Here is a 72,089-nt window from a genome sequence, read left to right on the forward strand (position 1 = left end):
ATGTCGCAATTGTAAATGAGAACTTGTTCTCAACTTGCCTACCTGGTTACATAAAGGTGAAATAAATAAAATAAATAAAAAAGGGCTACAATGGCAGTTCAGGAGAGTCAAAGGTTTCTTCTGAAAATATATTTCATTAGGCCTAGTCTTTAAACTGCACTATTGACCTCAAAATAAGCTCACAATAAACCAGATTCTAGCAATTTACATCGTGGTGCTGAAACTTGAAAGCAGCTGCGGCACGGTCCCTCGGAAATGGACAGCTCATGGGGCTAAAAGTAGGCAAATTAGAGTAAGCATAATTCATTTCAACCGTCTTCATTTTAATTGGACTTTACTAACAACAAGAGGGCTTTGTGTTGGAGACTAATTTCTTCCTATTGAAAAAATAAGAGGTAGGCCTATCTAACTGACTTGCCTAGTTAAATAATTAGTCTATATCCATAGATTTGTCTTCAACTCCTCCACCCACCATGCACTCTTTAAATAGCCTACCTCCGTTTCAGTAAAGGGCTGTTAAGTTAAAACCAAGACTCAAATTAAGGTGGTATGAGAGGTCTAACTTTTATTGAAGAAAATGGCTAAAAGCACAAACCCCTCTATCCATTCTTAGCCTGTATTTTCGGTCATTTGTGTTGTAGGCTATTAAAAAAGACTCAGCCAATACGTACAATTATGTAGAATTGGATGACATTTTTATGAATGGCAATTTTTCCTCGGACACGACGATAGATTCATTCAATGCTTTTACTATAAAGGAGATCTTTCCACCCCTACTCTGTTTGCACAAACATTGTTGTGCAAATCTCTACCCACCAACATCTCTGCAATCCTCCTCCATGCCATTGACCTGACTTTGTCTCTGTATTCTAAAGTCATTCTCAGCAAAAAAAACAGGTAGAATTACCATTAGCCTACAAACATACAGTGCATAAAGAAAGTATTCAGACCCCTTCCATTTTCCTCATTCTGTTACATTCTTATTCTAAAATGTATTAAATACGTTTTCCCCTCATCAATCTACACACAATACCCAATAATGGCAAATCAAAAACTGTTTTTATTTTTTTATTTTAGCAAATGTATTCAAAAAACAGAAATACCTTATCTACATAAGTATTCAGACCCTTTGCTATGAGAATCAAAATTGAGCTCAGGTGCATCCTGTTTCCATTGATCATCCTTGGGATGTTTCTACAACTTGATTGGAGTCCACCTGTGGTAAATTCATCTGATTGGAGATGATTTGGAAAGGCACAGACCTGTCTATATAAGGTCCCACAGTTAACAAGGCATGTCAGAGCAAAAACCAAGCCATGAGGTCAAAGAAATTGTCCGTAGAGCTGCATTAGATGTACAATGACAAGGGGCACGTTGATGGACATGCCCATTAGGCCAGTAATGCCATCATACTGTAGGCCTATGGCTGCATTGGTGATGCATCCCTTTGTGATAAGCTGCAAAATGGGTTCACATGGCTGATATCCTGAGAGTGACAATCAAATAAAACCGATTGGAGAGCTCACAACTGGACAAAAAGGTAATGTTACTTCACGAAAGCAACACAGAAACAGACAAATTAGAGACAGATCCTCTTCACACCTTTTTATTGCAGAATTGTGTTCTGTCATGAATGAACATTGACAATAGTTCATCTTGAATAATGTTTTTAAGTTAACAATTAAAACCAGTTTAAACACTTCAATGAATCAACATTAAATGTAAAAATGTACAAGTTTGTACAAAACGTGTTTGTAAATGTTAGACATCTTAGTAAGTAGGATATTATTACTAAAGCCTAATTTCAGGTGTACAAAAAAGCCATACCAGAGGTTGCCAACCTTGCTCCACTCCCTGATATACTGGGTGAGCAGGCTTCTATTCCAGCCCAGCAAAAATACACATTCTCAACTCAATAGGTTTGAATCAGGTGTTAGTGCTGGGCTTGAACAAAAGCGTGCACACCCAGCATTCCTCCAGGAGAAGGATTGGCCTGCTACAGTTGTAATAAGTTTGTAGCCTACATTCTGTGTGACTTATAACTGTATTGTTGTATACAACATTTGTTAACATAAGTACACATACAACCCATGGCATACAAGGATGTGCCAGCAATCTCTTGGGACATTCACTGGTATTTAACTTGGCTACATTATGTCAAGTTGGCTAGCTAAAAATTAGCTCATTATTAAACACATAATGGCCTGCTGAAGCTAGCTACCAAACACTAGATGGTTTAACATTTTCAAAATGTATTTACTTACTTACTGTACTTGAATAGGTTCACGCCTACGCCCACGAAGCGTACACTCTTTTGGAGCCAAGAGTTGTCAAACAGAGGCATCGTTTCTGATCGAAACACACCGAACTGTTTTTAGAGACTGTTGTATAATCGATCTAACCCAAACCATCTATGTATGTCTAAACTTTTGTTTAGGCGACCACACATTTTTCCCAAACTAGCCTGTATAATATTTGGCCTAAACTACAGTAAACTCACCGTCTTAAAAGGGAAATGTCTTATTTTTATCTCATGGACATGCTCTGAATACCGTAAGGAGAGCCCTGTGAAATTCTGTCCTGAAAGCGCGTGGATGTGAATAATATAACGACAGATTCCAAATTGGAAACCGGCTAATTAGGTAGGCTAATTTAACAGTTTATAACGTCTATTATATCACATGAAAATAATACTAGTAGATTATACTGAAACTGAATTAGCCTATTGAGTATTTTTTTCAGCCATTATCTGCCAGGACACATCCATTAAATAGCTAGTATTTTTCATTGAAAATGCTAAAATTCTGAGTAGGATTAAATAAAGGCCTTCTGGTGGATAATAAACAACATCACTCGACTTTACAAGAATATAGGTTACCCAGCTAGCACACAACGTTCTGATAACCATATGTTTCTTAGAGCTTGGTGAGAGTGTGGTTGTCCGAAGGTTATTTTGCATATAAACTTTCCACAACTTCCTGGGACTGGTGCAGGATAATCTTGGTATTTCATTGCTTTAGCAGAACATTTCCTAAAATTTCAAACATGGTTACATTTCATTTCAATTTTGGTAATGTTCTAGGAACGCTCTCCAATTGGTTTGACATTGGGAAGGTTCTCAAATTGTTACAAGAATGTTAAGAAACAATGTTTTTCAGTGAGAATTTCAGTACATCAGCATAACATTTCCTACAGGTTTCCTCATCGTTCTGATTAAATTCATGTTCTCAAAATGTTCCGAGAACGTTAAACACCATTATTCTGTGGGAATTTCAGTGCTTCCACAGAAGATTCCACACAAGTTCCCATGTGGTTCTATTAATATTTTTACTACATTCTGGGCAAGTTCTCAAAAAGGGTGTGACTTAAGCGATATTCTCAGAATGTTCAGTGACTGTATGGATGGTTCTCTTTTATGACAGTTCTTGGCAATATTCTAGGAATGTTCTAAAAAAACTGAATTCTACACAAACATCAATAAGCTCAAAATTTTGTTTTCAGAACATGAAGAGAACTTTCCATAAAAACCACAAGAACTTTAGTATTGTTCAGAGAATAATACATTCCGTTCTCATTATCAACTAAATTCTCTCTATCCTCTATCTTGTTAAGTATGTTCAGGTGTGTTGTTGTGTGGATCTTAACCCTTTACACTTGTACCAGTATACAGGTTGAAAATGGCAGATTGGCACTGATAAGCACCTAAATTGGAGCACAGTGGCCGTACAGTGACATGCTATAAACATGATCTGATGAAGGCATAACTGCCGAAACGCATTAGCCTGCCCAGGCCAAAAATAAAAAGGTCAGACATTTTGGAGTGCCGCCGTTTCCTAATGTTTTTGAACTTGGGATTTCATTTGAAGCCATTGTCACATATGGCAGAGCAACCAGCTAATAAAGCGAGTCAGTGCACCTGTTACAAACTACACAATGCTAGAAATGACGTCAGAACTCAGAACGCTCTGAGCTTCATAGCGCTGTATGGGTTTTGACTGACAGACATTCTGAAAGTATTTCCCCTATGTAGTCAGCCTGGTCTCATAGACTAGACGTATTATAGTAAATTTATATACGCGAACACTCAAAATAGTATGATATGTTACGTTTGGTATGGTTATATAAGACAAGGTTACTTAACTTGTTTTGGATAGGGGGCAGTACTTTCACGGCCGGATAAAAAACGTACCCGCTTTAATCTGGTTATTACTCCTGCCCAGAAACTAGAATATGCATATAATTATTAGCTTTGGATAGAAAACACTCAAGTTTCTAAAACTGTTTGAATGGTGTCTGTGAGTATAACAGAACTCAAATGGCAGGCCAAAACCTGAGAAGATTCTGTACAGGAAGTAACCTGTCTGACCATTTCTTGGCCTTCTTTGCCATCTCTATCCAAAACAAAGGATCTCTGCTGTAACGTGACATTTTCTAACGCTCCCATAGGCTCTCAGAAGGCGCCAGAACGTTGAATGATGACTTTGCTGTCTCTGGCTGAAAAACAGTAGCGCATTTGGTAAGTGGTCGATCTGAGAACAATGAGACGGGGGCGCGCGTGCACGAGACGACAACATGTTTACATTTTCAGTCTTTGAACAAAAACAACGACTCCCGGTCGGAATATTATCGCTTTTTTACGAGAAAAATCGCATAAAAATTGATTTTAAACAGCGTTTGACATGCTTCGAAGTACGGTAATGGAATATTTTGAATTTTTTTGTCACGATACGCGCCGGGCGCGTCACCCTTCGTTACCCTTCGGATAGTGTCTTGAACGCACAACAAAACGCCGCTATTTGGATATAACTATGGATTATTTGGAACCAAAACAACATTGGGTGATGAAGTAGAAGTCCTGGGAGTGCATTCTGACGAAGAACAGCAAAGGTAATCCAATTTTTCTTATAGTAAATCTGAGTTTGGTGAGTACCAAACTTGGTGGGTGTCAAAATAGCTAGCCATGATGGCCGGGCTATCTACTCAGAATATTGCAAAATGTGCTTTCACCGAAAAGCTATTTTAAAATCGGACACCGCGATTGCATAAAGGAGTTCTGTATCTATAATTCTTAAAATAATTGTTATGTATTTTGTGAACGTTTATCGTGAGTAATTTAGTAAATTCACCGGAAGTGTTCGGTGGGAATGCTAGTTCTGAACGTCACATGCTAATGTAAAAAGCTGGTTTTTGATATAAATATGAACTTGATTGAACAAAACATGCATGTATTGTATAACATAATGTCCTAGGAGTGTCATCTGATGAAGATCATCAAAGGTTAGTGCTGCATTTAGCTGTGGTTTTTGTGACATTATATGCTAGCTTGAAAAATGGGTGTCTGATTATTTCTGGCTGGGTACTCTGCTGACATAATCTAATGTTTTGCTTTCGCTGTAAAGCCTTTTTGAAATTGGACAGTGTGGTTGGATAAAGGAGAGTCTTGTCTTTAAAATGGTGTAAAATAGTCATATGTTTGAAAAATGGAATTTTTCGGATTTTCGAGGACTTTGTATTTCGCGCCACGCCCATCATTGGATATTGGAGCAGGTGTTCCGCTAGTGGAACGTCAGGGTGGATAGGTGGGCATAGAACGTGAACTTCTAGCAACCCAAAGGGTTGCATGTTCGAATCTCGTCACGGACAACTTGAGAATTTTAGCTAATTATCAACTTTGCAACTACTTAGCATGTTAGCTAACCCTTCCACTAACCTTAACCCTTTAAACTTTTTTTTAAACTTTAACTCCTAACCTTAACCATTAGCCGCCTAGCTAACATTAGTTAGTCGCCTAGCTAACGTGAGCCTTAGCCACCTAGCTAACATTAGCCACAACAAATTGGAATTCGTAAAATATTAATTTTGAAAATTATTAACATATTGTACGAATTGCAATTTGTAACATATCATACTCATTTGAATTTGTAACATATCATACGAGATGGATGATGAACATCAACAAATAAAATGCATACCATACGAAACGTGACATCTCATACTAATTGGAGTGTCCCGGAATTACATTTACTATGTTACGTCTACCCCTGAGTCCAGGTTGATGTAGTTGGGGTGGGGAACAAAGCCTTTTGTAAATGCCTAGGCCTATTCATACTTTTAAGACAATGATAGGCCTAGAGTAAATACTAAAACAAATGTGGGCCACAAATTGGATTAAGGTTGGGCTAAATAAAGCTTTGGACTTCGCCAAGTCTCTGAGCCAAACATATAATTATACATTTTTGCACTGGAAAAAGAAACTACATTAGCCACCAGCAATTTGTCAATTTTTTGGAAAGTCCTATGAAAGTTAATGTTCTAAACAGTTATTTATTGACCGTTATAAACATTAGCAGCTATAGAATTGGAACAGGGTGTGCCTCAGAGTGATATGTGGAGCCAACAGAGAAAAGGCACTTGTATTTGTATTTATCTCCACAATAAAGATGGTGAAGCTAAAACAATACAAAAAGGCATTTTAGGTGATAATTTTGTGCTACATTCTGCCCTGCACTTAGACTTGAATTTACAGCCTCAAAGGAAGGGAAGGAAGTAATAATACATCGCCTTAACCTTAATCCAAACCCTGACAACACAAGGAGATAATGAGGATCTTTTGTTCTTGTTTGCAAGGAATAAATGAGAGATTCTGCTTGGTGAAGAGGCAAAATTATGTTATGCTGTGACATTATTAGGTAGCTATTTTGGCAAACACATTAGGCAGCACAGTCTTACTCTTAAAACACCACCCAGGCTGTCACCCAATGGTTCACACTTGACAAGTTAGAAGTTCCTGCGGCCGCAAGACTGTCTCCGGTCTCCCCATCCCAGCGCAGGCAGGTAATGGAGGAAGTTGACTCTTAAGCAACAAATCAATTATATGGTAAGACAAGAGATTAGAGCTCAGGGCTCATCTGCTGCAAATGGGATCAGGGCTGATTAGCGGAGTTTAGGATGACGTACTGAAACTTTGTGGCTCGATCACTCTGCTACTTGCCTGGCTACCTCCTTTTGCAGGAAAAAGATCCACCCGGAATAGCTGTGTAACCCACCATCCTGTCATTTTGAGGGATTTTATGTAAATATTTTTGGGTGGAATTTTGGGTGGCAGACTCTTCTGCCCACCCAGCACTATGGACTTTCCTGATTTGAGGGTGGTCAGAATGGATACAAAGAGGGAAACCCTTGCCAAAACACATTCTGCAGCTCCCTTCTGGAATGGATTACAATTTTCCAACTGAAATTCTCCACAGGAACATAGTTGCCTAAGGTCAACTGAATTCCTTACCTGTTACATAAGAAAAAACATTGAAAAACTAGTTTAGAATCTTTTGTAAATTCAAATTTGTTTCTTTTTTTAAAACCCAGTTTTGATTTGGGAATAGCATACACTCTGAGGTAAGCATGGCATTGATGAAGGTAAAGTTTGACTTGCCCAAGCGGGTGAAGCTTGCCCAGGGCCTATGGCTCATGTACTGGCTGGCAGTGATGACCGGCATCCTGGTCTTCAGCCTGGGGCTGTTCTTTAAGATCGAGCTCCGGAAGAGGAGTGAGATGATGAACAACAACGAAAGCCATTTTGTGCCCAACCTGTTGATCCTAGTAGGCCTAGCTGCTTGCGGGCTCAATGTTTTTGGCGGCAAAGTGTGCCACGACTCTCTGGATGCTATGAAGTTCGCCAAGTGGAAGCCCATGGTCAAGGGCTACCTGATGGGCTGCTTCGCTTTCAACATCCTCCTGTTCTTCACAGCTCTGCTGTGCTTCTGCATGCAGTTCCAGCTGTACTTCGCCCTGGCCGAAGGTCTGAAGAATGGGATCAAATTCTACAAGGATACGGATACACCTGGACGCTGCTTCATGAAGAGGACGCTGGACATGACCCAGATCGAGTTCCGCTGCTGTGGCAACAACAACTATAGGGATTGGTTTGAGGTCCAGTGGATTAGCAACCGCTATCTGGACTTCAGCAACGATGAAGTCAAAGAGTGAGTACTAGAATCCGTAGCTGAGTGAGAGCAATGTTGGGTTGATTAGGGTACCCAGAAGGTCAAAAAGTGCCATGTACAGTAAAAGTTGACAGTCTCTCTGGGTGTCAGCCAGAACAGATAACTCTACCTTTCCACCAAATCTCCTTGGCCTCATAAGCTGCCTTTAGTCTTTCGATTGAGAGAAAAAATACTATTTTAGGAAAGAAACTGTTTGTTTAGTACATGCTAAGTCTTACGAAACATATTTGACATTGCTACTACATAAGAGCTTCCTCACTCCTGCCCATTGTCTCCATCTTTACCCATATGGTCTCTTATGATCTTGTGCAGGAAGCTTGAGATAGAACATGGGCCAAGGTAGCATATTTTTGCGCTTCGCGCCAAATCAAATAAGTAACTTCGTTGAGCTTCACAACTATTTGAGATTCTTTAGGATAATTTGGACATTGAGAGAATATAAGAATATAATTGGAAGTGGGTGGCAATGTGTGGATAGTACATGTGTAACAGCGTGCATGTTTAAATGCATTCGAGTAAGTTAATGTACGTATGTATACGTGTGTGCATGTACAGTGTAATTGACTGTGCCTTACGCATCCATGTTTATATGTTCATTTACTTAAGAGATATCGGCTGTCTCACTCACTCACGAATGATCACATCAAGAGGATCCTCATGAACCCAGTTTAAACTCAACACCTGTCAATATTAGCCAGAAGACCCACCCACTTTTCTCCTGTCAACAGAAATTCAGCCAAGGCCTCTATATGATACACCAGCCAAACACTGATTGATGATTTACTCATACAGTTAGTCTAAACTGACACCCGACATGTGGCCAGTTACGATCGCATACTTTACCTTTGTTTACTCTTCCTACCGAGGCTCATGGGTTCACCGTTCTTATAATCACTGGCCCTTACATCATTTCAATATCCATGCCTCATATGTCTGTGTCACGGCAACTGACATACACCTGTTACTCGTATGCCATACGTACGTGTCACATGGCTGACATTACTTGTGACGGATCTGACGTGTCTCTCTTGGCCCTTCCACAGCCGTGTCCTGAGCAACGTGGAGGGGAAGTTCCTGATGGAGAGTGTACCGTTCAGCTGCTGCAACCCCGGCTCCCCCAGACCCTGCATCCAGCACCAACTGACCAACAACTCAGCCCACTATGACTACGACCACCACACCGAGGAGCTCAACATCTGGACCCGGGGCTGCCGCGAGTCCCTGGTCGCCTACTACGGAGGCATGATGAACAGCATCGGGGGCCTGATGCTACTGTACATCATACTGGAGGTGAGAAAGAGAAGAATAGGGAACGGGAAGGGAAAGGGCTGGCGGTATTTTTCGGGAGGTCCTGTCAATGTCCTTCACTTCAGAGGGTAGCTGGCTACAAACGCTAAAGATCAATTGATGTGACCTCACACGCAAGACTGAAAAGTAATTGATTAGCTGATGATTTGATTCAATTACCGTCTTAAAAGGCATGTGTAGGTAAGTAGCAGGGCAGGGCAGGGCAGGGCTAGGCCCAGTGCTGGGGAGAAGAGGATTTGAAAAGAAGGTTTCCCATTGTAGAAGACGACAGCCATTTCTAAGTATCTAGCTCAGTGAGTATTATTAGGAAAGGTCCAGCTGTGCCAAGTTGGCCACAGCTGACCAGTTCATTGGGCACACATGCCAACCCTCCTGCCTTTGACTTTGAGAGAACACATGGCACACAACAAGCCACTATCACCATACCTTTGCCCTTCTGGCAAGCAGGCACTGAAACATGCCATTTCCTTGGTTGGTCTTACTTGGCTCGACTTGACTTCCATCTAACTGACTTTCCAAAAGGCTGAGGTGTTGAAAATCTCATGTAGAGCTCCAATGTCTGATCTATGATACAGATGTATGAGCATGAATGCCACGCATCCACCCACCCACCAATAAATAGGTCTACCTTACCTTCATTATCATATTTCTCTGTTTGAAATGGAATTTGATTATAAACACTTTTTCCATTGAAAGAGTGACACTTTTTTTTCAAACCTCCCTATATTCACTGAGTTATAAACTGACCGTGGGGAAAACTACCCTGGGCAGATTATAGCCCATAACAACAGCTAAAGGAGTCTTGGGACTGAAAGGGCGAGGAATTGCGTAATGTGGGGGTGGTATAGGCAGTGAGGGAGGATCAGGGTTTCTTAGAGGGGTTAATCTGGGCAGAGCAAAGTGCAACAGGTAGCCTTCCTGGAAGCAGGATCTCACTGTGCTAACTTACAGACTGAGCACTAACTGGGTTGCTATCTGGGTCAAAACAACAACACTAAATTGTCAGTTTGGACCAAATCCAAATTTGAGATCTGTGTCAATTGATTGATGTCAATTGATGTCCAATTGACATCAATGGGAGATTTGATCTAAAAGCCAAGCCTTAGTGACTATAAATCAATGTTGATTTGGATCACTGATTTAATACATTTAGAATCACTGTTTTCTAAATCTAAAAAAGAATGGATAGCAGAGATCTATGGTGGTTCAGAGGCCATACAGATTGTTTAATTGCAGTGTGTCTGTATAGAGACTCTCAGTGATGTACATATCTTGTTTGTGTGGTCCTCAGGCAGGAGTGATGGTGGGCTTACAGTACCTGACCACTTCTCTGGAGACCATGGCAGACCCAGAGAACCCGGAGAGCGAGAGCGAGGGCTGGCTCCTAGAGAAGAGCGTGAAGGAGACGGTGGCAGACTTCATAGCAAAGATCAAGGGTCTGGCCGGTGCAGGGAACCAGGTGGGGGAGGGTGAGGAGGCGGTGGCCACTGTGAGTTGAGAGGGTCCCACCCAAAGGGACTGAGGCTTGTCCTATCGATGGGAGCTCAAAGAGAAAGATGAGTGAGAGGAGAGAGATCTTCTCAGTGAAACAACACACACACACTCAAACAAATGTAAACACATGAAAACAAATGCGTACACAAACATACACACACAGACACAAACATGGACACACATGCACACACCCTTTGAAAGTGAAGAACTTAACCAACTGCTCAGATGAAGTAAGAACCAAACTCAAAAATGTGAATGTATATCCTGTCCATAATAATTATGTATATATGTTAATCATTCTATTATTTTTTTAAATAATGAAAAATATATTTGGGTTGTCAAAACATCTGTACAGTATACATGAATTTGGGCTTGTGAATATGAAGAAAATGTAATGAATAAATAATTCTCCCTTCCCCTGCCTGGAAATCCTCTCCATGAAAAATGATGGGCAGACCCTGAGACCATCAAGCCTAATACAGTTTCTCTATGCTCATATCTAATAGTTTTACTCCTATGTCCTTGTTACACTCCACAACGTGTGTTGCGTGGACATGTAACCCGACAGCCACACAAATATATATGTAGTTCTGTGAAGTAATGAGAATTTAGTCTGCTCAGTTCAACCGACTCCAAAACTCAACATTACCAGTGCTTAATGCAACCCGGTTAAATGTCCCCTTATGGCAGCTTAAATTGGGTAGCTGCGGAACTGGGGTCCTGGCTGTCCCAGCCCTCTGTCACAGTGCCCCCATGCAGGTCCTGGCAGTGCAGGGCCATATGCATTCACACCTATACAACACACACTTTTACATTCATTAGTTATGTATCAGTGTTGCTATCGGGTTATATGTCTGCTTTGTGTACAAGGCAGTTTTAACTCTGGTTTTGTACTCCTTTGAGGGGATACAGTGGGCTGAGTGGCCAGATGAAGTGCTGGGGGAACTTATAAGAATGTTCTGTACTTTTTGGAGAGCAAAAGATGATCCGATTGGCAGTTTAAATCAGCATACCTTGTGTGAGTACATAGAGATACGGGTCAGTTTTCAGTGGATACAAAAAGTCTTATCAGTTGTAATATTTTTACTTTCTGTGTGACCATTTTTCTTCCTTTGTAATATTAAGAGTTAATATTTTCTGTAAATTTGGATTTTGATCAGCGAAACTGTCAGTCTTGTGGGTTGGCTGGAGAATTTAGCAGCTCCACTGTGTAAGATAAAGATATATAATGAGAACAAGAGTGTGTTTGTCCGTTTTGTCCATAGGGTTTTGTCTGACATGGGTCATTTCTAAATTGGTATTCCACACTTACAATCTTCCTGTCCATAGGCATTTTCTGTATGTACATTCATATAGTATTTTTCATAATACACAAGCTATTACCCTGCACAACCTCGCTTGTTGAGGTCCTCAGCCTTATTTCAACTAATCATGAAGCTAGCAGAGAATGAGTGAAAGAATGAGGGGAGAAATGCTAATTGTAGGCTGCATGGACATGGTGAATAAGGAGAGCCGGAGGTTCACAGCAGATGAGGGAGATGAGGGTACAGTACATGTAAAGAACCCAGGAGGAGGCCAGCTTTACCTGATGAGATCAGCAGAAATGTGTGGATTCCACTCAGCAGGGATCCAGTCCTCAGTCCTGTTCCAGGACAAACAGGTGACTAGAGTCACTTTAACTGGGCCACCCTCAGAAGATAGGAAATCTATCAAATCCATGCTAGAAAACAAACATGTGTTATCTGATAATTAATATGTAGTTATCAGGTCTCAATTATGAAAGAGGTCTTCTGACTTCAATGGCACTTCCTGGTTAAATAAAGCTTAAATAAGTTTAAGTGTTGGATAATTCATATTGAAAGGTTGAGGTACATTTTGCCAAGACAATTGAAAGGATACATAGGCTTACCTATACCTCAATGTGTCCAACTAAGCAATAATCGGAGGTATCCTTATCTGAGAGGTGGGTTCAGTTAGGCAGGTACAGTAAAGACACTTGTATACGTGGGGAGTAAGAGGGACATCTGTCATCTGGAATAATAACCCTAAAGCACATAGACAGCAGATGAGGAGATAAGAACAGTAAGAGGCTTTGATGTGCAGCTTAGCCCAGTCAGGTGATGGCAAGGACAGGTGCCTCTAACGCAGGGAGATGCCCGAAGCATCTTGGGCCGGATGGGACGGGGCAACCCCACCTCCCTCCTGTAGGATACAACCCAAATCCTCAGGAGGCCTGGATATGTGTCCAGTGCCAGAACGTTAGATCTAATGATGGTGCTAAAAAAACCAACTAGGAAACTTAGTGATGCACATTTAATCACAGAAGTTTTATTAGTACAGGATACATGGTATACACTGTCCAATGAAATGCATTTCTCAACAATGCAGCAACAATAAATATTTACATGTTTTAGGTAAGGATGGATTGGGGGGTAAGTGTGAAGATGTTTTGGTTAGTTTTAAAGAAAAAGCTCCTTCTCCTTTTGAAAATGTCCCATGTGGCATCGATGTCAGTCAGAAACGCTTGTGTCAAAATGGACTACAAAGTGTAAATAGGATAATTTTGGTCAAAGTCAGTATGAAAAAAATGGTACGTCACGGAATGAAGAGTATCGTAACAGTTCTCTGTGCGTTGGGTTAATTTTAATCCTGCCCTCATCTGGCAGCATCCAAGTAATCATCAATTCGGAGCATTTAAAATGAGTCAACTAAAAAGATGTGCAACATGAAAATATTGATAGACTACCCAAAGTCAAACCAACATTCACAGCTGGCTGAAGCTAATTGGCAAATAACCCTTTCCCACCTGCAAACAAGAGAAACCCACATCAAACCACACCCAAAACCAACTCACATCTGAATACAGTCATGGTCACTAGCATTTCTTAATGAACCAAAACAGGAAGTGCAGTCACCCTTTAAATCTCATCCCCAGACTAGTGGCTATGAACGAGATTAGGTTTGTTCCATTGATCTTATAGATACACTACGGTAATTAACCAAGGAAACCAAATGAATTGACTTTTCATAAGAATAGGAATGTATACAGAACAAAAAAAACATGTAAAGTGTTGGTCCCAGGCTTCATGAGCTGAAATAAAAGACCACAGAAATGTTCTATACGTACAAAAAGCTCCTCTCCAATTTTGTGCACAAATGTATTTACTTCCCTGTTAGTGGGCATTTCTCCTTTGCCAAGATGATTCCTCTACCTGACAGGTGTTGCATATCAAGAAGCTGTCTGCCATCTGCCCGGTACAGTTGAAACCGGGATTCATCCGTGAAGAGCACACTTCATTAACCTCAGCTTTGTTGTATACCTGGTTAACCGGTTAAGTGTTCTCATTACACCATCAGCTCTTTTCTCCAGCTGGGCCAAGCGTTTCTCACAGCAATAGGGATATTGATATTACATAGGTGTCTCTCACTCACACACACACACACACACACTAATCCCAGTAGGGTCTTTGTAATAAGGCTGGGTATTGGACTCATGACAAATCATATCCCGATACATGTCACATGTATTGCGAATGGATTTTGTTAGTCACTCTCACTCAGATATAGTAACATGGCATAAGTCATGGCAGGAAATTTGCTGTAAAACTGCAAAATGTTCTCTATGCACCATGGCAAAAACTATAGAACTGCAGCTGTCAAGAGGGGGGCTAATAAAATGTTTCCTCGTAGGTGGGCCCCCCCCCCCCAACAGAATTTCCCTTAGAGCCCCCAAAAGACTAGGGCCAGGAAGAACACTTTTTGCCTGATTAATGCATTTACAGCTGTCAGAATGTATTTGTCGTTGTATGTAATTTAACAGTTAAACGAACACAACCAAATATCACAATTCCAAGATTTGTAAGCCATTGAATCGATTCACTATCGCAAAAACAAGTATCATAATGTCTAGTACCTAATCCAAAGACCAGCAGCTCACAAAGACAACACTCAGGCCTTCCTTTTCCTTTTGATTTATTTTGGTATTCTTTTACAATATGTACTCATTTATACAGTAATTCACATATTAACAAGTCTGACACGATAATAATAATAATAATAATAATAATACAGCCTCGATATTGGGAGCGTGCCAAAGAATGGGGTGGGGGTGGTTACCAGGAAAACATGCCAACGGAGTGATGGGATGAAGAATATAGAGCTTCAGGTCCCAGCATCAGAGAGAACCTGCATCAAAGAGCAGTGTGTGTGTGCTTGCGTGTTCCTTCCTCTAAAGTGCCTTGCGAGTCTGACTAATCTATTCTGTTTCCGAGCCTTAAGGACGATATTTGACCCAATGTGTCAGTCCACCCAGCCGTAGCTGTGGGAAAAAATGGTACAGTCCAGAGGCAACCTTATCATGAGGGATAAGACTTTAACCTGACCAAAAAATTATAACTAAGATGGAGTTTTGTTCCAGGTCGGGTCAGGCAAACCCACTGGTCCATATATATATATATAAAAAACAGGTAGAGGGATATGCTTCTGCATTCTCTTCTCATACAGAATTTTTTTTCTTCTGCTGAACATAAAATAAAAAAAATAAAAAATGTACAATACAAAAACAATTACCAAAACAAACAAACCCCATCAATGCACATCAGATAAAATTGACTGCAACCAATCACACACGCACACATTAGCAAAAAAGGAAGGGACAGCCTTGCCTTAAAAGGCTCATATCTGTGGGTTAAGGGGTTCACTTAAATAGTGATAAAAAACAAAGCACTAACAGTCTGGATACATTCAAAACGTACATATACGCAACCTGTAATAAGACTTAATACACTCCAACATACACCCTGACAAATGTAAAAACCAGAACACAGGCACTCAGGAGTAAAGCACAGAAACAAACAAACACTCACACCAGTGTGTTACCGCACTTCCTTACATTGGCTTGTATTCTCTGAGCACTGTATTTGGGTGTCCATCAGACTGGAGAAAGTAACTAATGGGGGGGGGGGTCAATACATTTCAGGACCAATTGAAATTCCAAATCGAAAGCTGAAAAGCACCATTTATTTTCAATAAGGATTTTTCAGCTCTTAGGTTGAAATTTAAACAGAATGGATCCCAATACTGGTAAGGGGCACAATCTGACCTCACCTATCTGATGAGATTATGTCCCAAACTCTGAAATGAGCAGTCACTGGCTGACAAGAGCAAGAAGGAAAACCTGGTGCTTACTCATAAATGTTTAGCATCAAAGCAAATCCAACTGTAAATAAACCAATACATCAGCCATCTACCTTAGAAATAATTTAATGGCATTTGAATAGGCAGAAATTAAATAGCATAGTCTGAGTATTCATGTTACACCCGAGCCAGTCCATGGGTGCCCGATGCGTCGGCTATATGCTTGAGAGGGATGTATATAATATATATACTCTTTTATATTAAATTACAAAGAAAATAGAGGAACATTCTTTCCAGGGAGAAACAGCAAAAAGAAAAGGAGAAAAACCTACATGCATTCATCCACTCTCAGACAGGGGGGGGGGGCGCGATACACCCCTTCTCTAATCGGGGGGAGGAGCGAAAGAGGCGGGGCTGTGTTGCCTTGACAACCATTCCACGCCCCCATGTGCCGTGCCCCCCCCCCCCCTTCGGATAGGACAAGAGGTCCGACTCCGGTAGATGTGACCAAAGACATCACAGGTGCTGCCAGTCGATGCCAACCAGGGTTTGGTTGGCTTCCTGGGCATGGCCTATCTCCTCGGTGATGCTGTGCTGGCGCCACAGCTTCTGGATCTTGCGGTAGCGCTCGTGGCACAGGTGCAATGGGTTCCCCCGCCTGGATAAACAGAGACAAACTGCGTTAAAAACAAACAAAAAACAATGACATCTTTCAGCACAGACCAATAACATGTACAGCAATGGGTCTCAGAGTTGGTTCTGGGAGACTAGTGCGCGCAGGTGTTTGTTCTGACCTTTCGAGAAGCCATTTCGAGAACCACTACTCTACTGTAACAAGTGAATGTGCAGGGTCGTTCACCTTAGGCCCTGGTCCGTCTCGCCATAGTCGTCCAGGTATGGAGGAGCGTAGAAACAGCCCTTAGTTTTACCAGCCAGGAACAGAACCTGGCTCTCTCTCACTCTGCAACAGAAGGGACAGCATTAGACTTGCACACTCATGAACGAAGGCACACACACACACACGCCCAAGGTCGGGTCTGTACCTGAGGAAGATGCCTACTCCGGCTCCGCAGGCGAAGGTGTGAGCAGTGCAGGCTCCCACGTCCTCTCCCTCCAGCTCTGTCTGGCAGCAGTAGCTCTGAGAACACAGCATGGAGCCACACACCAGGCACAGGGTGGGCGCACGGGACTTATCCCCACCCGACTTAGGGCACCTGGGGGGAGAGAGAGGAGGGCATAAACACATATTCACTCAAATTTCCCAAACTGACCCCCCACCCCCCAGCACTACACAGCTGATTAAAATATTCAAAGCTTGAAGAGTTATTTGAATCAGCTGTGTAGTGCCAAGGCAAAACCAACACGTGCACATGCACGGGGGGGGGGGGGGGGTCCAGTTTGGGAAACACTGTTCTATAGGACAGTGAGGAGCGCAATGACATCCAATCGCTCCTGATTGTCATTTTGTAAGCCTGTGTTGTGACACCTTTTGAATTACCAATGGACAGTTGTTCTTTGGGTACTCACGTGAAGCTGGAGGCTTGGTTTATGAGGGCACTGTAGTCATCTGGGAGGTCAATCAGGCTGTTGGACTCCCGAGGAAATCTGGACAAAGGGAGGATTGGTCAGCCCTAGAGCTCTTAACTGTATCAACAACTACATGAACTGTATAGTTCTAACACCACTCTGGACCACACAATCATTTATACCAATATCCAACCTAAGTAATCAGAGTCCCCCCCCTCATATCAGGAATGGAAAGAAGTGGCAAGTCGAGGCGCAACCCAACAAAAAATATAATTGAAAAGGCTGAACGCTTGCTGACCATTAAACTCAATGTTTTATATTTTAGTACTGTTATCCAGACCGACTTACAGGCCCAATTAGGGTTAAGTGCTAAAGTGCACAATGACAGATGTTTCACCTAGTCAGTTTGGGGATTCAAACTAGCAACTGGTTCAACGCTCTTAACTGCTAAGCTACCTGCCACCTTCTGTTTAAACAAAGGTAAAAAGCTTGATGTTTCAGCCTTCATTAGAATACACCCCCCCCATCATTTCAGACAGTAAAATAGCAGGACTGACCTCACAAGAACACCACCTCCCTGAAGGGTCTGCTGTACACCTGGGTGAGTGCACCACCTACAGGACAGGAGGACAAAATGCAAGACAAACTTCACTCCAAAAGGTGTTACTTCCCCCCCATGCCCATCGCATTGTGACAATGACACTATCCACTAAAGACACTTGATATACATATTTATTGATTTAGCGGTGTGCCGATTTGTTGTTTATGACTTATTGATGATGCACTGTCCATATAATTGGGTCTCATCTTTTTACTTTTATAATTGTACGACGTTATTGCTTGAGAGCAATAGGATCAAATAAACCTGAGCGCGACATCAATCAGTCATGTAGGTGGCACTTCTGAACCAATCAGAAGATACAAGAGGAGAAAAGACCCGTTACTGGTGAGTGGGAGTGTGAGTGAGAGAGACTCTTACCCATGCAGTAAGGGCTCCAGTAGCTCCTGTTGACTATGGAAGAGCTGCAGCGGATTGGAGGGCAGACTGAGGTATCCGCACAGCACCTCCCACTGACCAGGACACAGAGCTAGGAGAGACACACACACACACACCGAGAGAACATCAACACCCGCATGGCTCTGCTTGGTACCACGTAGGTGTTCAAAGAGGAGTAAAAGAGAGCGAGTGTGTTTGTGCGTTGTATTGACCATGCAGCTCTGGGGGTGCAGGAACTCCGTTGAGGTGGTGGAAGAACAGCGCTGCTCCTCTCAGGTAGGGCAGGATGCCAGTCTTCACACAACGCCACAGATGCCAACCAGAGCCCACCTCAGGTAGGGAACTGTCATCACACACACACACACACACACACACTTATTATAAAATAATAAAAAATAAAAATGGTTTAAGCACGTGTGAATGCCGGGGAAAAGCTGGCTGCTTGGTGGATTATGAGAGGCGAGTGCGTATTTCAGGGGAGTTCCCCCTGAACACTTCATGGCTACAGGGTCAGCGTTACATCACCTGCCCACGCGTGTTCTGAGGGTGTTGTAGAGACGGCAGGCGCCTTCCTCCTCCCCCCGCTCCGCCTCGCCGCTCTCCTGCTCCATGGTCACCTCCTCTGTTGACACACGGAATGTCATGTTTGTTCTCTTCTCTACGCCATACGACAGTGGTTGAACTGCAAAGACCCTATCTTCCAACTATCCAGAAGGTAAGAGCTTAACCGGTGTTTAGACAACTTTCCAATGGTCTGGTAAGCACGCACACACACTCTTGCAGACCCCAGGCGCACAGACACACACACACATACGTATTGGGTTCGCTCTCTCCTTACCTGGGCCAGAGGTGAGCAGTATTTGGACCATGTGAGCCACAGTGATGAGGTGGAAGAGGTGCAGCTGGACAGCGTCCACGCTCAGCCCTGACGAGTCCTGGGAGTGGACCGACCCGTAGGACAGAACCACACTCACCTGAGAGTGGGTGAGAGAGAGAGAGAGAGAGACACAGGGATTAGTGTTGACCTATAACACTTATGCACAACGTAAAAAGGTTTTACGGTAGTGTCAACAATGGGTTTGCGTCTGATCTGGCAACCCAGAGAGACGACATGCCACTGGTCACGTATGCCTGTGCGGCTGATGGTATTATTGGTGTTGATGAGAATGAGGTCGGGGGTTCAGGGGGGAGGGACTCACCAGCAGGTGCAACATGTCTACGTCCAGGATACACGGAGAGGCCTCCACCTGGGGGTCTGGAATCAAAGCTACACAAACATACACACTCCATCACTATAACGATGAAACTGTAAACCCTCGACCCCACCCCCCCCAAAAAAAACCTCAACACATAAAAAGTGAACGTGACTTCAGGCAGTGAATAGGCCATCCTAAATGGAATGGGTCCTGCAGGTCCCTGTTAATAGTGTCTGTTCTACCTGCTAACAGTCTGATGAAGTGGCCTTGCACTGTGGGCTGACAGGCCGCAGTCCAACACGCTGAGCCGAATCTGGCCAGGGAGCTCAGGCAGTCGTCCTGTACACAGAAATACACTCAACACTGGCGTCGGATCTATCGCTACACGTGGAACTGTTTCAAAGACGGGTTGGAATTGAAGGAAGAACGTGTTACCTGTCTGCAAGGTAAACTTCCAAATAAAGGCTTCTTCTCGTCCACCAACAGTCGCTCTGCAAAAGGAAGGAGAAGAAGAAGGAAAAAAAGGCAGCTGAACGTGGCATTGAGAAACATCCATTCTAAAATGGGCGTCTATGCTCTAGCGGTGTTTGAACATTGTGGACCATTGGCAGCAGTTGAAACATTCATTTACCCGTTAAATAATGAAGACATAACTCAATCCCACATGAATGCCTTTGATATGAGTTTTATCGTCACTGTAAACCGTTTGCTGCTCTGATTCTATTATTATCTTGTTCTCTCTGTGTGCACGCTTTTGGGTTTCCATCCTTGCGGGGACCAGAATTCCTCAAGGATAGTAAAACAAAGAAAAGTCGTACAAGTGGGGCCATTTCACTGGTCCCGACTAGGAAATGGACTATTTAAGGCTTAGGGGTTAGGTTTAGGGAAAATAGGATTTTGAATGGGAATCAATTGTTTGGTCCCCACATGGAGGGTAAAACAAGTGTGTGTGTGTGTGTGTTTCTCACCTATGGACTGGATGGTGTAGGCACAGCTGCCCCAGCACATGATGGGGATGCGAGGGTCCTGCTCGTTGGGGTGCACCTTAAGGCCAACTTTGTAGGTCGCTGTCCCAAAAGTGGTCAGCATCTCCTTTATGGTGCTGGAGTAGGGATTCCTGAAGAGGGTAAAAAGAGGCACGGGCAAGTCAACGTGGTAACTCATCTCAAGACTTCAAATGTCCTGTCTTTCTCTCATGTTCCCTCAGGGGTCACGGTCACATACGTGGGAATGTAGTCCACAGTGAAAACCTCACGGGCAGGGCACTCTTCTTCCACTGTCTCTTCAACGGTACCTGCACACACACACACACACACACACACACACACACACACACCTTAGTGACGTAACTTGAACGCATAGACACAGTAGTGTTTTCTATCACAAGTTCCTCTCTACACCGGTGTAAATGGGACCTCTGCGTAACAATGACATCGGACATTTGTCGGACGACAGGAACGTGTGGGTGCCTGTCACACAACGATCTGCGTTCCAATACTCACTGACGGGCTGGAGTTTCCTGTGGGCAGAGTGCATGGCCTTTATCTGCTGACCGCTGGTCTTCAGCCACTGACCCAGGCCAGGCTGCTCACAACTGGAAAGAAGGAGCCTGTCAATGGACTAGACAACGCATTGACCTACTCATTAATACACTTATGGACAGCATAGGAATACGGGCTGGCCCTTGCTTCTTCAATTGACATGCTAAATAATCAAGGATGACAGTATAGATGAATCAAAGCCGTTCCAATTGATTGATATCCATCCGTTTTAGCAGGTAAACTCATTTTCTTTCACAATATTGACCGGGATTGTATAAAAAGAACCAACACATATGTTTGCTAGCTTCTCCCTTTGTCTTTCAATCTTTGAGACCTTTTCTCAGCCCTCGCTTTGTGAAAGTGTGAACGGTCTGAAGGACCTCTCCGGTTGTGGAGGTGACAACTTTTAAAATATATATAAACTCAGCAAAAAAAAAGTCCTCTCACTGTCAAATGCGTTTATTTTCAGCAAACTTAAAATGTGTAAATATTTGTATAAACATAACAAGATTCAACAACAGACATAAACTGAATAAGTTCCACAGACATGTGACTAACAGAAATTGAATAATGTGTCCCAAACAAAGGGGGGTTAAAAATCAAAAGTCAGTCAGTATCTGGTGTGGCCACCAGCTGCATTAAGTACTGCAGTGCATCTCCTCATGGACTGCACCAGATTTGGCAGTTCTTGCTGTGAGATGTTACCCGACTCGTCCACCAAGGCACCTGAAAATTCCCGGACATTTCTGGGGGGGAAAAGCCCTAGCCCTCCGATCCAACAGGTCCCAGATGTGCTCAATGGGATTGAGATCCGGGCTCTTCACTAGCCATGACAGAACACTGACATTCCTGTCTTGCAGGAAATCACACACAGAACAAGCAGTATGGCTGGTGGCATGGTCATGCTGGAGGGTCATGTCAGGATGAGCCTGCAGGAAGGGTAGGAGGATGTCTTCCCTGTAACGCACAGCGTTGAGATTGCCTGCAATGACAACAAGCTCAGTCCGATGATGCTGTGACACACCGCACCAGACCATGGCGGACCCTCCACCTCGATCCCGCTCCAGAGTACAGGCCTCGGTGTAATGCTCATTCCTTCGACGATAAACGCGAATCCAACCATCACCCCTGGTGAGACAAAACCACGACTCGTCAGTGAAGAGCACTTTTTGCCAGTCCTGTGGTCCAGCGACGGTGGGTTTGTGTCCATAGGCGACGTTGTTGCCGGTGATGTCTGGTGAGGACCTGTCTTACAATAGGCCTACAAGCCCTCAGTCCAGCCTCTCAGCCTATTGCGGACAGTCTTAGGCTGAGAGGCTGGACTGATGGAGGGATTGTGCATTCATGGTGTAACTCGGGCAATTGTTGTTGCCATCCTGTACCTGTCCCGCAGGTGTGTTCGGATGTACCGATCCTGTGCAGGTGTTGTTACACGTGTTCTGCCACTGCGAGTAGCTGTCCATCCTGTCTCCCTGTAGCGCTGTCTTAGGCGTCTCACAGTACAGACACTGCAATTTATTTCCCTGGCCACATCTGCGGTCCTCATGTCTCCACGTAGCATGCCTAAGGCACGTTCACACAGATGAGCAGGGACCCTGGGCATCTTTCTTTTGGTGTTTTTCAGTCAATAGAAAGGCCTCTTAAGTCTCCTAAGTTTTCATAACTGTGACCTTAATTGTCTACCGTCTGTAAGCTGTTAGTGTCTTAACGACCGTTCCACGGGTGCATGTTCATTAATTGTTTATGGTTCATTGAACAAGCATGGGAAACAGTGTTTAAACCCTTTACAATGAAGATCTGTGAAGTTATTTGGATTTTTATGAATTATCTTTGAAAGACAGGGTCCTGAAAAAGGAACATTTCTTTTTTTGCTGAGTTCATTTCTTTTTTTTACTAGGCAAATCAGTTAAGAACAAATTCTTATTTACAATGACGGCCTACACCGGCCCGGACGATGCAGCGCCAATTGTGCGCCGCCCTATGGGACTCCCAATCACTGCCGGTTGTGATACAGCCTGGAATCGAACCAGGGTCTGTAGTGACGCCACTAGTTCTAAGATGCAGTGCCTTAGACCGCTGCGCCACTCGGGAGCCCAACAACTGAGCGAGCCTTGACCTCGGGTGAGGGTGTTACCAGTGACATCAGAACTCTCAAGGGGATTACGCTGGTTTAACTGGGGGGGGGGGGGGGGGGGGGGGGGGAATGGAATGAGAAACGAGTGACCAGAAGGGGTTCATCTCGTGACAACCACTAAACAGTCTGGGGTTGCTGTGGCCATGTACCCACTACCAGTCAAAAGTTTGGTTTCCTGACCGAGGGTGTATCTCAATAGTCTTAAGTGGCTTCCTCTTGCAGTCTCCTTCATCTGTGCTAATCTAAATAGGTATTGGACGGGGAAAGTCAATTGCTATTGAGAATTCACTATAGACCTTCTGCTTTCACCTATCCCTTTTCAGATCAGATCGAGGAAAGGGGAGGAAACATGACTTGAGAGATGCACCTCAAAGTAACGTGTGTGTGTGTGTGTGTGTGTGTGTGTGTGTGTGTGTGTGTGTGTGTGTGAGAGAGAGATTGGGTACCTGCTGGAGCTCTTGGTGCGGGGGAGCAGGGGGATGACGGTGTTACTGAGGCACTCGCACAGCGGACACAGGAACTCCCCGTTCCCCACATCGTAGCTGGTGTGGACACGCAGTCGCTGCTGACGCCGCTGCTCCTTGGCCTGCACCGCCTCAAAATACCTGCACACACACACGAAAACTACTGGTCAAAGTTTTTCCCAGAGAAATTGTATCATTTATGCTGACGCTCATTGCTTTTCAAGAGAGTGGTGTGTATAGCCTGTTGTTAGCCAATCACAAGTCATCAAAGCGGCAATAGGCTACCGTTATAGAGCCTCCATGTGGGGCAGAAGTTAGGAGATATCCAGCCAATGGAAAAGTGAACGAAAATGACAGAATTAAAAGTTCAAGGAGAAGGAACAGGTAGGCTGCTACTAGTGTGTCACCTGTCTCTCTCAGCTCTGGTTAATAAACTACCGTAAATTCCGGACTATAAGCCGCAACTTTATCCTCCAGTTTTGAACCTCGCGGCTTAAACAATGATGCGGCTAATATATGGATTTTTCCCGCTTTCAATGTTTTTTTCTCTCCAAAAAAAACACATTCTGTGACGTGCTCAGTTTTTTGGCGGCATGAAGCTTTCATTAGACCAATGAAATTACCTAACGGGTTAAGGTCAAACAACTTTTTTGTGTACTGTTTAGATTAAATCGAGCGCTCTCAAACTTCCCATCATTCTGATTACGGTAGTCATTTTGTCACCCTCATCATGGCAAAGACACGGAGAAATGCATATGATGCAGCTTTCAAGTTGAAGGCGATTGATCTGGCTGTTGGAAAAGGAAATAGAGCTGCTGCACGGGAGCTTGGTCTTAATGAGTCAATGATAAGACGTTGGAAACAGCAGCGTGAGGAATTGACTCAGTGCAAAAAGACAACTAAAGCTTACTGCTAATTTTTTATTTTTTGTTACAAGCCGTGTTTCGTTAAAGCCTATTTATTTTTGTTACAAACCGTGTTTCGTTAAAGCCTGTGTAAAGTTCATTTGTTTCAATGTACCGGTAAGCACCTGCGGCTTATAGACATGTGCGGCTTATCTATGTTCAAAATAATTTGTTTTTTTAATTCAGTGGGTGCGGCTTATAGTCCGGAAATTACGGTAGCTTCATTTCACTTTTCCGCTGCTTTTCTCGCTCATATCAGGTCTGGATCCAGACCAGGTATATACGGAACGGGTCGAGTTATCCTCGGGTCCATTTGAAACCGGTCCAAATGTTTTACTTATGCATATCGGGTCCGGATGGCAAAGCCCCTGTCCATTTCGGAACAGGTCCAACTTTTTGGACCCGTGAAGGCCTCTACTACCAGTGTGTTGTAGAACCCGGAGCCTGGCTCACCTCTGCCAACAGTGAGAGTGCATGATGTGGCCACAGCTGCCTGTGTGCGTGCCAAACGACAAGTCAGGGTGCATGAAGAGAGGGTCGTAGCGCTCTGGAAAACACACCAAAAAGTCAAGCAATGCTAGTATATCATTCACATACAAAAACGCAGAAATAGACAAGACCACGGAAGGGATGTAGGTTGAAGACGCCCGTTGACACTGATCTTAAAATCGTTAAAGTAACAATTTGGAGGAGGGAAAGCTGATCCTAGATCTGTACCTAAGGGCAACTTCGACCCATCTGCGACCTAAAGCCCTCCATTATCTCTTCCACTCACTGGGGTCGTGCGGTGGTCTCTTGCGGTTCTTGGACATGACGGTGGAGCGCTGGATGAAGGCAGCCAGCACCATGGCCTTGCCGTCAGCCCGGATCTCCTGCTCCTCCTGGCACAGGATACACGTAACAACCTGCCTCTTCTCCCTGGGACGTGACCGCCTGGGGCCCACACATGCCAGGGCTGCGTCTGACGACGTGGGGCTGCAGGGGGTGAGAGACAAACTTTATAAGCCTACGGTGGAGATCTGGGTAGTGAAATAAAAGTGTGTGTGTGGTGGGGGACAGAGTTTAAAATCTGTGTGTGTATCACTACCTGTGCTCCAGTGAGGTAGAGGTAGAAGCCTCCAGCTCCTCTAGACTCTGCTGGAACAGCTCCTTGTTCTCGTTGATAAAGTGCCTCTGCATCTCTGACATCTGGGCCATGACCTTCTCCCTGCGCAGGCGGGCCATCTCCACCTTCCTCTTCCTCTCCGCCTTGTCCTTGTCGCACGCTGTCTGAAGGAGGGGAGACGCAGTGTCCGTATACTTTACGATTCAAATTCACAGAGATACCAAAAATGCCTCCTCATAGGATGTGCTCGACCCACCTCTTCCTGACCGCGGCTCCCGCTGGCGGTCACCGTGGAAGTGGAAGCACTACGCTCCCGCATCGTCTTAATTCCGGCCACCGTCTGCACAGGGACACAATAACATTACCTCGCAAACGGGGGGAGTACAAAATATATTTTAATAATAAATCTTTGTATTCTGATATTGGAAGTAATCGTAGATATGCATTAGTCATGAGGACCACTGGTTGCATGCTGTCCTATGCTGCCTCCTGGTGGCCATGGCATGTACAATATTGTGCCAACTCAAATAGCCCTTGGATGAGATGTCTGCCGTGAGTAGGGTGACCACATATCCCCGACTGCGCGGGACAGTCCCAAATTTTGACCTTTCGTGACAACCAAACAATCATGTCGACTTTTATCAATACATTTTTATTTTTTTAAGTACTGTATTTCAGTGAGACTTCCTATTCATTTGACGAGAATAGACACTCCAACCCGTCTCTTTCGCAGTCACGTTGCACTTATGACAAGATATTCGATAAGGATGTGGTACTGCTGATGTTAAACACTTCTCCAATCGTTATTGGGATCTGATATTCTGACCAGCGCAATAGGCCAATGTCATATCGTCAGCCAATCACATTTGTCAAATCCTTTTGGGCTAAATTCCAGCTAAACTTGGAGAGGACGGTTAACTACTTACAAAAAGTGTGCGGCTAACGAAGAGCTACAAAAATAAGGAAATAGCCGTATTAGACTGAAAGATAAGGTCATTTCGTCAAACTTGTAAGGCCCTCCATGCTCAGTTGCTCATTCAACATATTTGCTGCTACTTCACTTCAAAACCGTTTTTTTAAAAGTCTCCCTTGCTAACTGTTTACGGAATGTGAGACCAACCAGAAATGTTTCCTTGGCCAAACAAGCGGTCTCATTTATGCATCACCAAATTTTGCGCAAGGCAAAAGAGAAGGCAACATGCGCTTGAATTAGCTCGCTCAGTCCAGCGGGAAGAAGATTGTGTGTGTGTGTGTGTGTGTGTGTGTGTGTGTGTGTGTGTGTGTGTGGGGGGGGGGGGAATTATTCATGTACAGGCTACACTGTCCCGCAAAAATCAGCCCATTGTCCCGCATTTGGGTATTTAAAATGTGGTCACCCCAACTGTGAGAGTTGTATTGGTAGTGGAGTTGTAATAACGGTGACCTACCTTGAGGAGCCAACGGATCATGTCCTTGTGGACCTCCAGGTGAGGGGCATTCTGTAGGTTCTCCAGGAGGGCCAGGACACTGGCTGTGTTACTGGGGGCTTCCCCTGGACCTAGGACGGACACACACACACACACACACACACGTTAAAAAGTAGTGGAAATATTACAACATGTTGCCATTTAAAAAATTAAATAAAAATGGGCCGTTCAAACAACACAGTGTGCAGGTATTCTCCTTTTTCAGTTTCACAGCGGGAGAGAAAGATAGCAAAACAGGCTCTGGACTTCAGGCTAACAATCCACTCCTTGTACTCCACATCATGTTTAGCATGACAAGGAGTAGAATGATAAACAGACTGGTTCCCAGGCTAAGAGAGAGACTTACGGCACATTTTGAGGGTGAAGTTGAAGTAGACGTCGTTGTCCTCATTACTGTTCTCTAACTGCTGCTGTTCCTCCAGTAAAGCCATGCCTATTAGGTGGAGCACCTGGAGACGGACAGACACGGTTATGTACAGAGATACCTCGAATGGTCCCGCAAATAAACATAGGACACTAACACACGCACAGCGTGGTCCTGGTCTCCCTCACCCTCTGTAGCATGGACTCAGACCAGTGTCCTGCGCTGGGCTCCACGGCCCACTGGAGCACGGCTCCCAGCATGCCCAGCAGTACGTCACACTGCAGAATGTTCACCAGGCTGGCAAACAGCGGGCAGAACGGGGGCAGCACCGGAGGAGGGAGGGCTACAACACAGAACAAATCATTAAGAACACCTTCCTAATATTGAGTTTCACCCAATCATTTTGCCCTCATAACAGCCTCAATTAGTCGGGTCATGGACTCTACAAGGTGTCGAAAGCGTTCCACAGGGATGCTGGCCCATGTTGACTGCAATGCTTCCCACAGTTGTGTCAAGTTGGCTGATGTCCTTTGGGTAGTGGACCATTCTTGACACACACGGGAAACTGTTGAGCATGAAAATCAGCGTAACAGTTCTTGACACAAACCGGTGCGCCTGGCACCTACTACCATGCCCCGTTCAAAAACACCTAAATATTTTGTTCACCCTCTGAACGGCCCACATACACAACCCATGTCTCAAGGCTTAAAAATCCTTCTTTAACCTGTCTCCTCCCCTCCATCTACATTGACTGAAGTGGATTTAACAGGTGACATCAATAAGGGATCAAAGCTTTCACCTGGATTCACCTGGTCAGTCTCATGGAAAGAGCAGGTGTTCCTAATGTTTTGTACGCTCAGTGTATACATTTAGAGCAAAACAGCACTCGATAGACAGCTGAAACACCACAACCAATCATCACAATGTCTGCAACAATCACTTCAAATCAATTCCATTTAATACTAACTTCCAAGATGTTCTTGTATACCACGGCCAATCACCACAGAGATGAAGCAAGTGTTTCTCATTGAGACTCTCTACCTGTGTCCTCTCCGTTCTGTCTCTTCAGCTTTCTCTGGGCTTCCTCTGCCTTGGACTGGTCAGCCCGGGAGTAGTGGTGGAAGTAGAGGTTGAACTGCTTGGCACACTCTGGCCTGAGCTCATACAGCCCTCTGCCTGTCACGCCAGGCTTCCTGTGGGCACAGAGGGCATGTGTGATCAACATGTCATACAACTGGACACAACGGGCGCGTCATAGGTATCCAATTGTCAGATCTTCATATAGCCAAGTAAACAGGAACAAACTATTTTACGTTAACCTGGGTAGTCAGGAAGTGGTCAGTTGAAACTTAATGTCACATCAAAACGACTGAAGAAAGCTACTTACTTAAACAAAGCAACACAGTCGATCACTCTCTCCATACCAGTCTCCTTGTTCTCCTAAAGGATAAAGTGTCAGACACATACAGGTTGGCTTTAGAATAGCCTCGTTCCTAGCCATTTGTAGTGGTCATTTGGCCAAGCTTAATCTCATGTGGACAGACTACGTAAACATATGTGACCAAATCACGCAACATTTTAGTTCTGGGTTAACTGTCCGAGATTACTATCTTAGACTTGTACCTGTCCTGCACTGCCTAGATTCACCACTAGGTGTCAGGCTAGTCAAATAGATACACTATAAATCCACTTGCAGAGAAAACATCACACTCAAAAGTCCATATGGTGTGTAGATCATGGAAAATGGGAGCTGTCTAAGCAGATGCCACAACAGCTTATGTCACTAGTTAAATATTGTTGGCTATAACTAGTTGTTGAGATATTCCAAGTGGAAACTGCAGCCAGGAAGTGAGCCTGATCTAGGTGTGGTGAGACAGGGAAGGAGGGAGAGAGAGAACGCGAGCGAAATGCCTTACGTTCTCAGGCAGGGCTTTGACCAGCTCGCTGTGGGCCATGGGTCTAATACAAAGCTGGTGAAGGATCTCCCGCTTGATCTCGTCACAGCCTTCCACCTGGCCGATACCAGCTTCAAAACGCTCACCTGAAAACACACATACCCGTCAGGTACTGTAGCCAAACCCCAACCATTTACCCGACAAACCCCAACCATTTACCCGACAAACCCCAACCATTTACCCATCTTAAAAATAAAATAAAGAAGTCAAACAGAGGCTCAGAGTACAATGTACGCTGAAACAAAACAAGTCCTAGTGAGCTGTAGCGTAGCGTGGCACTCACCCACAACCATCATGATGAGGTGCAGCATCTCCTCCATTAGAGTGTTGTTCTGCTGGACCACGTCCTGACAGAGGCACAGGGAGTCAGGTCAGTCCGAAATCAGCAAGAGCATAAAGCCTAATCTAAGTTGTCATTGTCAGCGAGAGAGCAGACCTTGTTGGCGTTCTCCCGGTTGTATCTCTTCCTGCAGTCGGCGGAGCTGAAGATGTGGTAGAGCTCGAAGCGGCTCAGGACTATCATCAGGAAGTGGTTGGGATCCATCATGGAAGCGCCGGCCTGTAGAGAACGCAAACGGCGACAGACGCGCGCACACTCTCGTTAAAGCCCCGAAGCTCGTTGTTTAACGTTTGCGGCATTAAGTTGTCAGCTGAAACAACAAAAGAAAAACTGACCTGCAGCATAATGAGGTCCTTGTCAAACATCTCCACTCTGCACTTGACATTGTGGTAGTAGTAGATCTGCAACCAGAGTACACTATGAACTACCTTCATTATAAAATGCCACAAGAACAACAACACACGTGTTAGTGTTCTGATGCACAGCGCAGAGGGAAAAGAAGAAAAGGTATTATAGTGACGGAAGGGGAAATTTTACCTGATTGACCAATGAGAAGCCGTTTCTCCTCCACATCCCAGCGTGCACTTGGGCACAGAGGACCAGGCAGCGAAGGGGGTGTTCTATTAGCATGGGGGGGCTTAGCTCACTCTGTAGACAATGAGATACATTTATTAGAGAAGACACACGTTTTGCCAAGGCTAGCTGCTACAAAAACACACAGACAACTCCTGCATGCTTACCAGTAGGGGTGTGGCAGTGATGAAAATGTGGCAGCTGGTGATTGTCAAGCAAATAACTGCCGGTCTCACGGTAATTAACAAACACATTTAGCATCTCCTGGCTTCCACACACACTGAGTTGTCCTTATGTTAGGTCCTGATCTGGCTATGCCATATGGCTGTGGGCTACACTAGTTCATTTAGCAGACAAGATATGCATAGAATTCAGTGGCATTATTTTATAGTAGGAAGAATACAATTGAACACAGCTGAATAAAATAGCGATTTCAGAGGGAGTGCGCGCATGCGGCCATTCAGTGTTGAGCAGTTACCAAAGAAACATGTGCTCCTATATGCTTCATTTAGAGTTATTTATGTAACTTTAGTTGTTCTACAAACGTTGGGCTGTTTAAAAAAAAAAAAAAAACTTTTTTAAATTAAAACAATTAAAATAAAAATCGCATGAAGACACGAGCTCTGCTCTCTCATTCACAATTTCACATGCACTTGATAATTCCTCGAATTTCCCAGCGGCACCCCCTTTGTGTGGCCGTAAAATGACCCCTAAAAAAAATCCATTATAATTCCCTTCTGCCCACTGTGCGCTCCGAAGCACCTCGCACTCACATGGCTCTCTCAGATACTATATCTCAATTCTTATTAGCCAATGCCTGTCAAGTGACCGGGTCCTGTAGGCATCACGGGTCATTCTCACAGGCTACAAGTGAAGACAGACACGTCGGGGACGCAACTGCGCGGGTCCTTATCAAATTCCAAGGCGCTTATTTTGAAGATGTTGGAAGAACTGTCCACATTTACTTTGTCAGCCAACAAGATGAGCAGGCCTAACGAACAGCAAAAGCACAAACCCATGACAATCTACTATACCCCATAGTACAAAAGTTGACCTATTCTATTTGTCAACTTGTCCTTCCGTGCGAGAAATAAATACTCCAAACATAGTCTGGGACAGTTGTGGGATGCGACAGATTAATACAACCACTAACATAAAAAAAACTTTTAAAAGCAATGAGGCTGATGCAACAGATCAGAACGTTTAGGTTCCAATGTTCATAAACTATTTCTTCACATTATAAGCGCAGATATGCGCACACCAAAAGGCTATAATGTTCCAACATGCAAACAATTAGCGGGAAAAAACCCCCACCAATCTCAAAAGTGACCGCAAATGCAATTATGCATGTAATGCTTTATTAAAAAAAAAGGTGCCTACGCGCTGCCTATGTATGCCAGTTAGACTCTACACCGGTTGATTAATGTGCTTCATTTTAAGAAGTTAGGCTACATGAAGTGTGCGACTATGATTAGAAAAAGTCTTTAAAAAAAAGGCATGCGCTGTTTCTTGCCTTATCACTCACAAGTGATACGGTAATATTGTCACCAATCAGACTATTCTTGATAGATTCTTGATAGATAGATAGATATATATATATATATATATAAAATGAAATACACGTCATCTATACACTTAAATAGCGAGTGGCAGACGCTTTCCCCCTGGTTCATTTTCACGCCAGCCAGGTAGGCTATACTCCTGTTGTAATGAGAAGCAATGTGCTTAATATTAGGAACGTTGAGAAATAAATATAGTAGGCCTAGCCTATAGAAAGCTGATGGGATCCTCTTAAATTGAGGACATCACTCTGTTCTCTCACGCAATTGCATAGCCTGTAGAAATGTTGCGCAACATGTGCTCTCATGAAGTGTTTGAATCAGATTTTCAATGACATTTGCAATGATGTCAGGGTGATTAGAGGAACAATAGAGTGTAAAGTACCAGGCAGTTAGCACGTTTGGTAGGCTACTAATGACCATCAACAGCATCAGAGCTTGGAGAAGCCTAATTACCGTGACTAATAAGTCACGTGGAATTTGACTGCGGTCATGACTCGTGACCGCCAGGTAATACGGTCACGGTGACAGCCCTACTTACCAGCGGAAGCTGTTCAGGGAATCTGTAGGCCACCTCCATCTTACTGAGGAGAACGTGGAGACCTAAACAGAAGAAGCAGTGACCATATTAACAACGGGTAGAAGAATCTCCGTCAATATCATAGCCAAAGCATCAGCGGTCTGTCATTCTGCTGCGTGCTAGTGTCCGACCTGCAAGTAAACGGGACACAGGCAGGTGGATGCTGACTTTCTCCTGAGACACACAGTAGCGGATGGTGTCCACAGAATGTCCACACATGCTCAGCGTGATGGGCTGCTCCCCGTCGGTGAAGCCACTGTGGCAGTGTGTAAGGGCTGTCAGGCACTTCTTATAGGCTGCAATCAGCACACGCTCCTGTACACACACAGGAAGGAGAAAAAAAAAAACAGTAGGAGCCACAGGTGAGAAAAGGCAGGTGCATGTTTGTGAGTGACCAATAGAGAGTTTGTGAGAGAGAAAGTGTGTGTGTGTGTTCATGTATTTGTTAAGCCACTCACATCTGTAGCGCACCACTCCTGTATCATGGAGATGATGTGTGTGAGCTTCATCTGCAGGGTGAAGGCTGCCTCCCACTCAGGCTCCATCTCAATGTGCTGGCCCACCTGCCTCACAACCGGGTCCATTCCCTGGTGAGGGAGAGAGAGAGCACAGACGCTGCTAAACACTACCCCCAAAATTAACCAGATATGGGGAGGAATATAGGAGTCTGAAATGCATTCCTCTGGTCTAATTTCCTCATTCTTCTCTGATGTGAAAGAACTGGACAGATGGAAGCAAGTTCTACTGAAGGCTAGTCTACCATCATATTTCTTTCACCAAATCGTATTTTTTAGGGCAGTGTAGGTGAATGAGGGGAGACAGAGAGGAAGCACCTTTAGACTACCGAGATGCAGACACATCGTCTCTCTGCTCCAAAGACCCGTATAGTCTCAATAAAGCCCAGAGGGGTTACGGACTCCCAGTCTCCCACCACTAACGGTGACTAGTTCTAACCTGCATGCACTTGAGCAGCTCCAGGAAGGTGTCCAGTCCCTCCAGGAACTTCTCCCTGAGTTGGTCACTCCACTCTGTGGGCCGACTGATGAGGACGTACCTGTGCGCACACACACATCGTTTACAACACACGCTGACTTTGTACAACACTTAACTAATCTACACACATACAGCCCAGTGTTTGTGTGTTTGCGCAGTCATCTTACTTGAGGTCTCCGATGAGGCTCTGGACGCGGCGGAACTTGAAAGCCTGCTGGGCGGTGTAGCGCTCAAACTGAAAGCGGCCCTGCAGGTCGCGGTGGCGCAGGTGGTCCACAAAGGTCCTGATTATGATGGTCATCAGGTTCTCCTCGGTGATCAGCATCCGCGCCTGGGCCAGGGGGGAGAGGAGGAGGGTTAGAGGCCTCAAGTAGCAGGACATTCCGGAGTCAAATCACCCCTAAACACAATCTATGTAAAAATATGACAATTATACTATAGACTTAAAAGGGATATTGCGATATTCTGGCATTTAAGCCCAATTTACCCAGTCTTGGATACCGTTTTTATCGTGGATAGTTTTTTTCTCTCTGCGTGCAGTACAGTATGAAGGATGTTAGCGGTAGTTTTACGAGCCAATGCTAACTAGCGTTAGCGCAATGACGAAGTCTACAGGTGTGGTAGCATAACCGGTAACTTCCTTCATACTGCACGTCTCCACGAGTTCAAGTAGAATCTCGCAGTATCCCTTTAAACTACACTACAGTATTTGCATACAACTGGAATAGCATACTTTGCTAGGGTGATCACAAATCTTTAACAGTTTCATTTCTATAACAGTTTCATTTCTATAACAGTTATTGTGATAAAACACATGAAATGGGATCCTAGATGTTTCTTAAAACAACATTATACATCTAAAACATCAGTTTGGCATGCAACACCCTTTTCAAGGAATCAATGATGAGAACGGAGATATTCTGAACATAATGAAGATGACACACTCGTGGTTAAGATGGCCATCCTTTCACTCTATGGACGTGACATCAATTAACAGTCTAAAAATCCTTGTGGTTCTCTGCATGCGTCCCATCTTGGGTGGTACTAACTCACGTCACCCCAACCCGTGCGGCCTGTACTCACCAGGGAGGGCACTGTGAACATTTGCACCGAGAGGTCAGTGACCGAGAACTCCCTGTCGTGGTCATCTTTCACATAGTCGCTCTGCAAGCGCTCATAATTCTAACAGCAGTGGCATGGGGGAAGACAAGAGAAGAGGTGTGTGTGGTCAGTTGTGGAGTTTTGGGTTACTCACCATGGTGGGGACGGTGAAGAGCTGAACTGACAGAGAGGTCACTGACACTACACGCTCGTGGTCATCCTCCATAAAATCTGTCTGGAGGCGCCGGTAATTCTAAATGACAAGGGGGACATTCACCTCCTGGTCAAAGGCCGTGGGCCCCCCTTCCCCAATCCCTTTCTATGCTCTGGTGAGCAGTTACCCCTAGACACAGATCTAGGATCAGCTTACTTGCCAAATCGTAAGCTTAACCCTTTCGGAGAGGGAAAGCAAAACTGACCTCAGATGAGTGTCTACGTGCAACTTCATCCTACTCCCCCTACTAAGCCTCTAAAGCTTTCTGATCCTTGACCACCCAGGTCTCAGAGAGCATAGATACAGAATCACAAAATAGTATCAGAGACCAATTGAGTCTAATCAAAAAGTTTGGATTCAATATTCCTCCATGTAAGACTTTGGGCAGCCAATCTTATCCAATATCCGGTCTAAGTCTTAGCTCATGTGATCTAGTGAGTACATATCTATGCTCTCAGGTTCAGCGTGTGTGATCTAGTGAGTGCATATCTATGCTCTCAGGTTCAGCGTGTGTGATCTAGTGAGTGCATATCTATGCTCTCAGGTTCAGCGTGTGTGATCTAGTGAGTGCATATCTATGCTCTCAGGTTCAGCTCAAGACACCTGAAGAGCTTTGGGTGTGTGAGAGCAGAGCGGACAGCCTAGGATTTTGGGTTGAATGGGGTCCGACAGGGACTGGGCATGTGAGGGGCTGTGTTACATGTCAAGCAGGCTGTCTTTCCATCCTCTCAGCTCTGCCACCCAGGAGGACAGAGTAAAAGGATGTGATGGGCGCAGTTAACGCCCCAGCCAGGCCTCGTGCCTAAACACCCTCAATCTGCTGTTATGATAAGACTATACCCGCTTTGGTGTGTTTTATGTGTTTACATGACCAAATGGGTATGGTGTCAGTCTCTGTCAGAGAACTCATGGGATGATCTTTATGAAAACACTCATATTCATACAATACATTTGTTCGACATATCAATCTTCAATTCAAGACAGTATCAAATTATCTTTCATAGCTATACCCTAACGGTATGTTTTAGGGATGCTAACGGGTAACTATTAAATCGGTTAGCCGGCGAAAATACATTTGACTGGTCATGCTTATCGGTCTATCGGTTCATTTGCATAGTTTTGTGGAATTAAAATCACGCGCGCTCAGCAATGCCGAGCCTAGTTTGAGGAGCGGAACAGACTACTACCTGTCAAACATCACGAGAGTGGCTCCTCAAAAAGCCTGTAGGCAACTGGAGTGAAACCTGCTTTTGTAAACCCGGACATCGCGCAACAAACAATTCAAATCGCATGTTGAAAAAAATATATTTTTTATTTTTTTAAAGAAGCTATTTTTATTTGTCAATCTCAACTAGTAAAGCGCACCTCCCATTCACCATTTGGATGCATAGGACTATAGCCTGCCTACCATTGACTATCAGAGCATCACCCACCACGTCGCAATGTGAGCCTGAGGCAATATAATTGGTTGAAACCTCAACGTTTTAATGTACTTCAAATAATGAGCCATGTCTTAACTTGTGAACATCCATCCATAGAAACGTGGAGGCAATTATTTTCTAAAGACTTCCTCATGCCACCAAGTAGCATTTCTCTGCTGTTCTATTGGTTTTCATAACAACTTTCTTTCATTGTCCAGAGGCCAAAGACCCAATCCTAGTCATATTAGCAACCCATCATAGTAGTTGCTAGATACCCCCTCTTTCTAACAGAGATTTTCATGCCTGTCACATATGCAATTGCTCTAATTAGGTGAGCAGTTTACAATTGGGTTTTCTGCGAATTGCATTTGGGCAAATGTTTGAAATGGCATTTCATTCACTGCTTCATTACAGGACTTGCTATAGCCTTTTGACTAAGACGATAGGCTGGTTATTGTTGCATGTTTCCATTAAGTTCTAAATGAAAAATGTTCTGTCCTTGTATGCAGGGTTGGAAGAGACAAAGCGAGAAGTTTCACTCGCGCCAAAATCTTTCCAAAATAAGTCCAATGCGTTTCTATGGGCTGATGCTGGGCCTTCCCGCCTTAGGACGACTCCCATCGTTAGGGCGGAAACATAAGCATCTCGTCATTATATACTCTGATAGTAACTTCTGTTGATCACGTCATTTTACTGTTTCGTTTTCTTTTTTTACCACTTGCTGACCGGTTAACGACACTCAGTCGGCAGCAAAATGGACAGAAATGTGCATCCAGAGCATGTTTACATTCGAGAGACACGGAGCTGGCGCTTATGTACATTAGGACTAAAACCCTTGCTGATGTGATATTGACACATTAGTTCCTCATTGAGAAGCAGTTAGTTTGACATTAGCACTTTCAGCCTTTCCCCTAATGCAGAATGCACTATGACTTCCCACATAGCGGCGCTAGGCGGCAATACTGGCTCTTCATATTAACGATCAAAAGAAGAAGCTTACTTTTGCGAACTGGATAGCAAACAGCTTCTTGTATTTGAGGTCCATGAGAAGGCTGCTCATAAAGAGCTGGTGGTAGACATTCCTGGCTCCTAGAGTGGAAATTGGGTGTTAAGAGTCAGAACAGAGTGCTCATTGAAGTGTTTGTGTTTTATGTGCATTGCAGGAGACAGGGTTGGGGTCGGTCAACGACTACCCCAAATCTGAGGATTGTTTTTGTATTTATTATTGAGTGAAACTGTTCCCAAAGCTGTCAGAAGAACTAAAAAATATGCAGTTCCTCCTCACCTTTCCACATCTTGGAGTCACAGAGCATGAGCGTGTCCACCAGGGAGGAGTTCTCACCCTCTGGCCCCCTCTCTAGGCCCACCTGACACAGGATCCTCCTCAGAGCATCTACACACACACACACGCTGTCAATGGGCCCTCGGGCACACGCAGTGAACACGCGGGTCACCCCCAATAAACATTTAAATATTGTGTTAAGTTCTTTATATTTAAAGAGGATTCTGAGTGCACCATCCAACGGCAGGTAGACAATACCCACATTAATAGCTTGGAGAGTGGAAGGACACTGACCTGAGTATCCTATGACGTGGCCCAGCCAGTGGAGGGCTTTGAGAGCGAAACACTGATGAGCCACCACCGAGGAGTGCATTACCTGGACCCGCAACGGCTTGGACTGACGACTCGTGTTCCTCTGCACACGTGCGCACACACACACATGATTAATATATAGAGACTCATGAAAAATGACTTAACAGATTAATTGGTGGCAGCGGTGTGATGTCATCATGAGATTTCAAAGAGATGCATCCAGCTCCCCAGACCAAGCCACTCACCACAATGACCGACTTGGCCAGCTCACAGAAAGCGAAGTCGCCAAAGCGCACGGATTTCCTTCCCTGTATAGCAGGAGATGATCACACATATCAAGCCATTAGTCAATGATGCCGTAGGTTTGCGGGCTACACACACACGACTCACATCTCTGTCCACTGTGGTGGCGAAGCTGACTGCTTCTTTCTGGGTGCAGTTGACCGCCTTCTGTAGGGTGTAGATGACTTGCTCGTAGGTGTGCACCTCGTCGTTGAAGAGCATGCAGTAATAGGTGTCACTTCGGTCTCTGAGAAATAAGAAGCAGAGAGACATGACTATCAACTGGAGATAGATGGAAATTATTGGGTTGTCATGATGACCAGCGAGAACATGAAAACTAATCACAAATTACTTTGTGTGTGTGTGTGTGTACGTACGGAGGCTCCAGGCCCGGGGGCAGCTCATCCTCCTTGTCCCAGGTGAGCATGTCCACGGCGTATTTCAGCACAATGGAGAAGACATTATAGCAGCGGGCAATCATGTCTGTTGAGAGGTGGGCCAGGGGATCCTGCAAATAAACAATTAAATAATGATCAGCCAAATATACAGCACATTTGGAAAGTATTCAGATCCCTTGACTTAATCCACATTTTGTTATGTTACAGCCTTCTTCTAAAATGTATGAAATTGTTTTTTCCCCCTCAATCTACACACAATACCCAATAATGACGAAGCAAAAACAGGTTTTTAGAAATGTTTGTAAATGTAGTACAAATAAAAAACAGAAATATCAAATGTACATAAGTACTCAGACCTTTAACACAGTACTTTGTTGAAGCACCTTTGGCACTGATTAGAGTGTCGAGTCTTCTTGGGTATGATGCTACAAGCTTGATACACCTGTATTTGGGGAGTTTCTCCCATTCCTCTCTGCAGATCCTCTCAAGCTCTGTCAGGTTGGATGGGGAGTGTTGCTGCACAGCTATTTTCAGTCTGGGCTCTGGATGGGCCACTCAAGGACATTCAGAGACTTGTCTCGAAGCAACTCCTGCATCGTCTTGATGTGTGCTTAGGGTCATTGTCCTGTTGGAAGGTGAACCTTTGCCCCAGTCTGAGGTCCTGAGCGCTCTGGAACAGGTTTTCGTCAAGGATCCCTCTGTACTCTGCTCCGTTGAATGATGCTGCTACCACCATGCTTCACTGTAGTGATGGTGCCAGGTTTCTTCCAGATGTGACGTTTGGCATTCAGGCCAAAGAGTTCAGTCTTGGTTTCATCCAACCAGAGAATCTTGTTTCTCATGGTTTGAGATTCTTTATGTGCCTTTTGGAAAACTTCAAGCAGGCTGGCAAGTGCATTTTACTGAGCGGTGGCTTCCATCTGGCCACTCTACCATGAAGGCCTGATTGGTAGAGTGCTGCAGAGATGGTTGTCCTTCTGGGAGGTTCTCCCATCTCCACAGAGGAACTCTAGAGATCTGTCAGAGTGTCCATCGAAGTCTTGGTGATTCCAAACTTCTTCCATTTAAGAATGATGGCCACTGTGTTCTTGGGGACCTTCAATACTGCAGACATCCTACCCTTTCGTAGGATCTGTCTCTCGACATCAATCCTGTCTCGGAGCTCTAAGGACATTTCCTTCAACCTCATGGCTTGGTCTTTGCTCTGACGTGCACTGTCAACTGTGGGACCTTTATATAGACAGGTGTGTGCCTTTCCAAATCATGTCCAATCGATTTAATTTACCACAGGTAGACTACAATGAAGTTGTAGAAACGTCAAGGATGATCAATGGAAACAGGATGCACCGGAGCTCAATTTCAAGTCTCACAGCAAAGGGTCTGAATACTTATGTAAATTAGGTATGTTTTCTTTATTTCTAATACATTTGGTAAAATGTCTAAAAAACAGTTTTCGCTTTGCCATTATGGGGTATTGTGTGTACAGTGGTGGCCAAAAGTTTTGAGAATGACACAAATATTAATTTCCACAAAGTTTGCTACGTCAGTGTCTAGATATTTTTGTCAGATGTTACTATGGAATACTGAGGTATAATTGCAAGCATTTCATAAGTGTCAAATGCTTTTGACAATTACATGAAGTTGATGCAAAGAGTCAATATTTGCAGTGTTGTCCCTTTTTCAAGACCACTGCAATCCGCCCTGGCATGCTGTCAATTCACTTCTGGGCCATATCCTGACTGATGGCAGCCCATTCTTGTCAGAATTTGTGGGGTTTTGTTTGTCCACCCGCCTCTTGAGGTTTGACCACAAGTTCTCAATGGGATTAAGGTCTGGGGAGTTTCCTTGCCATGGACCCAAAATATCGATGTTTTGTTCCCCGAGCCACTTAGTTATCACTTTTGCCTTATGGCAAGGTGCTCCATCATGCTGGAAAAGGCATTGTTCATCACCAAACTGTTCCTGGATGGTTGGGAGAAGTTGCTCTCGGAGGACGTGTTGGTACCATTCTTTATTCATGGCTGTGTTCTTAGGCAAAATTGTGAGTGAGCCCACTCCCTTGGCTGAGAAGCAACCCCACACATGAATGGTCTCAGGATGCTTTACTGTTGGCATGACACAGGACTGATGGTAGCGCTCACCTTGTCTTCTCTGGATAAGCTTTTTTCCAGATGCCCCAAACAATTGGAAAGGGGATTCATCAGAGAAAATGACTTTACCCCAGTCCTCAGCAGTCCAATCCCTGTACCTTTTGCAGAATATCAGTCTATCCCTGATGTTTTTCCTGGAGAGAAGTGGCTTCTTTGATGCCCTTCTTGACACCAGGCCATCCTCCAAAAGTCTTCGCCTCACTGTGCGTGCAGATGCACTCACACCTGCCTGCAAGCTCTGTACTGGTGGTGCCCCGATCCCGCAGCTGAATCAACTTTAGGAGACGGTCCTGGCGCTTGCTGGACTTTCTTGGGCGCCCTGAAGCCTTCTTCACAACAATTGAACAGCTCTCCTTGAAGTTCTTGATGATCCGATAAATGGTTGATTTAGGTGCAACCTTACTGGCAGCAATGTCCTTGCCTGTGAAGCCCTTTTTGTGCAAAGCAATGATGATGACGGCACGTGTTTCCTTGCAGGTAAGCATGGTTGACAGAGGAAGAACAATGATTCCAAGCACCACCCTCCTTTTGAAGCTTCCAGTCTGTTATTCGAACTCAATCAGCATGACAGAGTGATATCCAGCCTTGTCCTCGTCAACACTCACACCTGTGTTAACGAGAGAATCACTGACATGTGAGCTGGTCCTTTTGTAGCAGGGCTGAAATGCAGTGGAAATGTTTTTTGGGGATTCAGCTCATTTGCATGGCAAAGAGGGACTTTGCAATTAATCTGATCACGCTTCATAATTCTGGCGTATATGCAAATTGCCATCATACAAACTGAGGCAGCAGACTTTATGAAAATGTATATTTGTGCCATTCTGAAAACTTTTGGCCACGACTGTAGATTGTCATTACGGGGTAGTGTGTGTAAACAGCCTTATTCTAAAACTTGTAACGTAATAACGTGTGTAAGAGCAACAGCAGTGAATGAACTGTGTATAGTTATTGGATGTCAATGAGACGCAATATAGCTGTGGCTAAGAGATGCTCACCTCTTGACAGGAGTCACTGATGTTGGGCTCGTGTTTCTGACAGTAAGGGCCCTTCTTCCATGCCTCTGTGTCTCCACAGTCACAGAAACCCCCTCCCCCAGAGGTCGTCATCTGGAGGGCAGACAAGAGATGTGAGGCAAGACAACACTTGTGTGTACACACACGCACGCAGTAGACAGAGAAGCTGCTGGATCATTTACATTTGGAAGACAAATAGAACTTTACATTTACATTACATTTAAGTCATTTAGCAGACGCTCTTATCCAGACTTACTTACAAACTTTCTACATAACCTGTAACAGACATACGTACATCTGATTGCCCTGAACTAGAATGTTCTACGATGCTCTAGAACACAAACACAAGTGGAGTAAGATAAGACCAGAATGCATGAGTCAGCACTCCGGGTCAAATTTGCAATGGATCAATTCACGCTATCCCCAATCCTAACCTTAATCGTTAATAGGACTACAACTACATATCTGACCCTGTATCAGTGCTTAGGGGCAACTTGTACCTACTCCTGGGTGAACAGAGCTGAGGAGCCTAGGTGCACCCATCCTGAGGACTACATGGCAGCAGAGTGGCCAGCCCCAAATGGGATTAACCTTCCTGATCCTCAGCCTGGATTCAGAGCAGCAACTGAGTGACCCGTCTTATGCCAATCACCCACTCCGCAACAGCACCTCTACAGAAACCTAGCCATTGTTTAGGCTGCTGGTCTGCTTCTACTGAACCATTGAGTGCGGAGTAGAGGTTGTCGTCCTTACCCTGTAGCGATGCTCTTTATGCACACTGCCCAGGAAACACTGCATACACAGCACACAGGTGGGGTCTGCAGCACATTCCCTGCAGGAGAGAGATTGATTGTGAGTGAGGCAGGAGGGACAGTCAACAGTGTCAAACATCGTCCTCCAATGTTCAACCAGGTCATGTCTTGATCTCATATTAACATGACTCAGTGAACATGTCACTCAAAGCCAATACAAAGGAGTTCAAGAAAAATTTAAAAACAGCTATACTCATGGAATGGATGTACAATTAGGCTATACAAGTACAATAAGCATGGATATGCGTCGCAATGGTTTTCCATTGAACACACACCTGAGTGTATGGAATTGGCTAGTATTAGCAAGCTGCTCCTGTAAATGGAAGTGACCTCGACTTTATCCAGACAGTACCTCTTACCAGGAAGCTTACGGTTTGACCTCAGACTTAACACAGGGCTAACCTGATTCAGGGCTAACCCAATTCACAGGAAAGGACAGCTAGTATGTGCGCGCTTCTCCGTCTGTCTGAACGAGACCTCAACTACCCCCACCTGCACGAGTAGGTGGGCTCTCCCACTTTGAAGACGTGTCCGCAGAGCTGTGAGGGCTGGTTGTTCTGCTCCAGCTTGGCCAGGCCCGTGGAGGGGTCCTCCCCACACAGGTACCACTCCAGAGGGGCCTGCAGCAGCATCTGGGCCAGCAAGTCCTCACTCTGGGGGTTCAGGTTGGGCCCCAGGCAGTAGATCTTTGGGACATAGCGGGCCAGGTGATGGTACACCTCCTTGTACAGGTCAGTCACCTGGAGCCATTTCTGTGTAGAGGGAGGCAACAGTGAGACCATGAATATTATAACAAACCTGCTTTAAGACATGTGACAACAAACTCCAAGTTCAACTTGTATGAATTTGACCAAGTTACAATGCCTTCAGAAAGTATTCACACTGTTTTTTCCCACACATTTTGTTATGTTACGTGCCTGAATTTAAAATATATTTTTTCTGTTTTTTTAATCAAAGTAGAATTGTGTTTTTCAAAATTTCTTGAGTCAAGTATTCAACACCTTAGTTATGGTAAGCCTAAACAGTAAACATGTGCTTAATAAGTCACATTAACTCTGTGTGCAATAATAGTGTTTAACATGACTACCTCACAATTATCTGTATGTGTGGGGTACATGGGTAAGGTCCCTCAGTCAACAGTGAATTTCAAACACAGATTCAACCAAAGACCAGGGAGGTTTTCCAATGCCTTGCAAAGGGCACCCATTGGTAGATGGGTAAAAAAAAGCAGAAATTGAATATCCCTTTGAGCATGGTGAAGTTATGAATTACACTTTGGATGGTGTGTCAATACACCCAGTCACTAAAAAGATACAGGCATCCTTCCTAACTCAGTTGCCGAAGAGGAAGGAAACCGCTCAGGGATTTCACCATGAGGCCAATGGTGACTTAAATAGTTAGTTTAAATTGGTGTGACAGGAGAACATGTAGGATGGATCAACAACATTGAAGTTACTCTACAAAGCTAACCTGATTGACAGAGTGAAGGAGGAAGCCTGTACAGAATAAAAATATTCCAAAACATGTACCCTGCTTGCAACAAAGCACTCAAGTGATACTGGAAAAAAAAAAAAAAAAAAAAGTGGCAAAGCAATTCACTTTCTGTCCCGAATACAAATGTTTGGGGCAAATCCAATACAACTCATTACTGAGTACCACTCCCCACATTTTCAAGCATAGTGGTGGTGGCTGCATCATGTTATGGGTATGCTTGTAATTGTTAAGGACTGGAGTTTCAGGATAAAAAGTAAATGGAATGGAGCTAAAACACAGGCAACATCCTGGAGGAAAAGCTGGTTCAGTCTGCCTTCCAACAGACACTGGGAGATGAATTCACTTTTTAGAAGGACAATAACCTAACACACAAGGCCAAATATACACCCGAGTTGCTTACCAAGAAGACTGAATTTTCCTGAGTGGCTGAGATCGTTTTTTAAAAAAAAAATCTAAATCTGCTTGAAAATCTATGGAGAAAGGAGCGTGCAAAATGTGCACATAGGCCTTATTGGGTAAAACTGCAATGTTTTTTTATGACACGGAATTTTCTGTTAGAAGAAAACATGGCTACCAGCAGTGGGTATTATAGAGTTCAAGAGTGACCAAAATACCCTTAGACTTGGCAGGGCAACACTCATTAATTGGTCACTAGGGTGGCAGTATAAAAAAATGTATTTAAAAATTGGGCTGGTCACGTTAGTTTAGTCAGAGAGGAAGACACAAAGCGAGAGGTCCACTCCGGTCAATCTGTCCACTAATGTTAAATTATAGAAAAATGTAGCCAGCTACATTTCTTAAATGTTTTTCTTATAGTTAATCTTGCATTTTACTGGAGAAAAGTAGGCTAGACCGAAAAAAAAAAAGTACCAGAGAAACGTAGCTGATGGGATGCCCGTTTGTGAATTCTCAGAGTGGAGAAGTGCAACTGAAGCACAAAATTAGTCTGATGCCGAGCAGAAATTAAACTATTAGATCAGCGTTTAAAAGACATTTCTAATGCGTTTTCTTTTGATTTTTTTTGTGTGAAAAACACAGAATTGTGTGTTAATGCAACAGGAGACCATCTTGTCATTATATAAAGTACCTCAATTACAGTCAATGAACTAAGTAGACCAGACCTAGCTGCTATATGGAGAGCCACCCCCTTAAGCAGACCGGAACTGACCATTTTTTTCTATGGAAAACAGCCTGAGTGAACTCTACATTTATCCACCAGTACTTAGGTTCTTTTTAGAAACTAGAACATGACTAGTACATTTTTTTTTTGTATTTTCGGCACGTCAGTCAAATGTGTCTCGCATCTACTGATTGAAAAAGGACCAAGTCTGTCTATTAGCACAGTCAATGTCCCCTTATATAGCGCGAGAGCACCTTGCCTGCTCCACTTACTCATTGCTAGATTTAGCCTGTCCTGGGGAACCACTGCACTCATTTGGCTGCATCAATTTAGCTCCCCACAGAAGTTAACAAACTTGAATTATGCACCGCAGCATGTAGAAAATGGAAACTGTTAATTACTGTTCGCAAAACAAATGTCCATTATAATGCAAGACGACACCGGTAGCATCCAGCATTGTAAGCCAATTTTCTTATTAGCTTACAGCTGAAGCTAACATCAATTCAAAACCCACAACACCATCAACCCTAAACCCACTCAAATTCACATACCGCCCCAACAGATCCACAGATGATGCAATCTCTATTGCACTCCACATTGCCATTTCCCACCTGGACAAAAGGAACACCTATGTGAGAATGCTATTCATTGACTACAGCTCAGCGTTCAACACCATAGTGCCCTCAAAGCTAATCACTAAGCCAAGGACCCTGGGACTAAACACCTCCCTCTGCAACTGGATCCTGCACTTCCTGACGGGCCGAACCAAAGGTGGTAAGGGTAGGTAACACATCCGCCACGCTGATCCTCAACACGGAGGCACTTCAGGCGTACGTGTGCTCAGTCCCCAGTACTCCCTGTTCCCTCATGACTGCATGGCCAGGCATGACTCCAACACCATCATTAAGTTTGCCGATGACACAGCAGCGGTAGGCCTGATCACCAACAACGATGACACAGCCTGTAGGGAGGAGGTCAGAGACCTGGCCGTGTGGTGCCAGGACAACCTCTCCCTCAACGTGATCAAGACAAAGGAGATGATTTTGGACTACAGGAAAAGGAGGACCTAGCACGCCACCATTCCCATCGGCGGGGCTGCAGTGGAGCAGGTTGAGAGCTTCAAGTTCCTCGGTGTCCACATCACCAACAAACTATCATGGTCCAAACACATCAAAACAGTTGTGAAGAGGGCACGACAAAGCCTATGCCCCCTCAAGAGACTGAAAAGATTTGGCATGGGTCCTCAGGTCCTCAAAAACTTCTACAGCTGCACTATTGAGAGCATCCTGACTGGTTGCATCACTGCCTGGTATGGCAACTGCTTGGCCTCCGACCGCAAGGCACTACAGAGAGTAGCGTGTACTGCCCAGTACATCACTGGGGCCAAGCTTCCAGGACCTCTATAACAGGCGGTGAAGTTTACATACACTTATGTTGGAGTCATTAAAACTCGTTTTTCAAGCACTCCACTAATTTCTTGATAACAAACTATAGTATTGGCAAGTCGGTTAGGAAATCTACTTCGTGCATGACAAGTAATTTTTCCAACAATTGTTTACAGACCGATTATTTTACTTACAATTCACTGTATCACAATTCCAGTGGGTCAGAAGTTTACTTAAACTATGTTGACTGTGCCTCTAAAAAGCTTGGAAAGTTCCAGAAAATGATGTCATGGCTTTAGAAGCTTCTGATAGGCCAATTGACATCATTTGAGTCAATTGGAGGTGTATGTGTGGATGTATTTCAAGGCCTACCTTCAAACTCAGTGCCTCTTTGCTTTACATCATGGGAAAAAATCAAAAGAAATCAGCCAAGACACCAGAAAAATAATTGTAGACCTCCACAAGTCTGGTTCATCCTTGGGAGCAATTTCCAAACGCCTGAAGGTACCACGTTCATCTGTACAAACAATAGTACACAAGTATAAACACTATGGGACCACGCAGCCGTCATACCGCTCAGGAAGGAGACGCGTTCTGTCTCCTAGAGATGAACGTACTTTGGTGCAAAAAGTGCAAATCAATCCCAGAACAGCAGCAAAGGACCTTGTGAAGATGCTGGAGGAAACAGGCACAAAAGTATCTATATCCACAGTAAAACGAGTCCTATATCGACATAACCTGAAAGGCCGCTCAGCAAGGAAGAAGCCACTGCTCCAAAACCGCCATAAAAAAGCCAGACTACGGTTTGCAACTGCACATGGGGACAAAGATCGTACTTTTTGGAGAAATGTCCTCTGGTCTGATCTAACAAAAATAAACGGTTTAGCCATAATGACCATCGTTATGTTTGGAGGAAAAAGGGGGAGGCTTGCAAGCCAAAGAACAACATCCCAACCGTGAAACACAGGGGTGGCAGCATCATGTTGTGGGGTGCTTTGCTGCAGGAGGGACTGGTGTACTTCACAAAATGATGGCATCATGAAGAAAGAAAAGTACGTGGGTATATTGAAGCAACATCTTAAGACATCAGGAAGTTAAAGCTTGGTCTCAAATGGGTCTTCCAAATGGACAATGACCCCAAGCATACTTCCAAAGTTGAGGCAAAATGGCTTAAGGACAACGTAGTCAAGGCTCCAGCATGACAATGCCACCAGCCATACTGCTCGTTCTGTGCGTGATTTCCTGCAAGACAGGAATGTCAGTGTTCTGCCATGGCCAGCGAAGAGCCCGGATCTCAATCACATTGAGCACGTCTGGGACCTGTTGGATAGGAGGATGAGGGCTAGGGCCATTCCCCCCCCCAGAAATGTCTGGGAACTTGCAGGTGCCTTGGTGGAAAAATGGGGTAACATCTCACAGCAAGAACTGGCAAATCTGGTGCAGTCCATGAGGAGGAGATGCACTGCAGTACTTAATGCAGCTGGTGGCCACACCAGATACTGACTGACTTTTGATTTTGACCCCCCTTTGTTCAGGGACACATTATTCCATTTCTGTTAGTCACATGTCTGTGGAACTTGTTCAGTTTGTCTCAGTTGTTGAATTTTGTTATGTTCATACAAATATTTACACGTGTTAAGTTAGCTGAAAATAAAAACAGTTGACAGTGAGAGGACTTTTCTTTTTGTGCTGAGTTTATTTATACAACTGTGACTTGTCTGGAGGAATCATTATGCATGTTGATCTGCATTTCATTGTGGCAGTAAGGGGAAAATACTGCATGAAACCTTCTTCACTCTTCCATTAACACACACACGGTCTCCCTCTCTCACACAAACACTGCTCCCAACTTTAAAAATATTACGTACCAAACATAATTTAAAGGAGTACCAGAAAGAGTTTAGGCTTACTTTTGGCCTATATGAATCCTACCTTTGAAGCACATCTCATGAGTAGCCAATCAAATTTGCCTAGACCTACTGTCACGTTAGCAGGTTGTTAGCGACCTGGGATTAGTTTAAAAACAGCTCGCGGCATGGTTTGTGTAATGTGTGCAAAGTCATGTGCGAAAAATGTGTGCGAAATCGGTCAGGAAGAAGAAAGGTAGCTCCGGTAATACGGTCATATTTTTTTTTAACCATTTGGGCTAGAGAGACGCCATTCTTTGCTTTAAAGCTACAAGCATGCCTGTTGAGGTGCTGCGCTCCATTTTCCTCTGTCACTCAGAAGCTGCATGAGAGATACAATGTTACCTCAACTAACTTGTGCCCTTGCACATTGACTCTGTACCGGTACCCCCTGTATATAGCCTCACTACTGTTATTTTACTACTGCTCTTTAATTATTTTTCATAAAACTGCATTGTTGGTTAACGGCTTGTAAGTAAGCATTTCACTGTAAGGTCTACACCTGTTGTATTCGGACCATGTGACAAATCAAATTTGATTTGACAGCGAACATGCAACTGCAAAGCCTACTCTGACTGGCCTTTGCTCTTTGTTATACCAGGCAATGAAATTATACAAAGTATCAACTTTGCTCGCTCTGCTCCAATTTATAAAATGTAACAGAAGACTTATTAGGGTCTGTATCCCAAATTGCCATCATGGCTAAATTGTTTATGTATTTTTAAACTGATGGAGGAATAGATGTGCAGGAGGAGCAAACGGAGAGAAGCAGGTGAGTGATGGCTGGAAGTGACAGTTGCCACACTTGAGATGCCAAGAAAGTGGACATTGGACTGGCGCATACAAGAGACTAGTTGCTGGAAAAATGTAACTGAATTTATAAACAAAACTGACTTTACAAAGATGTTATAAGCATGTGCCAGCTGGTTCTTTAGATCGGTAGGGCTGAAACATTTGGTAGTATCATTTGAAATAGTACTATGGTACTCAAATGTTGGCATCATAAGTATCATGCTATTTCCGTACCATGATATTGCTATGGTGCCAGTATACCGTTCAACACTAGTACTTTGTTCGCAAACCATAACGCAAAATATGCTGATTTCAAAGATGATTGTCACCAAAAACCAGTCATTGCCAAAAACATTATTAATTCTCCCTTTCTCTCACTGCAGTGTTTATCCTATATTCATTTATCAGCAGCAGGCCGTCACTAAAATTTATCTTAATTATTATTATATATATATATATATTTTTTTAAAACTATTTATTTACATCATTTTCAGGATAGTAAAACACATTCAGTGTGAACTTAAATGACTAAAAACAGATAAATGATGTAGAATAGATAATGGAGCTATATTAAAAAAAAAATAAGATCAGAATATAAACTAGTGTCAGGGAGAATCTCACATTTCAAAATGTCATGGGGTCCCAATTGATTTTGTTATAATGTTCGAATCACTCAGGTGCATATGTGTTTCTTATGCTATGGCAAAATGTGTAGAATTGCAGCAAATTTGCTTTAAAAAAACTGCACATTTTCTCTCGGCCCATCACAAAATGGGTAGAATTGCTGGAAACCAGCATTAAAACTGTAAAATGTTATTTCCGCCCCCATGACAATGCCCCCGTGCACAAAGCAAGGTCCATACAGAAATGGTTTGTCAAGATCGGTTTGGAAGAACTTGACTGGCCTGCACAGAGCCCTGACCTCAACCCCATTGAACTCCTTTTGGATGAATTGGGACACCGACTGTGAGCCAGGCCTAATCACCCAACATCTTTGGCATTTGATTAGGAGCCCCATTAGCTGTTGCAAAAGCAGTAGCTACTCTTCCTGGGGTCCACACAAAACAGGACATAATACAGAACATTAATAGACAAGACCAGCTCAAGGACAGAACTACATCCAAAAAAAAAATGTTAACCTCTACTGGATCAGTGTCCTCCCGCGGGAGGGTTGAGCTAACGTAGTCTAATGTGATTAGCAGGAGGTTGTAAGAAACAAGAACATTTCCCAGGACATAGACATATCTGATATGGGCAGAAAGCTTGAATTCTTGTTAATCTAACTACACTGTCCAATTTACAGTAGCTATTACAGTGAAAGAAGACCATGCAATTGTTTGAGGAGAGTGCACAGTTATGAACTTGAAAATGTATTAATAAATCAAATTAGGCACATTTGGGCAGTCTTGATACAACATTTTGAACAGAAATGCAATGGTTCAACACAATGTTTCTTATAAAAATAAGAAGTGAAGCAGTCAGTCTCTCCTCAACTCTTAGCCAAGAGAGACTGGCATGCATAATATTTATATCAGCCCTCTGATTACAATGATGAGCAAGACGTTCTGCTCTGTTCTGTACCGCCTACACCTTATCTAAGTCTTTCCTTGCAGCGCCTGACCACACGACTGATCAATAATCAAGATAAGACAAAACTAGAGCCTGCAGAACTTGCTTTTTGAAGTGTAGTGTCAAAAAAGCAGTGCTCGTCCTCACTAATGCTCTTGTGGCTGAATGGAAGCAAGTCCCCGCAGCAATGTTCCAACATCTGGTCAAAATACTTCCCATAGCACCTCCATATTAATGCCCATGATTTCGGAATGCGATGTTCGACAAGCGGGTGACCACATACTTTTGGTCATGTAGTGTAGTTACATGAAGAAAAAAAAACATGTAATGTAACATCGTATACAGTCCCCTGGGAAACACTGACCAACACTATGTGTCCTACCCTGTCACAATAATTCATCCCTGGCTTATTCATTTGTTGTCATGTCAAACAACAATGTATTCAAAGTGCTGCCCACTATATTCCAAATACAATAATCATTATATTTCCATGATTCCAACAAGTCACCAATAAACTAGGCCTAGATTGTTTGCCCAAAATGCATATCTATCATGCAGCCCTAAGTGGCACAGTGCGGAATGTATTACAAAAGTGCAGGAGACGCAGAAATGGATGAAAATGCTGAAAATGTGTTTTTGGTTGAAGTTAGATTTAACAGTATAAAACAAATCAGAATGGCGAAAGCCCCATTGAAATCACGTAATGTGTGTTGCCACACTAGAGTCTCGAACTACTCATATATATTGAACTTTTATTATTTAAAACAGTTAAAATGACGCCAAACACAGTCATACTTTTAAAAAATATATCTCGCCCAAACATGTTACGGGGGTTTTGATTAGCAAGTTTGCCAGGATAGCTACTGCTGTGCTAGTTATGGCGTTAACAGCAGCAGCAACAGAAGCAGAAGCTGCAGCTCGTATGCAGAGACGAGCAAATTAATATTGTTTTGTCTGCCAAGTGAACAGCTAGCTGTTAGCTAGCTAAGAAATACAACACTAGCTAGTTACCGGTAGCTAGCTAAAGTACATATGTTTTTAAATAATCCTGGACACATCTCTCAATATAAAATACCTGGAATAGTATCACATCCAATCCTTCTTACGTTAATGCAGTGCCATATATTAGCGAAAATACAATTTTCTAGAAGGATAGCTAACGTTAGCTAGCTAGTAAGCGTTAGCCAAGTTCCCGTACTGCCATCATCGCATCGAAGAAAAACAAGTGGAGATGGAAAAATAGAGAAATAAATATTAGCGATGAAATTGGTGCGCTCTGATCCCTTCGAAAAGAACAATCACATCAAATATATACACATATAACAACTGTCGCTTACCGAAGCTGTGTCTTTGACAGAGAAATTCAGGAACTCAGTACACAGAGCTGAAGGTACTTCGCGATCAGATTCGGCCGCCGCCATCTTCACTCCCTCTCCCGGTGTGGAAGGAAACGGATATCAGCCGTTACTTCGTAGTGCGATCGAGAGAGTGGGGAAACTTTTGAGCTGACTAATGGGAAACGAGAGGCTGTGCAGGATCAACGCTTACACAACAGGGTCAGGGAAAGCCAACCTAGGTTACTTGTTTCAAAGATGCACTGGGGACATAAGACACGCTGTAGTTGTAAAATCAGAATAGTTCAACATATTAATAATGATGATGATGTTTAGGATGATGATGCTGTTAGTGATGATGATGATGATTAGGCTGATGATAATTGTAGTGACATACTCCATAAAGTCATTGCAAAAGGGCATATGTGCAATAGATTTATTTACACTATACAATAATAATGTTGAGATTGTATAGACAGACTGCCAGACATGAGTGGATCATTGCTAATTCACATTTAAAGCCAGCATCATATTCCAAGCAGATCAGTAAAATTACAACTAAATGGGTGGCTCTTGATTCACTCATGAAAACTCAAAGCCTTACATTTAGATGAGAATGCAGGTTATAAAGATCTGGGACAACTAAGTCAAATAAATAGGCTAAATAACATTAGCAAAAAATAGTGCATGTGTTGTAGTAATGTAGATGTTAGTTAGAAGGCTTCATCCTTATTTTCTGGTCCTGTATCTCTGGTTGCTGGTGCTGGTACAGTCAATATGGTTACAGTCATCTTCAGCATCGAGGAGTCAGCCTGTTGAGGCCCTGGAGGACTGGAGAGTACAACACTTGTGAGTTCAAAGTAAACAGGTCAAATTAGACAGACTTCTTAGACACACTTTGGCCATCTGCAGAGTGCACTATGCAATTACTGGCTTACAACAAAGAGACATTACAGAAAATCAAGATGCATAAACCACTGATACCTCACCTATATGGTGGAGCTTCGACAGTCTCTGACCCAGTGCTTTCTGCTGCCTTCACACCCCAGCCCACGCCTGCACAGAGACACAATAATGTCATCTATCAGCTATGGTAAAGACAGGAGACTGTGAAACATATACTCTAGCACAGAGATACACGGAAGAAACAGGCACATAGTCAGGTTACCATAGTAGGCCTAAATAGAACTAATGTAGTGTAGTTTGACTGGGTCAAAGAGTAAACTCCATAGATTACATTTCTATAGTAGGCCTTCTCGTATTTAAACGACGTCAGTATGAATTACATCATGTGAAAAGACTCAGATTTTAGCTCTCAATCTATATATGCACTCCCTCAGGTTTTGAATGGACTTCACTCTTTGTTTAGTCTTTGACCCAGTCAGACTACACTAGACTAGTCATTTGGTCTGTCTTAGTGTCAACCTAGTACTGACATGAGCTGGTCTGGGACTGGATCTGTTGGTGGATCAGGGCCTGCAGGATCTTTATGTCTGCCCTCAGGGCACTGAGGTCCTGGCTCTGCTGACTATCGTCCATCTGGAGCCTCTGAAGAGTATGCAGGTGTTCCCCCTGCCCCTATTTTAAAATCTGACACAGCGGTTGCATCCAGGGGTAGTCTATCTATAATTCTTTAAATAATTGTTATATATTTTGTCAACGTTTATGATGAGTATTTTTGTAAATTGATGTGCTCATTCACCGGACGTTTTGGTGGGAATACATTTTCTGAACATCACGCGCCAATGTAAAATGCTGTTTCTGACTCTGATGCCAACAGCTCCCGGTCCCCCACGTCATAGTTTCGCTCCGCCGGGCTGAGCTTCTTCGAGAAGAAGGCACAGGGGCGGAGCTTCGGTGGCCTGCCTGAGCGCTGAGAGAGCACAGCTCCTATCCCAGCCTCGGACGCGTCCACCTCCACTATGAACGCCAAAGAGGGATCCAGATGGGCAAGCACGGGAGCCGAGGTAAACAGAGCCCTCATGTGACTAAAAGCCCTGTCCGCCTCAGCCGACCACTGCAAACGCACCGGGCCCCCCTTCAACAGTGAGGTAATGGGAGCCGCTACCTGACCAAAACCTTGGATAAACCTCTGGTAGTAGTTGGCAAACCCTAAAAACCGCTGCACCTCCTTTACCGTGGTGGGAGTCGGCCAATTACGCACAGCTGAAATGGGTCACTCTCCATCTCCACCCCTGAGGTGGAAATGCGGTACCCTAGGAAGGAGACGGACTGCTGGAAAAACAAGCATTTCTCAGCCTTGACGTACAGGTCATGCTCCAACAGGCGACCAAGCACCCTGCGCACCAGGGACACATGCTCGGCGCGTGTAGCGGAGTATATCAGAATGTCATCAATATACACCACTACACCCTGCCCGTGCAGGTCCCTGAAAATCTCGTCTACAAAGGCTTGGAAGACTGATGGTGCATTCATCAACCCGTATGGCATGACGAGGTACTCATAGTGCCCTGAGGTGGTACTGAAAGCCATCTTCCACTCGTCTCCCTCTTGGATACGCACCAGGTTGTAAGCACTCCTGAGATCTAGTTTGGTGAAGAAGCGCGCCCCGTGCATTGACTCAATTGCTGTGGCTATGAGTGGTAGTGGGTAACTATACCTCATAGTATACCTCATAGTCAATACACGGGCGCAGACCTCCCTCCTTCACAAAAAAGAAACTCGAGGAGACGGGTGAACGAATGTACCCCTGACGCAGGGATTCGGAGACATATGTTTCCATAACCTCCGTCTCTGCCTGTGAGAGGCATACACGTGACTCCTGGGAAGTGCAGCGTCTACCAGGAGATTTATCGCACAATCGCCCCGTTGATGGGGTGGTAATTGAGTCACCTTCTTTTTAGAGAAGGCGAGAGCCAAAATCGGCATATTCAGGGGAAATGCGCACGGTGGAGACCTGGTCTGGACTTTCCACCGTAGTAGCACCAACGGAAACCCCTAAACACCTCCCCGAGCACTCCTGCGCCCACCCCGTGAGAGCCCTCTGTGGCCAAGAAACAGTGGGGTCATGACAAACTAACCAGGGTAGGCCTAGCACCACAGGAAACGCAGGAGAGTCAATAAGGAAGAGACTAATTCTCTCCTTGTGCCCCCCCTGCGTCACCATACTGAGAGGAGTGGTGGCCTCCCTGATCAAACCTGACCATAATGGTCGACTATCTTAGGCGTGAACGGAGAAGGGCACAGCCACGGGAACAATGGGGATCTCTAAACTATGGGTGAACGATCTATCTATAAAATTCCCAGCCGCGCCTGAATCGACGAGCGCCTTATGCTGGGAATGCGGGGAAAACTAAAAAAAAAATGACATAGACAAACATATGTGCAACAGAGGGCTCTGGGTGAGAATTGTGCCGGCTCACCTGGGGTGATGCCAGAGTGCCCTGCCTGCTGCCTCGATCCCCAGAGGAATCAACCCGGCACCGACCGGCAGTGTGACCTCTGCGGCCACAGATATTGCACGAGCTGGAACCCCCTCCGGTATCCCTGCGCACCGCCCCTCCCAGCTCCATGGGTATTGGACAGGGGGCGCGGGGGGATGGAACCACCAGACCCCGATCTGAATGTCCGCGGGTAGCCAGCAGGTTGTCCAGCCGGATGGACAGGTCCACCAGCTGGTCGAACGTGAGGGTGGTGTCTCTGCAGGCCAATTCCCGACGGACGTCCTCGCGCAGACTGCAGCAGTAATGGTCGATCAGGGCTCTGTCGTTCCATCCCGCGAGGCAGCCAGGGTCCTAAACTCCAGGGTCCTAAACTGCAGGGCGAACTCCTGGGCGCTCCTTGTCTCCTGCCTCAGATGGTAGAGGCGCTCACCGGCCGCTCTACCCTCGGGCGGGTGGTCGAAGACTGCCCGGAAACGGCGGGTGAACTCCTCAAACTGGTCTAACACCGCATCTCCCTCTCTCCACACGCCGTTGGCCCACTCCAGGGCTTTCCCGGTGAGGCACAAGACGGCGGACACCCTCTCACGGCCCGACGGAGCCGGGTGGACGGTGGCCAGGTATAGGTCCAGTTGTAAAAGGAACCCCTGGCAGTTCGCAGCCTTCCTATCGTATTCAAAAATGAACAAAAAAATTAACAGGTTAATGAGAAGGGTGTGCTTGAAAGGATGCACACAACTCTGCAATGTTGGGTTGTATTAGAGAGAGTCTCAGCCTTAAATAATTTTCCACACACAGTCTGTGTGTATATTTACTTTTCATGCTAGTGAGTGCCGAGAATCCACTCTCACATAGGTACGTGGTTGCAAAGGTCATCAGTGTCTTAACAGCGCGATTTGCCAAGGCAAGAAACTCTGAGCTCAGCCCTATCCATACATCTGGCAGTGGCTTCTGATTAAATTAGATTTTCACAGAATCGCTTGTTGCAATTTCGATGAGTCTCTCTTGTTCAGATATCGGTAAGTGGACTGGAGGCAGGGCATGAAAGAGATAACGAATCCAGTTGTTTGCGTCGTTCGTTTCGGGAAAGTACCTCAGGTGCTTCGCTATATCACATTTGACAGTGTCCGTAAGCTTAAGTTAATTTGCACACAAAAAAACCTACAATAATGGAAAGACCTGTGTGTTGTCCTTGTTAATGCAAACAGAAAAGAGATCCAACTTCTTATTCATAGCCTCAATTTTGTCCCGCACATTGAATATAGTTGCGGAGAGTCCCTGTAATCATAGATTCAGATCATTCAGGTGAGAAAAAACATCACCCAGATAGGCCAACTCGTCATCATGCAAGCGGTCAGACAAGTGAAAATTATGGTCAGTAAAGAAAACTTTAAGCTCATCTCTCAATTTAAAAAAAGTGTCAATTCTTTGCCCCTTGATATCCTGGGCACTTCTGTATGTTATAAAAGCGTTACATGGTCACTGCCCATATCATTGCATAATGCAGAAAATACACGAGAGTTCAGAGGCCTTGCTTTAACGTTTTCACTATAGTGTCCAAAACGACTTTCAAGCTGTCAGGCATTCCCTTAGCAGCAAGAGCCTCTCGGTGGATGCTGCAGTGTACCCAAGTGATGTCGGGACCAACTACTTGCACGCGCGTTACCACTCCACTATGTCTCCCTGTCATGGCTTTTGCTCCATCAGTACAAATGGACCAAAGTCCATTTGATGTCACAAAGCTGTCCAGTACTTTAAAAATATCCTCTCATATTGTCCTGGTTTCCAGAAGAGGATGCCTTCCTTAATTGACCCCCCATAAACGTAACGGACATATACTAGGAGCTGTGCCAGGCCCGCCACATCTGTTGACTCATCCAGCTGTAATGCATATAATTCACTGGTTTGTATAAAACGCAGTAATCATTTCAAAACATCTCCTGCCATGTCACTGATGCGTTGTGAAACAGTGTTGTTTGATGAAGGCATTGTCTGTGTAGTTTTTTTGGCTTTTTCGCCCAGTATTGTCCCAGCCATATCTGCGGCAGCAGGAAGAGTTATAGTATGGGGCTTGCCTGTCATAGCCACTCGGTAGCTCACCATATAATACACTCCTAGCACCTTCTTATTAATGGAATCTGTTGCTTTTATACATGTCTTACTACTCGAAAAGTCGTCTTTATTCTCGCTCCAAAAACTCCTGTGGCTTATTTTTCTAATTGTCATGTTTCGTTTCTATATGTCTGTGCAAGAGTGGTTTGCCGCAAGAGAGTAACAGTTAATGTGATTGGATGTTAATTATTTGACTAGGCTACCTGTATTTGACATTGTGTTGTTATTAAGCTGAACACTAGATGGTTTAATTTTATTTTTGGCAGTGAAACGAGGCCACTCAGGTGGAAAAAAACCTCCCCCAAATGTATAGCTCCGTTGGAAAATATAAATGTACTGTTCGAAAATGTGAAGAATTTCTAATAATTATTTAAAAAAAAAATGTGAATCACATTTTTATTTGGAGTACCCCCGACGGCATTGCACGTACCCCTGGGTGTACACGTACCCCAGTTTGGGAATACCTGCCCTAACTCTTCAAATTGGGGCGACAGGTAGCCTAGTGGTTAGAGCGTTGGGCCAGTAACCGAAAGGTTGCTAGATCGAATCTGTCGTTCTGCCCATGATACAAGGCAGTTAACCGACTGCTCCTAGGCCGTCATTGTAAATAAGAATTTGTTCTTAACTGACTTGCCTGGTTAAATTAAAAAATAAGGTATCTGAGAGGAGGGGGATCATCAGGTTGACACACAGAATGGAGGACAGAGCCAGGAGGAAGTGGGCCATGATAGAGTTCACTTCCATCATGGCATTAAACTCATGCTCATCCACCAGAGTGATGCGGTACAGGCTGTAGAGCAGCTGTGGCACAATCCGCATACTGGGTATTGACACCTGACCTGTTGAGGACAGTTCACTCAGACAGACATACTGTAAATATAGTTCTTTATGTGTATTTTTTTTATCATACTAGCACAGCTACAGTAGCGTATATTATGTCATTTTGTGGGTATCTGTTTGATTAAATTGGGTTTACCTCCGAAATATAATCCAGAAGTCACATGCATAAGGGACAAAGATCTCTGCATATAGGAAGAGAAAGAGGAAACGTAGGACATCCCCCACAATCTTTCCCAGCATGACAATGAAAGGAATCGTAACCCTGTATAAAATGAGGATGAAAGGTAGTGGTATTGGTGTAATGTTGTGAATGATTCTAAGATCAGTATTATGTGTATTATATTATAGTATTATATTTGGTTACTTTATACTTGAAAATATCCAGACATGCTGTTTCAAAAAAGTATCCTATTTTGGACAGGAGGGCCATGACCATGTTAGGGCCTATGAGCTCTATTTCCTTTCTTGTCATGGCTACAGTGGGGACAATGTGGCGCCCCATTCATGTGTTGTTGTCATGGAACCTGAGAACATCAGGTGTACCCACGAGGACACTGACCAGGTGTCACGATTATACCTGAGCTACCCCATGAACAATACGCATTGCTATGAGAACCTAACACCCGGTCCATGTGATCTGTTTAGCTATGTTTTTCCTTTGTTTTGTTCCCTTCCGTGATCCATTGGGGACCAGGGAACAGTCTTGAATGGTGAAGTTCGGCAGTAAAGATTCATTCATCTCCACCACCAGATTGGTGCTCTAAAATGAAGGGATAGTGAGATCAAGTAAAGAAATGGGGCCAAAAAGAGGAATCTATTTAGTGGTTGCAGTGTGGACGTGCTTCATCAGCCGGAGCCAGAGGAAAATGATGACCACAGCAAAGAGGCGCAGGCTCTAGTCTCGCAGCGTGCCTGCCAGCAAGAAGATATCTGCCACATGGATCCCAAACACTGCCATCAGCAGAATGTACACCGGCCAATCGAAGATGTTCCTGTGACACAGCCAAAATCGATATCACCGCCTGCTTGCCAGCTAGGCCAGAGTTAAATCATATCAATATGAGATGTATTGTGTATAAGACAAACACGTTCACCAGGGGTCTTGTAAGTAGTTTCCCTTCATGCGGCGGATAATCTTGATTTGCTCTTCCAAGAAATGTTTTTCCTTTGGAGCAGGAAGACAAAAAATGGCAAGAATATGTAACGCTGCACATTACATTCTTAATGGGATTATAACAACATGTAGCCTTACAAAGGGCATACTACCAATAGGAGGACTCTCCTTAGATCTTAATTAAGTTTCATTTGGGTAACTGTGTAAGCCGAGATCAGGTCTAGAAACTTCAGTAAGATGTGTGCCTGTGTGTGTCTACTGGGTGAGAAAAGGTGCTGTACGCCTCCCAAGTGACGCAGTAGTCTAAGGCGCTGCATCGAAGTGCTAGCTGTGCCACTAGAGAATCTGGGTTCGAGTCCAGGCTCTGTCGCAGCCGGCCGCGACTGGGAGACCCATGGGGCGGCGCACAATTGGCCCAGCGTCGTCCGGGTTAGGGGACGGTTTGGCCGGCAGGGATGTCCTTGTCCCATCGTGCGCTAGTGACTCCTGTGGCGGGCCGGGCGCAGTGCACACTGACACATTCGCCAGGTGTACGGTGTTTCCTCCGACACATTGGTGTGGCTGGCTTCCGGATTAAGTGGGCATTGTGTCAAGAAGTAGTGCGGCTTGGTTGGGTTGTGTTTCGGAGGACGCACGGCTCTCGACCTTCGCCTCTCCGTACGGGAGTTGCAGCGATGAGACAAGACTGTAACTATCAATTGGATACCACGAAATTGGGGAGAAAAGGGGTAAAAAAATAAACAAATAAATAAACAAAATAAAAGGTGCTGTACCTTGGGCCACATGGGGTGTGTGCAGTGCAGGTCATCGTTGATCCGGCGTTCACACCACCGCTGCCAGCTCCTCAGCTTCCTCCTGGAGCCTATCATCTCCGCCACCTCCCAGCCCACCTCCACCACTGTCAGCCCCAGAGCCACCACCACCCCAAACACACGCCACCAGTCCTGCAGGAAGATATACATTTTTGTATTTCGATTTGTTTATTTGGATCCCCATTGGCTTTTACAATGGAGTCCACAATGACCTTATCAGTGACTTATGAGCAATCCAAGCATGCCCAAGCATGTCCTAGCATCTGTATTACATTTTACATTTTAGTCATTTAGCAGACGCTCTTATCCAGAGTGACTTACAGTAGTGAATGCATACATTTCATACATTTTTTTCTTCTCCGTACTGGTCCCCCGTGGGAATCGAACCCACAACCCTGGCGTTGCAAACACCATGCTCTACCAATTGTATGACCTGTAAAATAGTTGGGAACTTTATATTCACCATTTTGGATACAAACTAAGGATTCAAATGTGAGTGAATCTTAAAACATCACCCTTTGAATGTAGTTCTGAAGAGTCTATGTCAAAAATAAATAAAAAAGAGTAAAGTTCTCTCTCTTCTTCACTTTCTCACCTCACTTTCTCACCTCACCTCAACATACGGCTCCTTGTCTCGGATGACAGACACAGAGATGGCCACGGTCATCCAGGAGGCGATAAACAGGAAGTTGAGGAGTAGGAGTATCCAAGCCCCCAACCTACAGAGTCACCTGTTTACTATTCAGAGTGAAATACTGAGCCCCCATTCAGTACTGTATTAACAGATCCCTTTAGCTATCTGTCTAACTGCGTGAATGTTAAGGGCCTATAGTGTATTTTATTTATGAGAGAGCAGGAGACTGGAGGGGGGCAAGAGGGGAGATCCATCTGGCACGAGCGACACACCTGCCACTCCCTTCTGGCAAAAGTCTCTCTCTCTCTCTCTCGCTCGTTCTCTCTCTCTGTCTCTCTCTCAGTCTCTCCCTTTCTCTCTCTCTCTCTCTCTCTCTCTCTCTCTCTCTCTCTCTCTCTCTCTCTCTCGCGCTCTCTCTCAAAGTCTCTCTCGCTATCTCTCAAAGTCTCTCTCTCTCTCTCTCTCTGATGAACTGACCTGTCATGTAGTTTCCACTTGACAGTGATGAGCTTTAGAACCACAGGGTGTATGATGAGATCCAGCGTTCACTGGTGCACTATGAACGGCAACTGTGGCGAGAGAGAGAGAGAAAAATATCTCAGACAAAATTCATACAGCAATTATCATCAAATTAGTTGACTCATTTGACAAATTTGGCTCATACGTAGTCTTCTATTTTAGTTTTCATCCATTATCACTTTATTAGTCTGTTTAGCCTTAAAGAGAAGGACATACTGGTGATGTAGGCTCACTGGCCACTCTCTCTGGAAGACAAGAAAATAGAAATTAGAGATGACAAAAAAGTTTAAAAAAATATATATATAAAAAAAAAGATCCCCAAAGTCTAGATGAGCTGTTTTTATTTTTAACTGTTTAGACAGGTTACCTTGTGAGCCCTGTGCTGGTGGATTCTGCTTGCAGGGTGGCTCTGGCTCCAGCAGGTGGAGGTAGTAGAACTGCTGCCTGGTCATCCGATCAGTCACATGGAACTGGTTCATCACCATATGAGCCTGACAAGACCAAAGAGAGCTAAACAAAGCTATAGGATGACCACATGCAGAACCCACTAAGTCACATCAACTAGCACATTGTCAGGCCTAACTATACAATTGGAGGTGTATACTGTGACTCATTGGGTCCGTGACCATCCAACCCTTATTTACCATTGAGGTCATCTTGTCAATCATGGCGGTGATGCAGAGTTGACCATCAGAGTCCATCACCCCAGCGTCGGACTCCGGGACCATTAGCGTCCGTGCAGCCTCAATCCGGTCTGAATACACAGGAGCACCACAAAAGCAGTATGATCAGGTACAGTATAACTGTGTAATGTGCAATGTAGTTATTTGTAAGGTGAGGTCGTGGGCACGTTTCCATCTACGGATGGACAATAAAGTTGCGTTTTATTCTATTCTAAAACAACGTATTTGAATGTGAAATTAACAGAATCAACAGTGCACACAGAGGCAAGTAAAGATGTAGGATCTTAATTTGCTCACCCTTTTGTTGCTGAGCTTTTTCCTGCATAGTAGGAAATGAAAACTTGTAGTGTATTTCCGTTTTAAAAAGGCTTCTAAAGTTTGTAATTTCCACTTTGAAATTCCAGACTTGATGTGCATCTAATGAAAAACTGATCAACCCCTACAGAAATGTCCCTTCATTATAATCCACATAATAATTCCCATTTCCTGTTGCTGCATGATTATTTTTCTGCTGTAGCAAACTGGCTCAAATTAAGATCCTTCATCTGTAAGGGTAGCAGTACCTAGGTTGGCAGCCAGTTGTATAGGGGTTCTCTTTTTTTAGTCTTGTGGGGAGATGTCTGCCCCATACTGCAGCAGCACCCTGAGTGCCCCCACTGCGTCGTTCTTAGCTGCATAATGGAGAGGCGTCTGATGGTTCATGTTGGTCTTAGCACCAATGTCAGCTGAAGGGATGGGACTGTATATGTGAACTACAGTACAAAACACATATAAATTACTCCCGCACATACACACACAAATGGCAAACACACGTTTGACCTCTGATCTTTCCTCTCCAACAGGAAGTGGATCATCTCCACATAGCCAAGAGCTGCAGCAATATGCAGGGGCGTGACCCCGTAGGAGTCAGGATGCAGGACATCAGCCCCCATCTCCAGGAAGAAACGCATCACGTCCACATTCCACAACCTCGAGATCTACAACCAGGCAGAAGAGCCCTGTTGAACACACACTGTCTGGAGGCCTTCCCTGAGAACGATCTGCTACAACAGAAGGTATTTGAGTCATTTGATCACGTGTAAAGACTTCAGTAAGACAGTTTGTCCGAACCTGTCTGTTGGGTTGGGGTCGGCTCCATCTACCATCACATCATTCAGGTACTGAAGATCCACCTATGAACAAACAGGATGAGTGATTGTACGAATCAGACCATATCTAATCTATATCTTAATCTATACCTTTAGCCCCAATTTACAACACAAAGGCAGAATGCCATCCACCCCTCACCTCATCAGTGTCCTGATTGCTGGAAGCCAGATCTCTGAAATGGTTCAGCAGACTTTTATTGAGGTTGAAGCTTCTGTCTCCTCCATCTATGACGTCCTCATCCCAGACCAGGCCTTTGTACATGCTCTCAAAGAATTCCCTTTTAAACAAAAAGGTTATCGTACTGTCTGATATCAGTCTGAGACTATAGAGTGAGTGAAACTTCTTTGAAGTAAAGGGCTGAGATACAGTGGAAAGAACTGCAGTTGGCACAGGAAGTTAAATGTTTAAATGACTTGATCATGGCATGCAGGGGTTATGAGGTTAGAGTAGTTTATCTGAATTGTAAGTTATTCTGTGTGTCAGTGGTGTCCAGTGTCCACTGAAAGAGTGTTGAGTATTTGAAGTCCTATCTGAGTTTGGTGTGTCGTCTGCAATGGTACCTGTGGGTTTTCTCCTCACACACTGAAGGCAGGCTCGTTTCCAGCGGCTGCAGGTATAAGATGCCCACTGGGCAGTTGCAACTGACAGCACTCGTCACCGATGTCTTAGAGATCTGAATTTCAACAACTGTCTGCCTTTCAGACTGCAGTGACACACACAGCACATCACACTGCGGTACATAGAACTGCATCATAGCATAATCAAATGACCAATCCTAAAATGTATCACCCAATAAAAGCAAGTATAGTAACACACCACTCTATAATCATATACAGTTTGGAACTGAGTAGCGATGATTGAAAATGTGTTGAAGAGGGTTTCGGATTACTCTAGAAAGAAATAAAAAAATATCAACAAATAAACAGTTGTGGAAAAAGTACCCAATTGTCATACTTGACTAAAAGTAAAGATACCTTAAAATAAAATGACTCAAGTAAAAGTGAAAGTCACCCAGTATAATACGACTTGAGTTAAAGCCTAAAAGTATTTGGTTTGAAATATACTTAGCTATCAAAAGTAAATGTTAATTGCTAAAATATACTTAAGTATCAAAAGTAAAAGTATAAATAATAAAAAATTCCTTATATTAAGCAAATCACCACCATTTTTCAGACGACACCAAGCATATACTGTGTGTTTAGTGCGCCCGCCAGATCAGAGGCAGTAGGGATGACCAGGGATGTTCTTTTGTGTGTGAATTGGACCATTTTCCTTCCCTGCTAAACATTCAAAATGTAATGAGTACTTTTGGGTGTCAGGGAAAATGTATGGAGTAAAAAGTACATTCATTTCTTTAGGAATATAGTGAAGTAAAAGTAAAAGTTGCCAAAAATATAAATAGTGAAGTACAGATACCCCCCAAAATGTAGTACTTTAACCTATTTTTACTTAAGTACTTTACACCACTGCAAATAACAACATTGAGAGGCTGATTGATTGAACTTCAAAGTGCCATTTTCTCCTCACCTGGTCGACCACTCCATCAGTCATCTCCATTTCCATGGCAGGGTTGTCATGGCCAGGGGCACTAATCTGGTTCATCCTCCTCATTCTGCTGTGTTCCAGGCCTGAAGGCCTCTCTGCAAACAACTAACCACACAGCTTCAATATGACTACGACCAGCCTGCCAGTGTAGGTACAGTACCTCTGCAATGAGCGACTATTTCCAAACAAAGGCTTTCACTCAAAACACAGGCAGTTGATAGATTCCGATAGATTCTGAACCTGCTAAAGCCTTGTGATCCACAGGGATAAGGAGTGGATTGTTGTTAGGCAGATAGCAGGTAAAGGGAAAGTCTTCTGCAGGCCCATTCACTGTTTCTCATTCAAGCTGTTTGTTTACTAGTGAGAAGTGTTCCCTACCTGTAGTACTGTACCTGAACAATATGGTACATTCTGACCCATGTCTGACCCACGTGCATGTTTTGCAACAGCCTAAACAGCCTTTATGTTATAAAGTTGACAGGCAATGACACTGACAAAGCAATGGTCTTATCTTCTAATGTCTAACAGCATTGGAGTTTGTATTAACTGTTAAGAGGTGTTGAAGAAACTGTGTGCATGTTTATGGCTTCTTATCAGCTGATGTGTGCTCAGTGCAGATGCATTTTGGCTTGCTAAGGTACATATAATCACCAAATATGCAAGTAATCTGTCACGACTTCCGCCGGAGTCGGTCCCTCTCCTTGTTCGGGCGGCGTTCGGCGGTCGACGTCGCCGGCCTTCTAGCCATCGCCGATCCACTTTTCATTTTCCATTTGTTTTGACTTTGTCTTACACACCTGGTTTCAATCCCCCAATTACTTGTTCATTATTTAACCCTCTGTTCCCCCATGTTTGTTTGTGAGTAATTGTTTATTTTATTGCAGTCCGTATGTGTGGCCTTGTATTTTATACGACGTGTATTGTTATATATTTGAGTAAAATTGCTTTCGTTACTCATATTTGCTGTCCTGCGCCTGACTCATCTCACCAGCTACACACAGACGCTTTACATAATCATCTATGCATAGTCACTTTAACTATACCTACATGTACATATTACCTCGATTACCTCGACACCGGCGCCCCAACACATTGACTCTGTACCGGTACCACCTGTATAGAGCCTCGCTGCTGTTATTTTCACTGTCATTTTACTGTTTAATTTTATTTCTTTACTTATCAATTGTTTACCTAATACCAATTTTTTTCTTAAAAATTGCACTGTTGGTTAGGGCCTGTAAGTAAGCATTTCACTGTAAGGTTGTTGTATTCGGGGCACGTGACAAATAAACTTTGATTTGATTTGACACAGATGTGGCCCCGCTCTTGACAAACAACCAGTTTCATGCCTAGACATAGGGTCCCGATGGTGTTTTCATATCTATTTTTATCTTAGAAAAAGCCTCCAAAATGACAACACCATGACTTGGCCACATGCAGCGACAGCTCAGAGCTGTCATTGATTGACAGGACGTGGTCGCCATAACAATGTGATTGACAGGTGCCACAATAATGTCAAAAGAAGGGTGGAGTGTTGAAGAGCTAAAGTCCACTCTGGGTCAACAAAGCGTGTGAAAAAAAGAAAGACTACAGACCATTGAGTAACATAAAGACTGAAAAAGTGGTCATCTGTAACTCAGATGATAGAGCATGGTATTTGCAACACCAGGATAGTGGGTTCAATTCCCGGGACCACTGGTACGTGAAATGTATGCACACATGACTATGTCGATTTGGATAAAAGCGTTTGCTAAATGGCATCTATTATATAAACACAGAAATAATTGCGTTCTTATAACAAGGTTGTGATGTACAGTACAATGACCGCAGAGACACCCTTTGACAAGAACAAAAAAAGGGACATGTGTAATCCAGTATGTTGTCCAGTTAAATTTGGATAAAAGTTCTGTACATACAATGTGACTGAAGGCAATGAGGTCACTGCTTAAGAGTTTGTGATAGGTCAGGGAAAAGCCTTATTGAGTCTTTAAAACACATGATTGATTTTGCATTCCAATCCTTGGTAAGGATTCCGGAGTGGCAACATGCCTACCTGAGGTCATAGAGTCAGCCAAACCAGTGGTTGCCCATACACTCCCTGTTCCACTCCACAAGACAGATCCAGCACCACTCAAACCTACACTGGGCAGGGGGGCACACCATGTGCATACAGCCCCCTGGGACCACAGTATAGAAACACAACATTATAGACAGGCAAGAAGGAGAAATCTATTATATAGTGAGAGTGAGAAAAACGTAGATATAGAACATAATGTGTATGTATTGGAACAAGGATCAGAGAATGGATGGAGAGAGATGGAGGGATGGAGAAACAGAGTGCCTTACCACTCTTCTCCACAGGGACCTTGCAATGTGGACGTCATGGGCATCTATAGTCTCATCTATAGTCTCCTGGGAGGCATGCTCCCACTGAGCCTGAAGAGCTGTTATTTTCCTGGCACCAAATTCCCAGAGCCCTCAACCCCTCCCTGTAGGCTGTCTCATCATTGTTGGTAATCAAGCCCACTACTGTTGTGTCGTCTGCAAACTTGATGATTGAGATGGAGGCGTGCTTGGCCACGCAGTTCTGGGTGAACAGGGAGTACAGGAGGGGGCTGAGCACCTTCACCACCTGGGGGTGGCCCGTCAGGAAGTCCAGGACCCAGTTGCACAGGGCGGGGTTCAGACCCAGGGCCACACTTGTAATACAAGCCATTACAAGTGTGTTTCAGAGTGTTCCCTCATCAGTGTTGAGATACTAATGCTGGTTATGTCGACAGTAGGGGGGCAGCAGAGACAGTGCATCAGTGAGCAGCACATAGCTGATTGGCTCAGTTGCCTGCAGAGCTCCTCCTGTGACAGGTGCTGACCTCACACCACATGCCCCCTCATGGAACCCCTCCTTACAGTCACAGCAGAACACAAACTGCAAGGAGACACAAGACCCCTTGCCTGAATAATATTATCCATTTATTCACACTGAAAACCTGAACTGGGATCCATCTTAATAGTCTATAGTGGCTCCCTTTCCTTTCCAATGGATGTCAGCCATTCATTTGCTTTTGTCTAGTTCCATCACATCACTGCAGATGAGGGAAACGAGTCGTGGAGAGGAAGCCATCTTTTCCTACTGAGATGCACCCCCCTGGTTTCAAGGCATAATGACCGGCTGAATCTTCTCCCACAGGTTGTATACAAGTTCCTATGATAGACACTGGGTGGTGCTATCTCTCTATGCTCCCCCACTAGCAGCAACCCAACCTGCATGCGAAAGTCTAGAAGATGCTTTGTATTTTTAGCTCGACTGCGTCTTTTGGAGCGCAAAAGTGATTTTGCACTTCATCAAAGGGGCTGGAGTTTTGAAGGAAAGGGGGCTTGTTGTTGTTTTTTCCTTATATTATCAGCTGTTTTTAAGTGTGACAGATAGCAGCTCTCCTCTCAGGGTCTGGGTGACAAACGCCGCTTCGTTTCCAAACTCCTGCATGGCGCCGCCTGTGATGAGACGAGGGGAGAAGAGGAGCACTTCTGACATGCTCTTTCTTCCTCCCCCTCCCTCGTTCTTCCCCAGTCTTCCCTCGGATGAGCCTCCATCACCATCTTCGGCAGAAAACTCTGAACAGCCGCTTCATCAAACTCCCAAGCTTGTCAGAGACACACAGCGATGTGCAGATCTGCCCAAATGGGGGGACTCTCAGGACTCAACACTATACTAAACTGTAGCACGTTGACCTGATTGTCTGTGAAGTACTTTTTAATGCTCTACTGCAACATTCACAGTAGCTTGTCTTAAGTCTCACTTCAGCAGAAGCGTCATATCACTATAACAAACTCAAATTGAAAACTGTTTGACGGCTAGAGCCTATCTACAAAAGCCTATGACCAGGTTTCTGTTTTTCCTGATCAGGTCACTTGGTCAGCAAAAAAAAGACTCTAAGTCTTTTGTCTAGCTAAGTTGGGTGGAGGATGAGGGTGGGGGTGGGGGTGAGGTTTGAGGGTTGCGTTAAGGGCTGGCCAGTGGGTGGGTTGCATGGCTGGTATAGAGACAGAGCTGCCCAATGGAGTGTGGAAGACACATGAGTGGGTGTAGCAAGGGTTACAGTAGGGCTCCGGTGGCTGATAAACCCATTTCCCCTCGCCTCCCTCCACCGAGCAACACAACGGATCACAGTACCACAGACAGCACCCTCAGAGGGCAAACATACACACATACGCTGACACAAATAAATACATGGCCACATTAACAGGCCCTCACGCACCCGCCAATTGGCCAGCTGGGTGTTTAGCCTTTGGTGATTGGAACACACACACACACACACACACACACACACGGACGGACGGACGGACGGACGGACGGACGGACGGACGGACGGACGGACGGACGGACGGACGGACGGACAGACAGACAGACAGACAGAGTTGTGTAGGTTCAGGACACTACAGAGTCTGTCTCAGTACAGAAGCATGAAGGTTTGAACTAAGTGTGACAGCAGCAGCGTGAACTCTTCTAAATGAGTGCATTCTAGTGAAGCTCTAAGAAGAGCTCTGTGAGAGAGCTTACTGATGAAGTGCCAAAGTCGTCCCCTTCTGCCCTCCCTGACACCCTTCCTTTCTCTCCATCTCCCTCTTCATCCCTCCCTCTCTCTCTCATAAGAAGAAAGCCTCTGACTCTCGCACCTTCATGTCACTCCAGACACAAGTCATAAAGACACTCTCTTGCTGTACATCTGCTAACTACAATTACACAGACACACAAAAGACTCAAGGGAATATTGCATGGTTATCTCTCTAACACAAACACACACACACACACACACACACACACACACACACACACACACACACACACACACACACACACACACACAGTATATGAACACCCCCACACACCCTGCAGTTCTCCTTATCTGGCCCTAAAGACCTCCCCTGACTGAGTTCAGATTATGTGCTAGGGTCTGTCCCCCGGCTAATTGCAACCGAGAGCCGGCTGGTGGACGAGACGAGGACCTGCACGGCCAGAGAGATAACCAGTCCTATTCCATGTTTACAGGTCGCCTTTCCTGACCACAGTTTCTATTGGCGCTTACGGCTGCAGCCGGGTCCGCCAGAGTCTATCTGAGCTGTACTTCCTGCCAGAGCTGCAGCAGGGGGCTTCTAAAGCCAGCTCACAAACACTATCAGGGAGGACATAAAAAAGAGGGAGTGGGGCGATATTGATTTATGTATGTGGAGTCTGTGAGAGAAGCCAGCTCACCCCCCCCCCCTCCCGAAAGAGAACTGCATCTCGGGGAGTGTTAAAGTGACAGGACCCCCCTCTTATAGTAGCAGCCGGACACCTATAAAGGGTTTATCTGCTTCCCCCAGACCTCTGGATGGACTGGAACGTACGTACGCGAGTGTGCCATCACACACACACACACACACAGACACACACACACGCACACACACACACACACACACACACACAAACTCCTTCTTTCTATCTCTTTCTCTCTTTTTAAAACAGCAGTCTTGAGTGACATATATCTCTTTGAAGGCAAGGAGACTCCTGTGGCTCCAATAAAATAACCTTGTTTCCTAAGCTAGGCTGCTGTTTCCATTAGTGGAGCCAGAGAGAGAGAGACAGAGAAAGGAAAACGTGTGTGAGAGAGAGAGAGAGATCCCTGTAATGATGATGTTGATGTTTGCAAACATGCAATCAGTCAGCCCTAATGAATGGTGAACTACATCCTAATCTTTAATCGACTGGCTAATTAGAGAACATCATGCAAATTGTGTCATAATTACATCTTAATTGTACTATGATTGCATTTGCGTGATGGAGGGCAGGGAGGGCGTTGCTGATGGAAACACCAATCTGAGAAAAGATGAGGAGAGGCCGAGGGTCAGGGTACCCAATCTAAACGAAGGGCAGTGAACAATAGATCCTGTGTCTTTTCATGTGTTGTGTGCTTGCGTGTGTGTGTGTGTCTCACCCTGCATCCCAAACCGTTGCTGAGCAGACACTGGATCATCCTTCTGTCGTCCTCAGGCAGCAGGCCTGCTCCACAGAGGGCTGGACACAACACTTGTTCCCATCTGGACACAACACTCCCCCAACACTCCTCCCCTCAAAAATTCCCAAAAGGGCGTAGCAGTGCAGATGTGTTTTGTTCGTCCTCTCGTGTACTTTTGTATTTTTTGTCTTTTTTTGTATATATTTCAATTTTATTTTCAATCTCTTTCCCATTTTAATTCAATTATGCCTTCCGGTAACCTGCCTCACCCAATGTGATACGGAATCGCTATTATTTTAAATTTTTAGACCTTATAGCAAGAACCACCTAGCCATCAGAAGCTAACCAGCTAATTAGCTACAAGCTATTTAGTCATTGTTAGCCACTGCTAGCGGCCATTACCGGCCTTTTACCTTCTGCACAGATACCAGCCCTTTTTTTAGCCTGGATAATACTCGCCAGCCTACCAGTATCGGACTGTCTCTCCACTACAACGCCGGAATCCTGCCGTAATCCCAGGACCATTACTCCTGATCTTCACAGCTAGCTAGCACCCACCGAGTTACCTAGTACCAAAACTATCCCTGAGGCCCACCTCCCGGCCTACTCAGTTGTTCACCCGGACTCCACCCAAACATGGCTAGAACCCACTACTCCACCGGATCCTCACCGTAAGCTCTGGACCTTGGCACCGGATCACCGCTGCTACTGAGTGGCTATAGTGGCTAATGTCCCTGGCCCGAAGCTAGCACCAGTTAGCCGTGAGCCAGGCGCATCTCCCGGCTAGCAAACTAAATTGCTACAACTACAATACCTCTCTTATCATCACTCAGTGCCTGGGCTTACCTCCGCTGTACCCGCACCCCACCATACCCCTGTCTGCACATTATGCCCTGAATCTATTCTACCACGCCCAGAAATTTGCTCCTTTTATTCTTTGTCCCGAACGCTCTAGGCGACCAGTTTTGATAGCCTTTAGCTGTACCCTCATCCTACTCCTCCTCTGTTCCTCGGGTGATGTGGAGGTAAACCCAGGCCCTGCGTGTCCCCAGGCACCCTCATTT

At 44.5% G+C, this 72,089-nt stretch overlaps 2 protein-coding genes and 1 long non-coding RNA gene across 4 annotated transcripts; 1 reads left to right on the forward strand and 2 right to left on the reverse strand.

Moving 5' to 3' along the window:
- The first annotated feature begins 6,976 nt into the window (after positions 1 to 6,976).
- On the forward strand, positions 6,977 to 12,037 carry LOC115153090 (peripherin-2). Its single transcript, XM_029698143.1, has 3 exons — positions 6,977 to 7,979; positions 9,044 to 9,290; positions 10,600 to 12,037. The coding sequence occupies exons 1-3, from the start codon at positions 7,399 to 7,401 to the stop codon at positions 10,804 to 10,806; spliced, it is 1,035 nt and encodes a 344-aa protein (XP_029554003.1). The 5' UTR covers positions 6,977 to 7,398; the 3' UTR covers positions 10,807 to 12,037.
- Positions 12,038 to 14,757: 2,720 nt separating this feature from the next.
- Positions 14,758 to 52,362, reverse strand: LOC115153091 (E3 ubiquitin-protein ligase UBR2). Of its 2 annotated transcripts, none has more exons than XM_029698145.1 (46): positions 52,227 to 52,362; positions 43,115 to 43,374; positions 42,564 to 42,642; positions 41,793 to 41,903; positions 38,627 to 38,757; positions 38,358 to 38,496; positions 38,213 to 38,275; positions 37,950 to 38,070; positions 37,659 to 37,766; positions 37,374 to 37,462; positions 34,721 to 34,819; positions 33,805 to 33,968; positions 33,599 to 33,698; positions 33,103 to 33,231; positions 32,776 to 32,959; positions 32,606 to 32,667; positions 30,470 to 30,580; positions 30,268 to 30,333; positions 30,029 to 30,151; positions 29,876 to 29,939; positions 29,554 to 29,678; positions 29,025 to 29,077; positions 28,679 to 28,830; positions 27,826 to 27,980; positions 27,620 to 27,722; positions 27,235 to 27,344; positions 26,064 to 26,147; positions 25,790 to 25,971; positions 25,478 to 25,677; positions 25,156 to 25,249; positions 23,780 to 23,938; positions 21,161 to 21,252; positions 20,883 to 20,952; positions 20,627 to 20,775; positions 20,094 to 20,149; positions 19,901 to 19,997; positions 19,662 to 19,729; positions 19,301 to 19,436; positions 18,988 to 19,084; positions 18,675 to 18,805; positions 18,445 to 18,553; positions 18,023 to 18,079; positions 17,466 to 17,543; positions 16,982 to 17,152; positions 16,798 to 16,899; positions 14,758 to 16,596 (listed from the first exon to the last, which is right to left on the reverse strand). In XM_029698145.1, exons 1-46 carry the CDS (start codon positions 52,308 to 52,310, stop codon positions 16,455 to 16,457), a joined length of 5,259 nt encoding a protein of 1,752 aa, XP_029554005.1. In that variant the 5' UTR covers positions 52,311 to 52,362; the 3' UTR covers positions 14,758 to 16,454. The 2 variants fall into 2 exon arrangements, with proteins under 2 accessions (XP_029554005.1, XP_029554004.1); XM_029698144.1 differs by lacking the exon at positions 34,721 to 34,819 and adding an exon at positions 34,893 to 34,991.
- A 553-nt stretch (positions 52,363 to 52,915) lies between these two features.
- On the reverse strand, positions 52,916 to 53,502 carry LOC115153092 (uncharacterized). The gene is made up of 3 exons (XR_003867637.1): positions 53,461 to 53,502; positions 53,213 to 53,279; positions 52,916 to 53,054 (listed from the first exon to the last, which is right to left on the reverse strand). It is a non-coding gene; the product is annotated as an uncharacterized LOC115153092 (long non-coding RNA).
- Positions 53,503 to 72,089: the final 18,587 nt, after the last annotated feature.

This window comes from Salmo trutta, chromosome 18 (assembly GCF_901001165.1).
Source record: "Salmo trutta chromosome 18, fSalTru1.1, whole genome shotgun sequence".
In the NCBI taxonomy this organism is placed as follows: Eukaryota; Metazoa; Chordata; class Actinopteri; order Salmoniformes; family Salmonidae; genus Salmo; species Salmo trutta.

What these genes read in the sequence shown, in the direction of transcription:
- LOC115153090 (XM_029698143.1), top strand. Translation starts at nt 7,399, where the DNA reads ATGGCATTGATGAAGGTAAAGTTTGACTTGCCCAAGCGGGTGAAGCTT. An exon ending in AGCAACGATGAAGTCAAAGA is followed by an intron (nt 7,980 to 9,043) that starts GTGAGTACTAGA and finishes GCCCTTCCACAG; the next exon opens with CCGTGTCCTGAGCAACGTGG. An exon ending in TACTGTACATCATACTGGAG is followed by an intron (nt 9,291 to 10,599) that starts GTGAGAAAGAGA and finishes TGTGGTCCTCAG; the next exon opens with GCAGGAGTGATGGTGGGCTT.
- LOC115153091 (XM_029698145.1), bottom strand. Translation starts at nt 52,310, where the DNA reads ATGGCGGCGGCCGAATCTGATCGCGAAGTACCTTCAGCTCTGTGTACT. An exon ending in AGGAGTGGTGCGCTACAGAT is followed by an intron (nt 32,960 to 33,102) that starts GTGAGTGGCTTA and finishes GTGTGTGTACAG; the next exon opens with GAGCGTGTGCTGATTGCAGC. An exon ending in GGAGTAGGCATCTTCCTCAG is followed by an intron (nt 16,900 to 16,981) that starts GTACAGACCCGA and finishes CTTCTGTTGCAG; the next exon opens with AGTGAGAGAGAGCCAGGTTC.